Source organism: Danio rerio, chromosome 20 (assembly GCF_049306965.1).
Source record: "Danio rerio strain Tuebingen ecotype United States chromosome 20, GRCz12tu, whole genome shotgun sequence".
In the NCBI taxonomy this organism is placed as follows: Eukaryota; Metazoa; Chordata; class Actinopteri; order Cypriniformes; family Danionidae; genus Danio; species Danio rerio.
In genome coordinates, this window is record NC_133195.1 from 17,386,576 (window position 1) to 17,444,829 (window position 58,254).

The 58,254-nt window shown below is 34.5% G+C and overlaps 3 protein-coding genes across 3 annotated transcripts in view; 1 reads left to right on the top strand and 2 right to left on the bottom strand.

Annotated features, from left to right (window-relative positions):
- Window positions 1–6,264, bottom strand: part of coa7 (cytochrome c oxidase assembly factor 7) — an 8,100-nt gene extending 1,836 nt beyond the window's left edge. Inside the window, exons 1-2 of the mRNA NM_001030084.1 lie at window positions 5,892–6,264; window positions 3,645–3,785 (exon numbers count right to left, since the gene is read on the bottom strand). Of these exons, the coding sequence (NP_001025255.1) occupies window positions 3,645–3,785; window positions 5,892–5,997 (247 nt within the window). The 5' untranslated portion in view covers window positions 5,998–6,264. The remainder of the gene's footprint in view (window positions 1–3,644; window positions 3,786–5,891) is intronic.
- A 2,545-nt stretch (window positions 6,265–8,809) lies between these two features.
- zyg11 (zyg-11 family member, cell cycle regulator) lies at window positions 8,810–35,294 on the top strand. Its single transcript, NM_001040332.2, is given in 16 exon segments — window positions 8,810–9,163; window positions 12,830–12,995; window positions 15,107–15,621; window positions 17,914–18,159; window positions 19,701–19,841; window positions 19,925–20,101; window positions 22,194–22,258; window positions 24,369–24,468; window positions 26,896–26,946; window positions 27,029–27,190; window positions 27,276–27,323; window positions 29,420–29,617; window positions 29,692–29,744; window positions 32,070–32,167; window positions 32,249–32,428; window positions 34,322–35,294. Coding segments are annotated over 16 exon segments (2,241 nt in total). The 5' UTR covers window positions 8,810–9,139; the 3' UTR covers window positions 34,339–35,294.
- A 3,167-nt stretch (window positions 35,295–38,461) lies between these two features.
- echdc2 (enoyl CoA hydratase domain containing 2) lies at window positions 38,462–56,588 on the bottom strand. Its single transcript, NM_212788.2, is given in 9 exon segments — window positions 38,462–38,838; window positions 38,921–39,019; window positions 45,579–45,766; window positions 46,377–46,433; window positions 46,634–46,726; window positions 48,872–48,958; window positions 49,365–49,452; window positions 52,253–52,320; window positions 56,226–56,588. Coding segments are annotated over 9 exon segments (906 nt in total). The 5' UTR covers window positions 56,374–56,588; the 3' UTR covers window positions 38,462–38,760.
- Between the last annotated feature and the right edge of the window lie 1,666 nt (window positions 56,589–58,254).

Here is a 58,254-nt window from a genome sequence, read left to right on the forward strand (position 1 = left end):
CTTTGAAAAGCACTGTCAACCCTGTGACCTTATATAGACAGGCGTATGCCTTTTTAAATCATGTCCAACCAATTCATTTACCAAAGGTCAACTCAATTAAGCTGCAAGAATGATCAGAGGAAAAAGAATGTACCTGAGCTCAATTTAGAGCTTATGTCAATACTAATGTCTCGGGTATCCAAACTCGGTCCTGGAGTGCCCGTGTCCTGCAAATTTTAGCTCCAACTTGCTTCAACACACCGGCAAGGACTTAAGTTAGGTACATGTAACTGGTAAGTTTTTTTTTTTATTTTAATAAATTTGCAACAATTAAAAAAAAATCCTCTTTCACATTGTCATTATAGGGTATTGTGCGCAAAATTTTGAGTAAATAAATGAATTTAATCCAATTTGGAATAAGGCTGTAGCATTAGGAAATGTAGAAAAAGCATAGCGCTATCAATACTTTCCAGATGCACTGTATATATGAAATAAATAAATAGTTACATTTGAATTACAGTATATAATCATAAGGATCACCCCCAAAGGATTATGATAACTCAGTAGGATTGCTAGTGAACTTCTCTCTAAAAGTAAATGTAACAAGTTTTTCTTTACTGTTAAGATCAAAAATATCAGAAAGGCAATCTGCTCATTCAATCAGTCAAGTTGTGTCGACGTCAGACATGTTCAATCTCACCTTAAGAATTTAAACAGTATGTAAACTCCTGGAAAAGATCGTACAGATTATGAAAACATTAACCTGCTTTACACGATTCCCACATCATTCTTCTAAACAGTGTTTAATTGTTTAGAACAGAGTCTCCTAAAAGTGGTAAATGCTTCACTTTTCTCAGGGATGTTTCCAAACTTACATAAAACTGCAGTTGCTAAACCCCTCTTGAAAACTACAACTACAGGCTGATTTCAAATCTCCCTTTTATTGGCACAATCATTGAAAAAGTTGAACCATCTTTTTAAACCCATTCCTAAACTTCAAGGGATGTTTAGACAATTTTCAATCTGGTTTTTGTCACCATCATAGTACAGAGAGTGCCTTTATAAAGATCAACATTGATATCCACCTAAATACAGATTCAGGCAAACTAACAATGCTGATATTACTCAATCTCAGTGCTGCATTTGATCACATCATACTTCTGGATAGGCTGGCAAACTGGGTTTGGCTGTCTGAGACGGTCCTCAAATGGTTCAGATCTTACCTTGAAGGGAGAGGTTACTATGTCAGTATAGGTGACCATAGGTCGATGTGGACACCCATGACGTGGAGTCCCACAAAGTTCAATTCTGGCACCTCCTGTTCAACCTTTATAGTATATGCTCCCACTGAGCCAAATAATGTAAAAGAACCAAATGTTCTACCACAGCTATGCTGATGACGCTCAGATCTACTAGCCTTATTGCGTAATGACTACAGCCCTATTGTCACCCTCTGCCAACGCATTGATGAAGTTAACAGTTGGACGTGCCGAAGACAACAAGAAAACTGAAGTCATTACATTTATGAACTAAGATGAGGTTTTCAAGGTGAATGCGTACCTTGGCTCTAGGGGTCAAACAACAAAAAACAAGGTCAAGAATCTTGGTGCGATTCTGGAGTCAAATCCGAGTTTCAATAGTCATGCCAAAGCAGTAAATAAATTAGCATACTATCATCTCAAAAACTAGCAAACAAACACGCTTATCACCAGTAGATTGGATTACTGTAATTGACTCCTCACTGGCCTTCCCAAAAACACAGTCAGATAGTTGCAGCTCATCCAGAATGCTACGGCCAGGATTCTGATCAGAACCAAAAAATCAGAGCACATCACAACTGCCCTCAGGTCTTCACACTGTCCCCCAAATACATTCAGAATAGAGTCTAAAGTATTATTACTTGTCTATAAATCACTAAATGGCCTTGGACCCTAATATATTACGGATATGCTCACTGAATACTAGGGCTGCTCGATTATGGGAAAAATCCTAATCACGATTATTTTGGTCATAACTGTAATCACGATTATCTAAAACGATTATCAGTTGAAGTGAAAATTATTCGCCCTTCGGTGAATTTATTTTTATACATAAATATTTCCCAAATAATGTTTAACATAGGATTTTTTTTTACATTATTTCCTATAATATTTTCTTCTGGAGAAAGGCTTAATTGTTTTATTTCAGCTAGAATAAAATCAGGTTAAAACTTTTTGAAACCTATTTTAATAGCTCGATATTATTAGCCCCTTTAAGCAATATATATATATATATTTGATTGTCTGCAGAAGAAACTACTGTTATATAATGACTTGCTTATTATCCTAATTAAGCCTTTCAATGTCACTTTAAGCTGAATACTAGTAGCCTATCTTAAAAAATATCTAGTCTAATAGAATGTACTGTCATCATAGCAAAGATAAAAGCTACACAAACACGCACACACACACACACACACACACACGCGCGCGCGCGCGCCACCTGTCCAAGGCTAAGCGCGGTGCGCGCACACACACAACAACACGTGCTCTTTCTTTTTTACGTGAAACTGAGCTTTGCAGAGCAACAAATGTGTACAACTGGAAAGGAGGCGGTATATGATGGAATAATCGTATATTTCGATTAATGGTTTTTCATAATCGTTAGAAGACGAAATCGAAACCGGATTTTCGATTAATTGCATGAATAAGTGAATATTGATAATTCAGATGTTATTTTTCTGTACAATGGAGATTTTGCAGGTGGAGGAAATATTCCATGGGTTGTTCGCTATATTAAATCAAAAATTAGATTGTTTTAAGGACGTTATGTGATTGACTGTAAAATATGAGGGTGGGGTGAGAACATTGTGTCAAGCACTGAAGTACACTGTGCCGAAACGTTGTGCCGGAAAGAATGTAAAATTAAGCTATAGAGGGTAATTATGTAACGAGTGTGAATCATGACCTTCTGAATATAATGTATACATAAAATAAACAGTATGTATATATATTTCCCCTTCATTTCTGTGTTTAAGTTTGTTTTAAAGACCTATATGTTTTGTTTAGTTATGAATACTCCTTGATTAATGTTTTTAAAATTGATTTTACTTATTTATTTATTTACATTTTATTTTTTTCTCTGTCTTTAGTACTCCCATGTACAGCACTTTGGTCAACTTCAGTTGTTTTACTATACAGTCTTTATCTAAATATTACTTTTTAATTAAAGTAATATCTGTTATATGTAGGCAAGTAAACAAAACAGACATTTACCACAGATTTACACCCTCGAAATAATAATAATTATTAAATAATATAATAAAAAAATGTGATCCGCACTCATGAGAACAGTCTGCTTATTTTGTTTCATTTTTAAAGCATCTTTTCCATTAAATCTTTCAGATATAACATAAAATTCTAACCAAAAATTACAATAACATCTACTTTTTACGAATAAAAAATATTTAGACTAATTCTATAGACATCAATTAATCAATAAACAGTTAGAAGCTATAATCTGAAAGTAATTAGGCGATAAAGCAAACAGACTTTCATGTGTATTTTTATGTATTATTAAAAGAATCTACAAATAAATAACAGTGTTATGTTCATTTGAGGTGAGATTGAGGACTTATTAATGCATTTGGTCATAAATTCTCGGTGTACTCAACTGCTGGCTTTTACCTTTGCCGGTGACATGATAAGCCCCAAGTTTATAGCAGCTCTGCGCGTGTGCGTTCACCTCACAGTTGTGCTGGAGGACCTGAGCGGTGGACTCGTAGTTCTTCTTCACTCCCTCCAAGTAATCCGCCAGTCTGTGACACCCTAAGCAAAGAGAAAACACAGAAGAAGAAGAAGAAGAAGGAGGAGGAGAAGGAGGAGAGATAAAATTTAATTTTATTTGTATAGCGTGTTGTTTTCACAATAATTAGCATTCTAAAGCAGCTTTACAAAAGATTCACATAAGAAGAAAGATGCGATAGAATCACACAACACATAAATAAAATAACTAAACCATAAGAACAAACCATTACACAATCTGAAGGCTCAAACGGAAGAATCGATTTCAGGAGGTTTTTAAAAACATGTATAGTTGGAGTGTATATGTGAGGTGGAAAATTATTTCAGCACTTTGCAGCTATAAGAGTGAAAGCCTGATCCTCTCTTCAGTTACTCTGGGTCCTTGGTATGGATAGAAATGCTGATCTGATGACCCTAATGACCTGCTGGATACTGTATACAAGTGTAGATCTGATAGATTAGGAGGTGCCAGGCCATTTGAAGATTTATAAACAAAAACTAATGACATAAAATAAGTGCTAGGTTAAAATAAATAGTGATTAATTGCATCTATAATAAAACAAAAATTGTATTAAAATAACATATGTAAATTTACTGTATGTATATATATATATATATATCAGAAATCAGAATTATTAGCCCCCCCCTTAAAGTATGTCTGATAATATTTTTTTTACAAGTCCTATTTGTTTTATTTCGGCTGGAATAAAAACAGGTTTTAATTTTTTAAACACCATTTTAAGGTCAAAATTATTAGCAGCTTTAAGCTACATATTTTTTCAATAGTCTACAGAACAAACCATCGTTATAAAATAACTTGTCAAATTACCCTATCCTGCTTAGTTAACCTAGTTAAGCCTTTAAATGTTACATTAAGCTGTATAGAAGTGTCTTGAAAAGTATCTAGTCAAATATTATTTACTGTCATCATGACAAAGATAAAATAAATCGGTTATTAGAAATGAGTTATTAAAACTATTATGCTCAGAATTGTGCTGAAAAATCTTCTCTCAGTTAAACAGAAATTGGGAAAAAAATAAACAGAAGGGCTAATAGTTCTGACTTCAACTGTATGTATGTATATATATATATATATATATATATATATATATATATATATATATATATATATATATATAATAAATATACACAGTAGGGCTGCACAATAGAACGTTTCAGCTTCAATATTGCAATGTGTACATCTGCAATGTCAAGTTAGGATTATAATTAACCAAAAATACAGTTCAGTACACATGCTTTGTGCAGTCATTGTGAAATTGAATCATAATTTAATACTGTAAAAGATTTTTACTTTGAAGTGTGTTTAAGGCATGTAACGATTTAAAGCAAGTTTAAACTATCTGAGAACAAGAAATAATTGCAAGTTACATCATTACAAGCTTGCCACTTTGACAAAGATTGATTGTGTTTAATTATTTAAAAATTGAAGACTGTACAGTGTTATTTTAGATTTGATCATTGAATTTTTGTCCCTCAATATAGTTTGACTCCACAACAAACCTTAAAATACTGTTTATTTGCTTTTTATCTTTGTTCTGTTGTTTCCATCTGTGCTTTAATTTGTTTATATATGTTATGCAGATGCACTCTCCTTCAAATCCATCCCAATCAATGAAAATTTTTTAATGATTGAAATTTTATTTATATTGCAATATTTATTCATTCATTTTCTTTTCGGCTTAGGCCCTTCATTAATCTGGGGTCGCTACAGCGGAATGAACTGCCCATAATGCAATATCTATTGCAGAAATAACTTAATGTCAGTTTTTTTACCAATATTTTGCAGCCCTAATACACAACACACACACGTTATGTAAAGGAGCACTTTTAATTTGGACGCAATTTACCGCGATTAATCGTTGCAGCGCTACTTAAGATCGAACTTAAACACACTAATTGCAATCTATTCAGGAAATTTTTTGTCATAGTTTGCACAAATCACAAAATCCTACCAAATCTGAATAAACGATTTTTTTCCAAACAGAGCTATTCAAATCATCCTAAAAAAAGAAACTATATAAGGCAACTAAATATGGCAATCAATGTCAGATTTCTCCATAAAATAAAAGTCATTCAGCACCAGAAGCAGAAGAACAGCGCTCTGCCCACCTTCAGGGTCTTTCTCCCGGTAACACTGGTAGCTGTACTCCACTCCTAAATTATCCAGGAACTGCTTCACCTCCTGCTCGTCCTCGAAGTTGATTAAGCCGGCCATGTGTTCAGTTTTACGGATACTTTGACACCTGACGCACTCCGGCTGAAGGTCTCGAGGAAAGACACTTTTGACCTTGGTCACTGGTATTGGCTGTACAAGAACTTGCGAAGTTTTTTTTAATAGATGAATAACAACGCGTCCGTACAAAGCATAAGAGATTCGTTTAGTTCAGAGTTGACAAGCGGTTACAGATGTTTATTTTTGTGAAGCACTTACATCAGAACGTGCTTCAAGCTTCCTACTTCGCTTAATGGGACTACCGGGCTTCCGTAGGCCCCGCCTATTGTTTATTACTGATTGGTCGACTGTTTTTCCTATGATAAAAACCTATATAAATAGAAATAAGAATGGAATTAACATTTGGTTAATTAAATATAGAATAAAATATCATTTTGGGGCTAAAAATGTATTTAAAACAACTGAGAGGAAAATGAAATGTTATAGTAAATGAAATGTAAACTGTGTGCTAATATCACGACTCTTTCAGTCAAGGGTTTGGACCAAATTATTTTTGAAACTACATATTTTTACTTAATCATTTTTACCATTACATATAATTCAAACTGTATGTGTTTGTTAACAAAGACACTAAAACAATCTTCTATTTGTATTGACTATTTGTCTTCATGTTAATATTTTTCTTTTGTATTATTATAACTTTATCATTTTTGTTTTTATTGAATTTGTATTTATTTATTTATCAACTTAAACTAAAATTGTTTTAACAAAAAAAAAAATTTACAAAATGTATCCATTAATCTATATACATAATTTTGTGTTATTATTTTCATTTTGTATCATTATAGTTTAAAATTAAGATTAACATTTCACAAACAAATAATTAAATTACAGAAGTTATATTTATTTACTCATTCATTTTCTTTTTGACTTAGTCCCTTTATTAATCTGAGGTTGCCACAGCGAAATGAACTGCCAACTTATTTAGCATATGTTTTACACAGCGGATGCCCTTCCAGCTGCAGCCCATCACTAGGAAACATCCATACACACTCATTCACACACATACACCACAGCCAATTTAAGCCTATCCAATTCACTAATAGCGCATGTCTGGGGGAAACCAGAAGACACGCAGGAAACCCACGTAAACATGGGGAGAACATGGAAACTCTACACAGAAATGCCAACTGATCCAACCGGGGCTCGAACCAGCGACCTACCTTCTGTGAGGCTATCGTGCTACCATTGCACCCCTTATTAGTTATTGTTTTATTAGCCTATATACATAATTTTGTGTCATTATTTGAATTTTGTATAATTATTGTTTATTCCCCATTTAAAAATTATATAATTATTATATTATATAATTAAATAATTATGGAAATGATTACATACATTTATACAATTATTGATGTTTTATTAGCCTATATACATAATATTGTTCCATTATTTTAATTTTGTATTATTCTATAATCACTATTTATGATTTACATAAACAAAAAAATTTTTATAATTACATAAATTATATATATAATTAGGGCAGCCCGGTGGCGCAGTGGGTAGTGCTTTCGCCTCACAGTAAGAAAATAGCTGGTTCGAGTCCCAGCTGGGTGAGTTGGCATTTCTGTGTGGAGTTTGTATGTTTTCTCTGTGTTGCTGTGGGTTTCCTCTAGGTTTCCCCCACAAGTCTTAAAACATGTGGTACAGGTGAATTGGGAAAGCTAAATTGTCCCTTTTGTATGTGTGTAAAGAGAAGTGTATAGGTGTATGTAAAACATATGCTGGATAAGTTGGCCGTTCATTCTGCTGTGGCGACCCCAGATTTATAAAGGTACTAAGCCAAAGGAAAATGAATGAATGAATGCATATATAAAATTAAATAATTTTAGAAATGATTGCACACATGATCATTTATACCTTTATTATTGTTTTATTAGCTTATATACATAACTTTGTGTTATTATTTTAATTTTGTATTAGAATTGTTTACACACAATTCATGAATTCATTCATTCATTTTCTTTTTAGCTTATTCATCAGCGGTCGCCACAGCGGAACTCCCAAAATTCATAAATTACACAAATAAATAAGTGAACAATTTCATAAATTATAAATAATTATGAAAATAAATACATGATAATTTATGCATTCAATAATGTTTTATTAGCATATATATATATATATATATATATATATATATATATATATATATATATATATATATATATATATATATATATATATATATATATATATATATATAWATATATATATATATATATATATATATATATATATATATATATATATATATATATATATATATATATATATATATATATATATATATATATATATATATATATATATATATATATATATACACACACACAAACACACAATTTTCTGCCAGTATTTTAATTTGGTATTATTATTGTTTACTCACAAATCATGAATTACATAAATAAACAAATAATTAAATAGTTACATAAATGATGTATATAAAAGAAAAGCCAAAAAGAAAATGAATGAATGAATGAATGAATATATATATATTTAATATATATATTAAATTTATGTGTATAACTAACACACACACACACACACACACATATTGCTAATTTTGTATCCATATTATTTTTAATACTATGTTGTATTCATATTATTGTTACAAAACCGTGTCTATATACACAAAACCTAACTTATTTCCATTTATTTCAAGCATAATGCAAAATCTGAAGTTGATCTTTGGAAAGCCCTGCCCACAGCCCCGCCCCCTCTGATGCAGATCCGTTTCCCGTGTGACGACCTTGTTTACTTGTCAAGACGTCGTCGCTACCGTTTCCTCCTCCCCAATATAAAACACCGTCAAAATGCCTGACAGCACATAAGTCTCGTTGCTCGTACGAGGCTGTCCACAAGAAGATATTCCTAAAAAATCAAGCAGACAAACAATGCGCACGACAAACAGAAGCTACACTGTATTAATAGCGGCTCGTGCACTTCTCAGTACCAACAAGTAGGATCTGCAAATGTTAGAAGACTGATGTTCGGCGGCGGCTAACGGGCTAAGAAGCTAAGATCATTTCAGTCGGATCGCGTTTGTTTAATTTACACCTCAAGACACTCGAAGACACATTTATCTACAAGAAACTGGTGTGTGCATCATTTCGAGGCCGTTATGATCCATCTTTCTCAAACCATGGTAAGGCTTTAGATGGCAAGATGTATTGTGTTTAGCAAACGGGTGCAGGTGATTTATAGAAAACAGGTTTGCTTTACTGTATGTTCTTTATCTTTGGTGTTAAAGTACAGTAGATCATGCTGAGAGGTTTGTAGTAATACATACAGCATTTCAGTCATAATTTGATTCACTACACATAATAATAATAATATATGCAAATGCGTGAAGATGACTTGAGGAGATTGAGATGCTGAAAGGTTAAAGATCAAACCCTGTTGAGACATGCTCTTCAGTTACCATTGAGTAATATAGTAACTGCTTCTTTCAAACGGGTTTTTCCTAAAACTGGGTACTAGTACCAGGTGCTTTCAGTTATTTATCACTGGGACTAGCAAATTTTGTTATTATTCTTGTGCGAGGGCACAGGTTTTTTTTTTCTTTTAAGTGTTTCTTTGTTTTATTTTATTTATTCCAATATACACAAATAACAACATTTAAACATTTATATTAAAAATGTGAACTGGTTTATTATGGAATAAATACCAATTTGAATAAAATAGTTGTTCATTGGAGTGAAAAAAGCTTAACGTGGCTTAATGCATCAACAAGAGAAACCCAAACTTATGTCAAACTTTACTTGTAAATAACCCTAACTACTGTAAAAAGAATGTATCAAAATTCCATATATAAGTGAAAAAAAATTACAAAAAAAAAAAGCATTTTCTTGTGTAAAAACTTAATGTGGATTAATGTACATTAAGAACAAGAGGGGGGAAATCAAATTTCTATCAAATCGTACTCATGGCAAACACTTAGTGATGTCTAAAGAATGAGCTGCAATTTTAGTCAGTGAATATTTTCACATGATGTGTTTTAAATCCATTACAAAAGGAAAAAGCTTAATGTCCCTGAACTATTAGGGCACACCAAAATCGCTGAAATTTTACTAGAACATTAACTACTAGCGAAAAAATCAAGCACTGATTCTTTGAACTAAGTGAACAATGTCACGTTAAGCGTTTTGTTCCCATTTAAGTCCATTATAAAAGCTTAATGTGGTTCATTGGAGACAATTAAATTTCTATAAAAATATACTCATAAACACTTTCAGCTTATAAAAGAACAAACTTTTATTTTAGTGCATCAAGTGAACGATATCACTTTAAGCATTCTCCCCTGTAGAAGAGCATTATAAGGAAATAACTTGATGTACTGTACCTTAACACTGACCATGGATACCCAAGTTTCTGTCAAACATTACTTGTAATTAATGCTAACTATTGTCAATAGAACGGGCCCTAATTTCATAGTTAATGCAATTTTACAACAACTGAGGAAAGCCAAATGTTAAAAAGGCTGTTCATAAAATCACATTTTATTTATAACAGATTAACCCTTGCTGGCCAAAAAAAGCACTTCTACATGTCATTGTGATCCCTGCAACAACATAGGGGAAAATACTTAACACAATATTGTTCACTTTAGCTGTGGAAACTGGGCTCATCCTTTGCTTGTAGTTAGTGTTAATCACAAGTAAAATTTGATTCAGTATTTTATCACATTATATTAATCAATGTTAAGCTTTTTTCTGATAATGGACTTCAATGGGGAGAAAGCACTTAATGTGATGTTTTTCACTTTATCTATGGAATTGGGATTCGTTCTTTTTGCAGTAGTTAGGGGTAATTATAAGTAAAGTTTGACAGAAATTTGGGTTACTCTGGTTGATGGTTTGGTACATTAAGCCATGTTTTTTCACGTTAAGTGTTTTAGATTGTCTCCTTCAGCATTTAGCAATTACTGTAATATGCCACTTTTTAGTTTATATTTCTTGTAGTTTACTGTTGTATCTTTCTGCTGTTTGCAACTGTATTTTATTTGCTTAATTGTCTTCTAATCTAATCTTTTGGTTTTTATTTCATTGTTTAATAGTGTTTTAAGCTTTTTGTTAAATTGACATGTAAATAATTTTTTTTTTTTTGCTTTGATTTATTTAAGTTTTTACTTTTTGTTTGCATATTGTAATTAAAATTGTATTTTAAACAGTCATTATTTTGTTTAAATGATTTATTCATTTTTGCTTATCGTAATCTAAATTTTAGTAAATTTAAAACTTAAAAGAAATATATTTTTGTATTTAAATGATTTTTTTGTTTAGTTTGTTATTTAAAAAATATTAATCATCTAAACCTAATATTTAAGTATTTAATACCAGTATCTATTTCATTATTTTATCATGTTAAATTGATTTAAGTATTTCTTTTAAATAGATTTATTTTATTGATTTTAAATGTCTAATTTGCACTAATCATAATACATTGTATGACTGTCTGTCTTTCTGTCTGTCTTTCTGTCTGTCTTTCTGTCTGTCGGTCTGTCTGTCTGTCGGTCTGTCTGTCTGTCTGTCTGTCTATATTAGGGCTGCACAGCATATCGTTTCAGCATCGACATGCATTGTTGAGTTATTATTATAGTTGATCGGCACAACAGTTAAGATTTTTGGAGTCATATATAGCAAAGCATACTAATAAAAGAATAAAACTTTGTCATTTGCATGTGTTTTAAAGGCATTTTAAGTTTAAAGCATCCAGGCACAAAAAGTGCATTTGTAGTTTAAATAAAGTTACAGAATTAATACAATGAAGACCAAATCAGAGTTATTTTAGATTTCATTATTAAACTTCTGCACCTTAATGCTTTTTGACTTCACGGAAAACCATAAAGAACTGTTTATTTATTCTTTTCTTTTTTTTTGTTGCTCTGTTTAAATTAAAATTGTAATTTAAAAAGTCATTGTTGTATTTATTTGATTTATTATTTGATGTATATTATTTAAATGGCTAATCATCTTAACATATTTATTTTGTTATTGACTTATTATGTTAAATATTGTGTTATGTGTTGATTTTTATGTTTTTAAAATGTTGTATCTAAATTGTTTATTTAGATTTTTAAATCTGTAATTTGTACATAAAAATGTTTTAATCTAATTTGTATTCATTGTAATCCAACATTCATCACTCTGTCCATTTATTTTTCTCTGTCTTTATATACCCGTCTATTAGTCTAATATTTGTAATATATGTTTTAATATTATTTAAATACAATATTTCAATATTTCATTTATGAATTATATCTGTGTGAGATTAGAAGTACTTTAAGTGTGTGTGTGTGTGTGTGTGTGTGTGTGTGTGTGTGTGTGTGTGTGTGTGTGTGTGTGTGTGTGTGTGTGTGAGTGTGTGTGTGTGTGTGTGTGTGTGTGTGTGTGTGTGTGAGTGTGTGTGTGTGTGTGTGTGTGTGTGTGTGTGTGTTTGTGTGTGTGTGTGTGTGTAAATTTATTTTTATGTTAAATTATATTTTGTATTTATTTAATATTTTAAAAATATGTATTTTCCTATCTTATTGATGTCAATTTGTAAAATGTATTTTAATGCTATTTAGGGTATTTCTGGCTCTAGTTTAAAGACTAAAAAGGAAAAAAAAACTACTATTCACTTTAGATTGCTTGTCTGTGAAGTTAAACCACCGACGGCCGCTTATCGTTTGTTTTTTGTTTTTTTAATCTGATACATTAAAAGGGAAGTTTTACTGCCAGTGCGATGAAAGACAACGTCCAACCAGGGTTAAAAAAGCTATAGTATTTGAGAGTACAGGGGTGTGTCTGATTTGTTGATGTTGTTGTTCTAGGACAAGTCATCTCTGCCATCTCTGAGTGATCTGTGCATGAGTCTGGTGAGCTCAAGGTTGGAGCTCTTCTGCGAGATGCGGGATGATGGATCTCTATCCTTCCGCGAGCCCCTGGTCTTCCCACAGGAGCTGGCAGACCAACTGCTCTGCAAGATGGCCACCGATGGTAAGTAGAAGAGGGCTTAAAAAAAAACTGAAGATGACATTGCTGCACAATCAACAGTAATAAGGGGCAGGTTCAGCCAATAAGCTTGGTAAGCACTTGCTTGGGGCTCTATAGGATAATCATAAAGTATAAATTATAAAGCTTATTTCATAGGATATTTGCATCTGTGCAAATTTGTCCTCCACACCCAATCATGGAACAGTCTAGCAGTCAAATAAGATAAAAAATTACATTTAAAAAAAAATAGTTTTATTATTTTTGAGTAATATAAGAAAAAGCAAAATAATAATAATAATAAAAATCAATAAATAATAATAATAATAGACTCACTGTATTAGTCCCATAGAATTAAACCGTTTTTAAACAGAGTTTTGCCATTTTTTAATCCATTTAGCTGATCTCCGGGTCTGTCAGGTGCACTTTTAGCTTAGCTTAGCATAAATAATTGAATCGGATTAGACCATTTGCATCTTGCTCAAAAAAGAGTTTCTATAGTTTTCCTATAAAAGTTAACTCTTCTTTGGTTACGGTTTAGTTACGACCGATAGGAAAATAAAAAGTTGCTATTATCAAGGCTGATATAGATAGGAACTATGCTTTTATTCTTACAAAATAATGAAGGAACTTTGCTGCCATAACATGGCTGCAGCAGGAGCAATGATAATACGTAGTGGCAGAAAATAGTCCCCAGCAGGGTAACTAGCTAACAGCATCATTGGGCTTGTACCTGAAATGGCTGCTTCGTGGTCAGCAGAAGAGGTCAAGAGGTTCCTCTTGTTGGTAGTTGAGGAACAGATCCAGCAAAACTGGATTGGACAACACAGTCATGTCAGTAGAGATGGCGCAGCTATAGTGATAATCCCACCCACTTTAAGTTTTTAAACTATAGTGGAAATGCAAGCCATGCCATACTGTACCATACCGAACAGTGGAAAATCGGCTTCTGTGAATCACCAAGATTTCACATATTTTTAAAAATTTTTGTCTAAAAATGTTCTGCTGAAGAAAATTCACTAACAACTTTGAAGACCTTGAGGTGATTAAATTAAAATAGTCATTATTGGGTGAACTTTCCCTTTAATAATTCGTAGATTTGACACTGGTTTGTAAAGCAAATTAACTTTTTCATAAAAATCTAGCACCCAAACTTTTTTCAGTGATGTTTATTTTTTATTGTATTTATTTTGCATTAAATTAGTATTCAACCTAAAGTAGGGCTGCATGATATAGGAAAAACCTGACATTGCAATATTTAGTTTTGCTACGACTTATATTGTTATGCGAATATAATTTCGGCAGATGACTTGAATAGCTCTATTTTAAATTAAATCCTTAACTTTAATTGGAATAATCTTGTAAAGGAGTGATTCAAAGAAATTGCAAGAATAAATAAATAAGATGGAGCATAAAAAAGTGAATTAAGTAGTCACATTTTCAGGTACAATAATACAATACGATATTATCATGATATTTTGCCTGACATTATATTTCTTAGAATTGCAACATTGATATATCTTTGATCCCCCATTATGAGAAACACCACCTCATGCATATCACTATTTTGTCGTGCAACTTTTATTAGATAATTAGATAATATAAATATATATATATATATATATATATATATATATATATATATATATATATATATATATATATATATATATATATAATAACCCCATTGCGATATCAATGCTGAAACAATATATTGTACAGCCCTATATTAAAGTGAAATTTAAAGGCTTACATGGATGATTATGATAACTAGGCAAGTTATTGGAGAATAGTGTTTTGTTCTGTAAGAAATTCTGAAAATGGACAATACTTTTGCCCCTGAAATTGTTTTTAAAAAAATATAAATTGTTTCTATTCCTGCCAACCTAAAAGAAATAAGACTTTCCCCAAAAGAAAAATATATTATAGGAAATAATTTGTCTTTAGTAGGCTAAGCATAATTTAGGAAATATAAAAAAAAAGAATAAAAAAACCTCACATAAGGGCTGGCTTCAACTGTATTTGGGGAAAACTTCTGTAACAGTGTCGTGTGATCATTTTTTGAGTAAGTGCAGAATTCTGTTGGAATGAATCTGAAACTGATTTTTTTCTTGCAGGTGTGTTGAATGACAGTACGGTGGGAATCTTCAGGAACTGTCAGCAGTTCCGCTTGCGTCATGCCTGCATCCGCACTGCCCGAATCTCTGCCGAGGCGTTCCACCGTGCCCTCTGCCCACATCGCCTCGTGGAGCTGGACGCTTCACGGGTCAATGCTGACCTCACCATAGCCGATATCCTCCGTGGACTCTCCTCTAATAAAAGCCTTCAGGAAAGCCTGCAGCGGCTGGTTCTGAACGGCCTGACCATGTCCTCTCTAGAGGAACCCAGCCGCCGCTGCTTCAGTGCCATGCAGGGTCTGCGGGCGCTCAGCGTCTCCAACGTTGATTTCTATGATTGGGGATTGGCAGATGTGTGTTTACTGCCTCGTCTGGAGAGTTTGGACATATCCAACACCTCAGTGTCCAACCTGACGCCTCTGCTGGGCTTGAGAAGCAGACTCCGCTACCTCACCATGCACCAGCTCAAGAGGCTGGAGATGACCACCGCTCAGCTGCTGGCCGTGCTCAGTCAGGTCAGCTAGACATAGTTCTTCAAAAAAAAAAAAGTCCCCAAAAGTGTTCGGAAAGAAGTTATTTAGAAAAAATTGATAAATAAATTGCATGATTATAATTTATAATTGTATAATTATTTTTTATTAATTTTAAAAAATCTTTTTATTTATAAATTTGATGGTAAATTACAAAAAAAAAACATAATTATGAAAAATAATTGATTAATTAATATAGTCAATAAGGTTAGGTTGATATTCGATGCTATCATCTATCGCCTATGGCCGATAGGCATCATAATGCTGAGCTGGCATCAATATCTTCTGCCCCACCCCCGTTGCAGCAGCAAACCGGTCGCGAAAAACACTAATACGTCTCAGTTTTAAAATGGCATTTTAGAACAAAAATGATCCACATCAACACTGGCGTTTCACATTAACAGTGACCACACACACACTCAAACTCTGTCATGTGGTCGAGTCTAGCGTATGCTCGCGTCTGAGATCCAGCTGTCAGAGGGTGCTTTGAACAATAAACAGAGCAGTGCACGTCGAACATTTTATCAAGGATGTACCGCTGGATCATGTCTCACTATAGTTGTTAAATGTGATTTAATTAATCTTGTCTCTATCTAATGAATCTTAGGTCTATTGAATCTATCAGCTAACGTGTCACAGCGTCAGTACACTGCTTCAATCTTTCGCTTTCATGCTTGTATTTAGTAATGTTAGTGAAAACCTCAAATACTGTTGTTTGGTTCCTGTTGATTGTGCAAATTTTTTACCAACCAAGTTTGTCGACGCCATTATAGCGACCAGATCACTCTGCCTGTTCATGCCACGTCCCACGGAAAAAGTGATTGACAGGTGGTAATTTGCGTGTAACTTATCTTAATTTATTTAAGAGTTGGTTATAGGTAAAACAAAGACCATGTGGGTCAGGTAGTTGAAACGGTAAGCTAATGAATGTGTTATGAATTATTTAATCATTTATAAATAATTAACTCACCGTCGCCTATGAAGATGATGCCATCGATGTCCATCGTGATCACATTAGACATTGTATGATGCCAAATTGGACGACATCGCCCAACCCTGTGTCAACTGAAGCTCAAACAATGAAATAATGAAAGGAAGTAAAATATTAGGACATAAATTATTTTGTAAAAATTGCTAATTGAATAATTATATTTAGAATTGCATTATTATTATATTTTAAGTATTTTATTTATAGATTTTTTGGTAGAATTCAGGAAAAAAAATATATGTAAAACAAATTTATAAATTAATATTATCAGCTGAAGCAGATACAATGCAATTAAAAAAACATATCAACAATTAAAAGGCAAATAATAAAAACAAACTATATAATTTATAATAAACAATACACTTTACATTTGAACTAGTAAACATTTGTATACATAATTTAAGTAAAAATAAATTATTACAAGTATAAAATAAAGGAATGCAAAAATTATCAAAGTAAATGTCTATTAAAAACTAAAGCTTGGGTAATTTAATAATTAATAAAATAATTTGCATGGTAGTAAAAAATACAATAATTAGTAAAATTAATTTGAATAAAAAAATATATCTATTCTCATAAATAATGGAAATTGGATCAAATTAAGATAATGTGTGATAAAAATAGATAAAGCATCATAATGATTCATATATAATAATATTTTCTATTAAAACTTTCCATTAATCATTTACAATGTATTAGTATTTATTATTATTATTATTATTATTATTATTATTATTATTATTATTATTATTATTATTATTATAGGCCTTAATTTACAAGAAGCAAATTGAGATCTCTTTTACAAGAGCGTCCTTGCCAAGATTAGAAATACACCATTTCCTTGAGTTTAACAAAAAATACAGATAGCATTATTTATCCATTAATACACACACAAAATGACATTCATAACTAATCAGACCATCTGCAGACCAATGTTTCAGATTCCAGATCATTTCAAATCTTTTTAAAAGTATGTTGTGAAACCAGCTCTTTAAGCTGCAATGTAGTCTGCAGGTTGTTTCTTGCAAAGAAAAATGCATATTTCAAATCAATTTTGCCCATTTCTCTACACACCAGTGGTACAGAGAATAAATACATGACAATATAAACAAGGTTTTTGTACTAGAAAATAAATAATTATATCTTGTGGTCTTTAACAACTTATAGACTGGATAGATGGGAGAAGAATATTCTTAACATCCTAATTCAATCTCTAATTTGTAGCCAAGAAGTTTCTTTCTGTGATTTGTATGTACACAATCTAATGCTTGTTGTTTCTGTTTGTCCAGCTGGAGGTTTTACAGCATCTGGATATCTCGGATGATAAGCAGTTCACATCAGACGTGGCGCGGCAGCTCTTGGAGACTCCTGGCATTCTGCCTCAGCTTGTGTCTCTAGATGTGTCGGGCCGTAAGCAGGTCACTGATGCAGCCGTCAAGGCTTTCGTGGAGGCCAGACCCGGCATGACCTTTGTTGGTCTGCTGGCCACTGATGCCGGATTCTCTGAGTTCCTGTCTGGAGAAGGAAGCTTAAAGGTAATGTGGTTTTTTTGTTTCTTTATTCTTTGTTTTAATTTAAATAGCTGATTTGGCTTTTTTTTTTTAAAGGTTTGTAATTAAGGTTTGAGGTCTCCTACAATTGCTTTACATTAATTCAGTCATTCGTACATTAGTTTTGTTATAATATACAGGTATTGTGAAAAAAAGTATTCTGATATATTCTTTGCAATTTTATTTAGAATTTAGAAATGATACACAAATGTGTTTTATTATTCTGTATTATTATTCTGACATTTTTTCTGCATATTAAACAAAGTAAGAATGTCATTTAGAGCATAAAATAGTGCTCAAATAAACAAAAAAGCTCATGTTTTCAGACATGATTTTGTAAAAATAAAGACTCCAAGTTCATCAATTTTATTTGGATTCATCTTCAATGCCCCCTCCCTCATCTTACCCCAGACATGCTCAATAATGTTCATGTCTGGTGACTGGGCTGGCCAATCCTGGAGCACCTTGACCTTCATTAAGACAATACTTTGATTAAGAGTCTACCATGTCTACGAATGCAATTTTTGATTAGCTTAATCCGACTACAGTCATAATCTAACTAAGCGGAAATCGGATAGATGTGGAGTATGCCGATTTTAGTCGCATTATTGAAGTGCAGTATCTTATGTAAACACCTTAAAACCATTGTATAAGACTTTTCGCTGCATTTTACGAAAGGACTGTCCATACACACACGGCTGCTTGACACTATTCTCTGCACCTTCCAAATCAGTAAATGACCACAGACACATGCATCGCAAAATGCAAAGGTTTTTTCCTCCTATACAGTGTGTGGAATCAAATTCCATTAAAACAGCACTTTTCCAGCACTTCCAATATCTCTTTTGTCTCGTGGGGGGCATTCATGAAATTTTGCTGAATGAAAGTAAAAGTGCCAAATTGCAGTTAAATTCAACAAATTAAAAATGAAATAACCGAAATTACATGAAACTCCGGAGGAAACATGGATAGCAAGGTGACACGCAGATGTTAATCGAATTATGTGCTATAACATGTAAAAGGGATCATGAAAGCAACATTCAAAAGTAAATACTTTATCCTATTATTGTCTTGTTCAGATGATTACTGATGTTCATGTAAACAAATATTCAATGTGAGTTCAGTTAAATTACCTAACACTAATTTACGTTAAAAACTTTATTCCCAGTGATGGGTTGTCATGTTTTCAGAAAAAAAAATAAAAATAAAAAAAAAATATATATATAAATATATATATATATATATATATATATATATATATATATATATATATATATATATATATATATATATATATATATATATATATATATATATATATATATATATATATATATATATTTTTTTTTTTTTTTTTTTTTTTTTTTTTTTTTTTTTTTCTGAAAACATGACAATAGTTTTTGCTTGTCTAAAAAATGCTTCTTGATTTAAGAATCTTTAGATATTTGGACTAGAAACAAAGCTAAAACACTGATGATTTTCTTTTTGCAGTGATTAGCACATTTAGACTTTTTCTGTTTTGGCAGGTGACTGGAGAGGCCAACGAGACCCAGATCTGCGAGGCGCTGAGGCGATACAGCGAGAGAGAGGGCTTTGTCAGAGAGGCTCTTTTTCACCTCTTCAGCCTTACTCATGCCATTGAGAAACCTAGACCGGACATCCTGAAGGTACACAGATCAAACAATTGAATTTAAGCTTGTCCATGTCTCCATGTCAAGCCTCACGTCTCTTCTTCTCTCCTCATCTGCAGTTGGTGGCGCTGGGCATGAAGAATCACCCAACCACGTTAAATGTGCAGCTGGCAGCCAGTGCTTGTGTGTTTAACCTCACCAAACAGGAGCTGGCCTTCGGTATCCCAGTGAGACTCTTGGGGAACGTCACACAGCAGCTGCTCGAAGCCATGAAGACCTTCCCCAACCACCAGCAGGTATTAGATTAATTGATTCATAGATGCATCGTGACATTGTGACATAAAATGTATGTGGCATACATAAAACAACAATTTGAAAAACTCTTCTTTCACATTGTCATTATGGGGTATTGTACGGAACCCCGGAAGGGAAGTAGTGGAGGAGAAAAAAATTGGCTGGGTGAAAAAAAAATTAATGGGTGAAAGAAAAAAATGGGTGGGAGGAAAATAGATATTTCTAAGTTTTTGCGTTCTCTCGCAGTTTTGCGTTCCCTCGCAAAGATGTTTTGCGTTCCCTCGCAAAGATGTTTTGCGTTCCCTCGCAAAGATGTTTTGCGTTCCCTCGCAAAGATGTTTTGCGTTCCCTCGCAAAACTGTTTCTCCACAAACACTTCCTGTTCACTGCACTCACGTAAACCCTCCCGTTTTTGCTGAAATTCTCCCATATTTTACCATTCTACCCCACTTTCTTTCCATTACTGTTCGCTGATCGTCGCCTTTCACTTTGCAACCTCTGAACCAGTAGATGCATGTATAAGCGCTGACTGACAGACGCGCTCCATACAATAAACTGATCCCAGATCAGCGTCTGTACGCGCCATTTAAAGGGACACTTCTGTTATCAAACAAGTGAGCAGCAAATGAATCTTATGTTTTGTTTAGTTTGATAACAGAGGTGTCTCTGTAAGAATGCACAGATCTATAATGAAAGCAGTCCATTACTTTAGAAACTGTTTGTGCTCATTTAAGAGAAAATAAGCTGTTTAAAATAAAACATGCAGGATGGAGATGTTTCATATTATTAGTGTATTTGTCTGTTTAAACATACACCCGCTCCTCTGTAAATAGCGCGTACAGACGCTGATCTGGGATCAGTTTATTGGACGGAGCGCGACTGTCAGTCAGCGCTTATACATGCATTCACTGGTTCAGAGGTAGCATATGAAAGTCGACAATCGACGCACAGTAATGTAAAGAAAGTGGGGTAGAATGGTAAAATACGGGAGAATTTCGGCAAAAACGGGAGGGTTTACATGAGTGCAGTGAATAGGAAGTGTTTGTGGAGAAACAGTTTTGCGAGAGAACGCAAAACATCTTTGCGAGAGAACGCAAAACATCTTTGCGAGGGAACGCAAAACATCTTTGCGAGGGAACGCAAAACATCTTTGCGAGGGAACGCAAAACTTTGCGAGGGAACGCAAAACTTTGCGAGGGAACGCAAAACATCTTTGCGAGGGAACTCAAAACATCTTTGCGAGGGAACGCAAAACTAAAAAAATATCTATTTTCCTCCCACCCATTTTTTTCTTTCACCCATTTTTTATTTTTTTTCACCTAGCCAGTTTTTTTCTCCTCCACTGCGTCCCTTCCGGGGTTCCATAGTATTGTGTGTAGAATTTTGAGGAAATAAATTAATTTAATCCATTTTGGAATAAGGCTGTAGCATAAAAAAATGTTGAAAAAGTGAAGCGATATGGATACTTACTGGGTGCACTGTATGTGTGTGAATGGGAGTGTTTGGGGATTTCCCAGTGATGGGTTGCAGATGGAAGAGCATCCGCTGCGTGAAACATATGCTGCATGAGTTGGCGGTTCATTTCTCTGTGGCAACCCAAGATTAATAAAGGGATTAAGCCTAAAAGAAAATGAATGAATGAATAACACCTAAACATTTTTTACTTAATTACTAGTTTAATAAATCAAGCAAATGATCATGAAAATCAGAAGTGATTATGAAATGAGAAGATCTTTTTGGAAACTTGGATGAGCTTATTAACAATTAAAATGCACATCAAAATCAACCTTGGTTTAGAATGTTGCTTAATATTATATTGCAAGTCATCGCATTACATAACATTTTGCTTATTTAATACATATTTTTTTCACCTAACTAAAGCAGTAGATGAAATGAATATGACTTAATTGTATAATGATGGTTTAATGCTGCCAGGTTGTGTACTCGGTTACAGGAAACATAACTGCACACAAAAGAGCATTTGTAACATAGTGTTCCCCATGTCATGGTGATGCAGAACTTCTTGTGGTGAATGAGGAAGAGAATTCTAGAGGGTTTCACAGGTGCTTTGATTTCCTCTATTTTTTTTTTCAGCTTCAGAAGAACTGCCTGCTCTCTCTGTGCAGTGATCGTATCTTGCAGGAGGTTCCCTTTAACAGGTGACACATTGCACATGATCTATAATTCATTGCACACACATAAACATGAGTTTATTTATATAGCACATTTCACACACAATAGTAATTCAAAGTGCTTTACATGAACAAGAAGAAAAGTAATAATAAACACAAAAAGTTTGAGAATTAAAAATGGGTTCAAATTACATGGAATTGATTTATAAATGTATGAAGAGTTCAGATGCAGAGCTAATGGCATTGAGCGAATGATTAAGGAACGTATTACATGATAAACTAATATTTTTGCTTCAAGCATCAGCGCTTTCAGAAATGACAGTTTGTTTGCAAAAGCCTCTAAACGGCACTTGCCTTTGACCCCAAAAGCCACTGTGTCCCGACGACCAATCAAAAAAGGTTTTATGTTTTCAATGTAGCAGTGTGCTGATGCGCCAGCTTTTATGAGGAGACTGTTTTATTCAGATTTATATTTTAAAAGACAGAGTTTGATGAATTGGAAGAGTCTCTCCGACTGTCAGTGAATGGCAAATGAAAACGTCCCTTACCTCAAAACTGCTTTATAAGAAAAAGAAAACACAATGTGCAGTTGGAAGTGTACTGTAACATGCATTCAAATTTTTTTTTTTGAGCTGTGACTCTACTTTGAATGAGGCCAATTTACTATACATTAAACGGCAACTGCGTTTCACGAATTGGATTATGTTTTATTAGTTAAGATGTCTTTTTTTTATCCATCATGGATGCTATGAGGATAAATCAGAGACGAAAAAGAGACAAAGACGGTGAGTATGTTGAGGATTAATGAATGACAGCTTTAATGAGACTCATCCCCCCTTTTTGCCCAGCAGACATTTTATTTGCTAATGTAAGCTATTTTTTAAAAGATAAATATAATGTATTATTTATATTACTTCAACTATTAGGCTTGGGCAGTATCCAAAGTTTGATACCGTCAAACCTCCTCCCTATTTTACCTCGGTATCCGGTATTACCGTACATAATAAAAAAATTGATGATGTAAGGCTCAGGCAGGGTCACCAAAGTGTTGGCTTGCGCCTAAACCATTCAGAAACTGAATAGCGTATATGCGACCTTAGGTTCGCGATCACCTGTTTGTCTTGTTCGTATCAGAGATCTAGTTTTGCATCTGAACAGAGCTATACATACATACATACACACATATTATTCATGTTCATTTGATTGGTTTCATTTCTGTTGAGGGTTTTGGATTTGGGTCAGCTATGCTGTTTTACGAACTACTTGTTGATAATAAATAAATTATTATTATTACTTAAATTTTAGGTTTTCATAGAGTAACATCTCTCACCACCATAAAGCTTATTTTGTTAGAATGTACATTTTTTAACAGTATTAGACAAGGAATTTATATACTAAGAATATTTGGATGGCTTTTAAAAAAAAAAAAAAAAAAAGTTTTTCCTGGAAGAATATTTATCATGTATCCATGCACAAAACTCCATTTGATTTATTCATTAATTAATTTTAAGGTTTATTTATGTGTTTTTTTGCATTTATATAAAACTACAACAAAACTACAGCAAAATATAGAAGACGAAAAAAAACAATTCAATAGTAAAACATTTGAAATGCTGTTTATTTAATTATTTTATCTGTTTTTAAATGCATTTTTTATCTTTATTTGTCATGAAAATAGGTCAGGATGGTGACATGACATTAAATAAAAATATTCTATTTCTACTCATTTTTATTTTCATTGTATTACAAATACAAATGAAATAAACATTGTGATATTGTTTTAAAATTTTAGTTGTAATGATCGTAAAAAAGGCTCAAATTTAACTTGAAACTGGCAGAAACCCTGATTTTTTTTATTTATTTATTTATTTATTTATTTATTTTTTAAATATATATATTTTTTTTACTTTTTTTTTTTTTTTTGGAGCAAAACAACACACAAGCATGCCTTAAGTGAATCATTTTGACACACCTACCCATTCTTACTACAGTTTACCACATTACTATAATTAAGGCAAACGTGACCTATTTAATGTGAAGGTATTTGACCTAGTTATCAGATGCACACTTTCAGTCAAGTGTGTTGTCTTGTTGTCACTAGTTTATCTGGGTTAATTATGACGTTTGTTTTTTTCAGGTTTGAAGCTGCCAAGCTAGTCATGCAGTGGCTGTGTAACCATGAGGATCAGAACATGCAGAGGATGGCAGTGGCAATAATCTCCATCCTCGCTGCCAAGGTGAGAACCGGTTTAACCACAGGGTAGAAATGTTCCCGAGAGACTCCCAGAACACATTCAGTACATTCTTACATTGTTATGCGTTGTAAAAATGTGTTATGACAGATCTGAGATAGATTATGCTTGTGTCATAGTAAGGGTGTGAGCCATCATGGGATGTTTTTTTTTAATACATATAGTTAAATGCTACTTTGGAAAGTACTTAAGGTCTGAAAATGTGTCAGATAATATGCCTGCAGCATATTTTGCAGCAGCACCAGCATGATCAATTAACGCAGGCAAGGATAGATCCTTGCATTCATGTTGGTAGTACAGGGTGTTTGCAGGGTCTTAAAGCCTTAAAATGTCTTCAATTTCAAAAACTAAATTTTAGGCCTTAAAAGTCTTAAATTCACTGAAATATTGTCTTGTACATCTTAAATCCTTTTTAAATGGATCTTAATTTTTCTTTGTTTATGCAAAGCTACCCAGTCTATCCAACACGCATCCAAACACCAATAATACATCTTAATAAAACTTTTAGCAAAACTCTATTTATATTTAATATTATAACATTTTGGTGTGCATACATTTAGTTTATTAAAGTTTAATTAATATTTATACTACTACGTTTTGTTTTGACACATTATTTAAAATATGTGGCTAAGAAATAACTAATTACAATTAGCTTTTTGATCGGGCTAGTAAAAAAATATTCTACTGGGCCATTTTGAAAAGTCCTTAGCCCTATACAAGTCTAAAATTTCATTCTTGATGGTCTTAAAAAGTCTTAAATTTGACTTGCAGAGTTTGCAGAAACCCTGTTGTAACTACTGAAATATTGAACGAGACTCATTAGTTCAGAAAACTTTTCTACAGGGTTTTTATTGTCATTGAATGAAAGGGATTTTTGTTTGATGATTGATGGATGGATGGATGGATGGATGGATGGATGGATAGATAGATAGATAGATAGATAGATAGATAGATAGATAGATAGATAGATAGATAGATAGATAGATAGATAGATAGATAGATAGATAGATAGATAGATAGATAGATAGATAGATAGATAGATAGATAGATAGATAGATTTGAAGAAAAAAATATTTGTTTTACAACCATTTTTATGCATAGGCTCTTTTTCAGCTCCATTTTCATCAGCAGCCACGTTTGTCAAATGCAGTCAAAAAGTCAGGATTATAAATATTTTATGGGCTTAGGTTTTAAAGTGACCATTTCAAAGAGTAGGATTTAAAAAGTTTACATGACTTACTGTAAAGCTAAATATAATGTTTGTAAAACTACTATCAAGCTATCAAACATACAAGAACCAGCACTTTGCAGCCAGTTAAACACTTAAGTGTTTAAGATTTGGACACCTCTGCCCAAACCCCTCCCAAATTCTACCTAATAAGGTGGCCCACATGAAATACCATGGATTTCCGCAGATTTGTAGCCAACCATTGAGTATTTATTTACTTGTGTAAATGTATATTTAATCAGTTTTAAAAATGTATTACAGTAATATTATTGACTAACATGAAAATGTTCATGGTTTATTTACAATACCGTTTACTAAGTAGAGTTTTTCTGTCTTTTAGTAGATCCGTTATATAAAAGATTTGCTTTGTTTACCAAATAAGTGGATCTATTTGGATTTGCATTGCAAACATTAAACCAGAACCTAAAGTTCGTTGACCATCTTTGATGCTGGCTTGATGAACGACTTTTTGTTGAAAGCCATCGCTGGGTCTCAAAGGCAGTTTTAAACGGAAGTTTCTTCACCATTGCAAGTCAGTGGGCGAATTTGGTGCACTCCTGCACCACAGGGGTATAACTTACACCCCAGTTTAATGTGTAGATTTACACAGCTTGGCAGCCTCTTCAATTATGGAAGATCACGTTTCTGATGTGTCAAAGTTTGGTCTAAGGTTAAGTCGATGGGATTTTTCCGCATTTTCCAGGTCAGTTTCTGGAAAACTAAAATTCAGATCAGTTCAAAAAGATAAAGCAACTTGAGTCAGATTAGTCTAAAGGTCTGGCCGCAGTTTGGTGGTCATAGCATTAAAGCCCTAGAAAGAGAAGGAGTTGGTCGATTTTTGGCTCAGAAGAAGGAATAATAATAGGTTTAAGTAGCATAAAAGTATTTTGGCTTTCCCCATCCAACATAATAAACTTAAACTATTTTTTTTTTCTTTCATATATTAAGTTTTTAGTTACGATACTCTTAAAATCAATCCACATTAACATGCAGATTTTTTTTTTTTTTTTTAACAAAATACTGTGCAGAAATAGTAAAAAATGTCTGCAGATTCTGTCTGGCGCTACTGATATCCCAACAACTATATTAATAACTATTAATAAGCAGGAGTTTATTAAGGCTAAACTTAATAACAGTGAGATTTGCATCCTAAAATAAAACATAATCCAATTTGTCTTTGACAGTTGTCCACTGAGCAAACCGCACAGTTGGGAGCCGAGCTTTTTATCGTCAAGGTATGTTTTTTGGAAGAGACTTTTTCTAATACCCTTGAATGGTAAAACTAGCAAACACTCACTCTCAAACTGTCTGCTTCAGCAACTCCTGCATATCGTGCGTCAGAAAACGTGTCAGTCGACGGTGGACGCCACGCTGAAGTTTACCCTCAGTGCCCTGTGGAACCTCACAGACGAGTCTCCGACCACATGCAGACACTTCATCGAGAACCAGGGGCTGGAGCTCTTCATCAAAGTGCTGGAGGTGAACATTGATTAAATGTGACAGTAATCTGAAAAAGCTGACCTGAACGAAGCCCTCATTCCTGAATCTCTCTGTTTTTTTATAGTCTTTTCCATCAGAGTCATCCATTCAGCAGAAGGTGCTGGGGTTACTGGTAAGAAATGTATCTTGTGTAGTTGTGTCTAGCATAAAAATACATCAAAATAGCCTAAAGTGACCTTAAATAAAAGATTACTTTATTAACTTTCACGAACTAATCATAAAAAAAATGTATTATGGATTCATGTTTACCTTTTTATTTAAAATCAAATCATCATGTTTAAATGATTTCCAGAGGTTTGTGTAACCCTAAAGTTTGCTGTAATGTGCTAAAAAATCTACTTTGCTTCACACAAATAAACATTTAAAATGTATTAAGATAGGCAGCAAACTGGCTCAGTGGTTAACACTGTCGCCTCCCAGCAAGAAGTTCGATGGTTTAAGTCCTGGCTAGGTCAGTTGGCATTTCTTTGTGGAGTTTGCATGTTCTCCCCATGTTCGTGTGGGTTTCCTCCGGGTGCTTCGGTTTCCCCCACAGTTCAAAGACATGTGTTACGGGTGGATTAAAACAATAAATTTGCTGTAGTGCAGTGTTTCTCACCCACGTTTCTGGAGGAGCACCAGCTCTGCACATTTCACATGTCTCATTAACTAAACACTCCTGATTCAGATAATCAGCTCATTAGCAGAGTCTGAAAGATAATGCGTTGCAGCTGGAAGGGCATTTGCTGTGTAAAACATATATTCAGGATAAGCTGGCAGTTTATTCTGCTGTGGCGACCCCAGATTAATAAAGGGACTAACTTAAATGAAGGAATGAATGTATTAAGATAGAAAATGGTAATTTAAAATTGTAATGTTTGTACTGAATTGTTGATCATATAAATTAAACCACTATAGTGGAAAGCAGAATTTCGTTTCGGTTTATAAATTCATTTGTGAGGCACTAATCTTCGGTGTTAAACACATTAAGTTCATTCTACTAAAAATGAAAAATTAAAATTAAAATAAGTAGTTTGAATTTTCATTTTGTTAATTTTTTTATTTATTTAATAATTATTATGTTGTTGTTGTTGTTGTTTTTTAAGGTGGACTAATTCCATGCTTTTTCCCACATGTATTTTTTTTAGAAGTTTATAAAATTTGTATACATTCTATTTTTTTATTCATAGTAGTTTTTGTTAAATAAAAATGAGAAATATTTATTTAATGCGGTAAAAATATACAAATTATCAACATTTGTACATGCTTCGTGTGTGTGTGTGTGTTTGTATATGATGAACAAAAACAAAAAATATATCAAATTTGTGGAAATTTTGTAGCTTGTAATTTTTTTGGAATGTATAATCTTTGGGTGTCACGTTCGCCTCATAGCAAGAAGGTCACTGGTTCGAGTCTTGGCTGGATCAGCTGGCATTTCTGTGTTGTTTGCGTGGGTTTCCCCCACAAGTAAAAAGATAAAGATATGTGGTACAGGTGAATTGGGTGAGCCAAATTGTGGGTAGCGTATGGGTGTTTCCCAGTGATGGGTCGCACCTGGGAGGGCATCCACTGTGTAAAACATATCCTGGATAAGTTGGCGGTTCATTCCGCTGTGGTGACCCCTGATTAATAAAGGGACTAAGCTGACAAGAAAATGAATGAATTAATAAATGTATTTTTTTCTATTTCTAAAGATATTTGGTGACTAAAATATTATTTTATTAAACAAATGTTTAATAAATCTGAGAAATGGATACAAATATTCTTTCATTTTTTTATTTTGTAATTTTTATTGATTTATTTTTAATTATATATTTTTTTATTCTGTTACTAAAAATAAAACAACTCACTAATCAGTTTTGTTAATTTAACAATTTAGTTTCTCACATTTTTAGTTTCTGTTTTAGTTTCACTCTTTCTTTATTTCTCTCTCTCTCTCTCAAGTAATCAGCCCCGGTGAGCATAATATCAATCCTCATAAAAAAGCTAAAGTAAATTAACCCCAAACCCACATGTACAGTAGCGCGGTGTTCATAAATACGATGGCCTCAGCATTTTCATAAATTTGCAGTGCATGGAGCTGTGGGCAGCACTGATAAAAACACAGCCCTCTCATCTCACAGCATTATGCTAATCATTTCCCATAGTTAGAAAGTATAATGAGACCATTGTATTTGTGTGCTGTGCTCTTATCTCTCTGAATGTGTATGTCTGTGTGTTGGTGTTCAGAACAACATTGCGGAGGTGAGCGAGCTGCACGGCGAGCTGATGGTTCAGAGTTTTCTGGATCACATCCGCACTCTGCTCCACAGTCCAGAGGTGGAGGTCAGTTATTTCGCAGCAGGGATCCTGGCCCACCTCACATCACGAGGAGAGAAGGTCTGGACCCTGGAGCTGACCCTCAGGAACACACTGCTCCAGCAACTGGTGAGTGTGTGAGAGATTCTGCTGATTGACTTGTACTCTGAATATACATTGATCATTATGTGCCTTTTTTTCAGCATTCAGCCATTCTGAAGTGGCCCACGCCGGAGTGTGAAATGGTGGCGTACAGGTGAGAAAAAAAACATCATGAAAAATCTACTTTTTTTTTTTAGCACTCCTGTATATTTTTTTTCCCCCAATTTCAGGTTTTTTTCCCAACACATTTCTAAACGTAATATTTTTAATAACTATTTTGTAATAACTGATTTTGCTTCATCTTTGTCATGATGACAGTAAATAATACTTATAATAATACTAGATATTTTTTATTAGTATTCAGCTTAAAGTGACAAAGGCTTAACTAGATTAGTTATACAAGTTTGGGTAAATTATATTTACAATAAAAAAACAATTTATTTTATGAGTTCAGTGCTTGAGATTGCATCCACTTTGGTCGCATTTGCAAGCAAAATTTAATCTATGCGACCTCATAATATATTTGGGAGCATTTGTGCGACTGCATATTGTGGCTGTAGTGCGACCTGTTAAGATTTTTTCTAAAAACGTCCTGAATCGCTATAGCCCTGCCGCTTTATTGCTTCATATTAGCTGTCAATCACTCAAGTCTTTCCGATGTCAGATGACAGGGAGCATTTGTTACTGCGGGAAATGTCAACAGCTGAAGAGTGAAAAGCACACAGGTCTGCAAACCCCACCTAAAGTTACATTGTAACTGCGCCGATGACATCGGTCATGCAAAAAGTTACGAATTGCCGTGAGATTGCATTGGGTCATGACATGTGGTGAATGTTGATCCGTCAGCCTAGATCACTCCAGTGTTTTCGGAGAAGGTGTCCGATTCGATGCATTGCATTCAATGTGTGTTCAGCGCAAATGTTCCCTAAATGTGAAATCTACTGTACACATCTTCGCCTTTAAAGTTAATGTGATTGATTCGTGTGTGCGTGTGTGCGTGTGTGCGTGTGTGTGTGTGTGTGTGTGTGTATATACATACATACACACACACACACACACACATACATACAAAAATAAAATTAATTCATCTGAAGTACATTAGGGGCCTTAAATAATGACTGAAATTTTATTTCATTTTTAGACGAAGTGTCCACTGAAGCCAAGAGATTCAAAACGTTTAGACTGACTGGGTCTTTAATAGTAAAAAAAAAATACACTTTCAATTATTAAAATATAATTAAAACAAACTAGAAGGTAAATAAACACACAACATCTCTGTTTTTGTTTTTAGATTGTATGAAAATTGCCTCTTGACAAAAAAAAAAATAGTTTTTGCCTGTTTATTATTTTGATGCAAGATTTTCTCCCCCATCTGCACTAAAAATATATATAAATATATATAATTTATATAGTCATTGTAGTACTTCAACTTATTTTAGTTATTTACCAAGGCAGCATTTATGTCTCTCTCTCTCTCTCTCTCTCTCTCTTTTAGCTAATTTATGTATGACCCCAGACCATGTAACCAGTCCTATGGGTTAATTTCTTCTTTTTTGTTAAATTGAGATTTAAATTCTTAATTATTAATTTGCTTCTGGTCATTTCATCATCTTGTCTTTATATAGCCTTTTTGCACTATATACTGTTCTATATCTTCACAACTCTGGTTTGCACTCATTGCCATATGCCCTTAATGTAATTGTATTGTTACTAATTTTTACTCTTTACTTAAATTTTTTAAATCGACATTTTAATGTATGTTTTTAGATGACGTTTTATGTAAAATTGTATTTATTGTGAATTTTTTTTACTAAAACTCTACTTTTTGTGTTAATATTATATGTTAGGCACCTAGGGTCTGAGAGTAACATTATTTTGATTCTCTCTATGTCCTGTACATGCGGTTTAATTGACAATAAAGCTGACTTTGACTTAAAGTATCTTTGGTCTTAGAAGCAAACTCTAAAAATGCGTGGAGATATATTTGATTGAATACATTGAGTTTTCGACAGATCAATCGACAGCTGAATAAATGAGCATTCCACTTTTACATGGTTTATTATGATCAGAGTTTATATGGCTGAGATGCAACTATTTGAAAATCTGCAACCTGAGGGTTCAAAAAAATCTAAAAACTGAGAAAATTAGTAATTTATATTAGAATTCAAAAATTAGGTTTTGATACATTTACAGTAGGACATTTACAAATTATCTTCAAGAAACACGATTCTAATGTAACATTCTTTTAAAATCAAATCGAAGTCAATCAGTTTGATCAATGCTTTTGCCAAAAATATACCCGTGCAACTTGTGGTCCAGATTCACATTTCTAATTTCAGTTTTAATACAATTTACAAAATAAAAAGCAATTAACTAGGTTTAACTGCGATATCTCTGAAGTTCCAGCTTCAGTTTAATGCTTGTGCAAAACCTTTATAAGGCTTCATTCTGAAAGTGAATTGTGCATCTTTGTCCTCAGGTCGTTCAACCCCTTCTTCCCTTTACTGGAGTGTTTCCAGACTCCAGGAGTTCAGCTTTGGGCCGCGTGGGCCATGCAGCACGTCTGCAGCAAAAATGGTGAGCACCATCAGCACCATATACCTCTGAGCGGCCTGAGGCTTTAGTGTTGTGATGTTTAATTGTGTTTGTTGAACGCAGCTGGCCGCTACTGCAGCATGTTACTAGAGGAAGGAGGATTGCAGCACCTCGAGGCCATCACTTCACATCCCAAAACGCACAGCGACGTGCGCAGACTCACCGAGAGCATCCTGGACGGTTTACAACGACACCGAGCACGCACGGGATACACGGCGATACCCAAAACACAAGCACACAGAGGTATTTCAAATGTGTTTGTAACATTTCCGTTTTTAAACTACAGGTTTTGCTAATAAAGTGCCTCGTTATGCAGGTTTAAAGGTTTATTGTCAAAAGGTTTGATCATTTAAAGGTTAAATGATTTAGTTTGGCGAGTTGTCATTGTCTGAAATAGTTGGTTTAAAGATCTTCCATAGAAACTACACCAGAGTAATTGTCAATTGATTTATTAAAAATTATGGGCTCTATTTTGACGGTCCATGCGGAAAACGGAAAGCGCAGGGCGCAAACGCTTTCAGGGCGTGTCAGAATCCATATTTGCTAATTTAAGGATGGGAAAATCCGCTTTGTGCCGTGGCGCATGTTCTAAAAGGGTTGAGTTTATTTTCTTAATGAGTTATAGGTGTGTTTTGAGAATAAACCAATCAGAGTCTCATCTCCTATTCCCTTTAAGAGTCAGCTGCGTCGCGCCATACGCGCATTTGCTATTTACATGACGTAAAGTAAGTGGAAGTGGAAAAACTGAGCATATCACAAGCAAACAGTTTTTATTAACAGAAAGCTCAGTTAAACAGAGCATCTATTGCGCAAGAATGAGAGATAAATGATCTACTTTCACTTTCGCTCTTGGATAGGGAACCGTTTTTGCACAGACATCAATTAGCCTATAAATAATTAAGTTCCAAAAAAATTGTATCTGTGCAACCCTACTTGTGTAAATGTGTGTGAATTTATATTTATTCAGTTTTTTAAATTTGTACTAATATTATTGTGATTTATAATAATATTAAAATGTTCATGAGTTATTTACAATACAGTTTTAATACAAGATCTATTATACGAGAGACTTGCTCTGTTTACCAAATATGTGGATCTAATTGAATTTGCGTTGTAAACATTAAATAAAAGTTAAAAGTTTAGTATTTTTTCATATTATTTATATATTAAGTTTTTAGTTATGATACTCTGCATATGATAATCTGCAGATTATTTACAAAATTCTCAACAGAAATAGCAAAAAAATGTCTGCAGATTCTGTCTGGCCCTGGGCATAAAGCTAGAATTAATGGCGATTCAGAATCAATTTTTATTTTTTTTTATTTTGAAGGTGCTTTTCACACCTGCGAATCGATTCAGTTGTTCCGAAACAACAGAGATTACAAATGTTACATTGTTGCTTTTTGCTCTTGGAGTGGTTCGCTTTCACACTGAAAAGTTTCGAATTGGACCAAAAGAGCCAAAACAAGTCACTTGTCAGTAAACTCTCCTCACATTGGTCAGTTTCAGGGTTTGTTTTGCAGAGTCCCGCTCAGCTGTCAGGAGAGGTGGTGGTTTGGTGGTGTTTGACAAGGTGCGCGTGACGTGTCTGAAGAGTGAGGAGAGATGCGGTGGGGAGAGGTGTGAAGGGTGCGCGAAGTAGCCTATTTGAGGACCGGAAGGGAGACGCAAGATTACCGGGAGATTATCATTCGTTTGCGGGCATCCGGAGACTCGCGAAACTTCCCGCCCTACTCATAATTCTCTCTTCATATAGCCGTATGCCTATTACATATCCATAAAACACAGTGATATAACCGCGGTCGGATTGGATCGCTTTCTCACTGCAATCGATCCGCTCCAGAGTTCGTTTCAATCAAGCCGAGACCACCTCCTTCAAGCGATCTCGCAGCGATTCATTTGGCGCAGATCTGAAAGCAATTGGTGGTTTCACATATGCCAAACGAACCGCGCTAACTGGGCAAACGAGACAGGTTCCCAAACAAAAGTGTAGGTGTGAAAGCACCCATCTGCTTTTCAGTTCTGAAACTGCTACAATACAAGAAAGCATACTGCATATATATAAGAACTGCATAATAGGGGCACTTGAAATGTTTATTTTTTTAATCTTACATCTATTTCTATTCTGTTTTTCAGAAAAATGCAATCCATGACAACGTTCTTTCTGATCAGTGGCCTCTACATAAGACGCCTGAAAAAAAAAGAAAAGATAAAGGATGCTTTTTGTATATGTATGTGTTCACCCGTGCCCATCCATATAACAAAGACACTCGGCTGTGGATGAGTTACTCTGCATATGTTTGCACACCACAGAATCTCTTATTTATTTGACGCCAGTCGTCTCCGTGAGCGGAAATGTGTATTTAGACAGGCAGCAGCTCAGAGAGTGTGTGTGTGTGTGTGTGTGTTTATGTTGGGTGTGTGTATGCAAGTGCATTTCATTGTGTGTTTTAAGCGCATGCTCATCAGAATGCTTCACATACATAATCAGATTTGGATGAGATGTCATTCATATTACAGATTTCTGTCCTGTTGGGTATAATATGCAATAATATAGAGTACAGATATATGACTATGGTTCATCATAAGTTGGTTTGTGATGTTGTGTGTGTGTGATTGAGGGAAAAAAGATAAACGCTTGCTATTGCATTGAAAAGCATGAGAGCTTTAAGGATTAAATCTATTTTTGTAGGTTGTATATATCGAGTATAGCAGATGACTTTTGTTTATGATGGTGTGTGTGTCGTGTTGCACGCAAAGTATTACAATCCAGTCTCAAAATTGTTACAGTGGACAAGAATTCTCAACAACCAATCAAACGTTTGCCTTCAAACAAAGCAGGAACTTCTCATTTAAAGGACTGTTGCCTCATGGAGAAATCAAGCAATGGATTGTGATAGTAATAAAAGGACAGATAAATGGGGAGATTAAGAACTTTATGGCAACTCTGGAGTGAGGATGATTTGCCAAAAGTCATTGGATTTGCCTTCTTGCCAAACGTCCTTGCAATGAACTTAAGTTTAAGATTTCATTTCACACCAGTTGTGTTGTTAAGCAGCAGGTTCTACTTGTCTTGTTTGAAATTGCAATTAAAAAAGAGATTCAAGTTTGTTCTGGTGACCTAAACAAATTGTTTTTGTTCAAATGTTTCTGCTCCCTGAAAGCGTGTGCCTTATTTTGTTGGATGGATTTCTGTTTTGTGAAGCCTAGTTCACACTACAGGATTTTAAACATCGGCGGATTGCTGTGCCATTCACACTACATGACTTGATTTAATGTCTTATAGGGTGCCTTCACACCTGCATTTAGTTTGGTTGAATTGCACTAGAGTTCGCTTTCCCTCTTGGTGCGGTTCGTTTGGGCAGGTGTGAATGCTGCAATCGTACTCGAGTGCTCACCAAAAGCGGACCAAAAAAGCGAGGTGGTCTCGGTACGGTTTTAAACGAACCCTGAAGTGGTTTGTTTGTGGTGAGAACATGATCTGAACTAAAACAGACTCAACCGCAAAAAGTACTGAGCCTTTTGGACTTACGCCCCATTCACACACAGCTTCAGCATTAACGCTTGACAGAGGGCGTGTCTGAAGTTGGGGCTGACGCGATCATCATAGCACCGTCGGCCAATGTAATTAGTCGGCAGTAGGCCACAGTCTGAACTGGTGCATTTGCATAGAGTGATCTGATTGGCTGGCACTTCGGTCGGCGCTTGAAAAAGTGAGCAAGTCCCAACTTCTGCAGCGAGCAACGTCTCTAAAGTGGCGCCGACGGATCCACAATGCAGTTCGGCAACACCTGACGTCACCTATTTAAAGTGAATGGGAAGCGTTGAAGCTTACGCCCCGTGTGAATGGGGAGTAACTTCCAAATCGGGCTCAAATCAGGTTTAAATCCTGTAGTGTGAACTAGGCTTAAGTTAACAGGGTCATAGTATTATAATAAGATGCTCTAACAAATGTGCATAGTTCCAGGAAATGATCACAGCTGTTCTCACAAACAGCATAAAACACAAACAACTTGCTGTTTGTGGTTGGATCTTTATCGCAGTGGTTAATATGTTTCTGGTCTGCTGTATGCTTGGCAACAATTTGGTGAGCACCTCCACTGTCTGATACTGTGGTGAAAGTCTACTCTAGCTTTTTAAAGCTTCGAAAATGTTAAACCAGTTGTTTTGCATTGCATTCAACGCGCAATATGCTGCCACCTACAGGTCAAATCTGTGTAAATACAAAAAAAGGCAAAAACTTGTATTGGAAATTGGCTTTTTCAAACATACCTCAACATTTAAATTGAAAATATAACATATAAATTCACTTAGCTTGTCATCTAATATCGGTAATTATTAAACGTCAGCATAATATGCGTTAGTTTATAAATTTTCAATGTTTATATATTGTTTTATTTCCACAAGGTGAGGTGTGCTAAACAGGCTAACAACAGACTATTGTTCCTTTTCATTTTAGAAATGTCTACAAAATAGTAAAACTGATCTGAGGAAAAACATGTGAAGTGATTCACCACTGAGGTGATCTGAACAAACCTGCACAGTTCATGTGGATTTCATAATATTACTCCCATCGTCCCAATAGAGATCTATTGAATTTGAAATGTTTATTTATTTATTTTAAAGTAATGACATCATCCTGCCTATTTTATACGCGCTCAAAACTATTGATTTGAGGTGTCGAAGCTTCATGAATCAGTGCTTCGAAAGCTCAAATCTCAAGACTTATAATAAGGTTCATATTAAACGGTGGTTAATTCGGGTGTTAAAATGAAACGTTTCACATTGAATCTTGGTGTTGTCCTCCTGAAATATGACCATGATGTGCCTTGCAACTTTTTAAAGAAAATAAAAATGTTCACTGCATCAATTTGGGTTAAAAGAACTGTTGCCAAACCAGAAACAATGACAGCAATCGTAAACTGTTTAGCTAGACAAGGAAATACTTTAACAGTCTACGATTGGATTGTTGCTGACATTGTGTCTGGTTTGGCAGCAATTCTTTTAACCCAAATTGATGAAGTGAACAATTTTTATTTCTGTAAAATGTTATATTAATGGCAGAAGTTGTCCCCCAAAGAAAATAGTATAAATTATAGCTGACTTGCACTGTCTGACCAGAAACTCTGCAAGGAATATAACAGTTTCTGATTGAATGTTTGGCAACTTTGGCCATTAATACAACTTTTTAAAGAAGTAAAAATGTTCCTTGCATCAATCTGGGTTAAAAGAACTGATGCCAAGCCAGATACAATGACGGCAACAATCCAATCGTCGGCTGTTAAAGTATTTCCTCGCAAATCTAAACAGAGTTTCTGCTCAGACAGTGCAAGTCAGTTATAATTTATACCATGTTTAACAACTTCGGCCATTAATACAGCTGATATGTCTGTTTTTGGATTGTTTTACAAATGTTGGATTTAAATTTAACCTGCTGTTTGCAAATGGACCAAATGAGCTCCAGATAGATGCTACAGGCGAAGCGTAAGGACTCTCACCATGTACTTGTCCCCCTGTAAGGATACCACAGATTGGGTTGAGCAGGAAAACCACTGCACAATGCACAGATTCCAGTTTATGCCAAATTATATTTGGGGATTAAAGAACACCTGCAGCTTAATTTTGCTATTTTTTTATCCAACTATTTTTATACGCACTTTTGAAATACTCCATAATAAAAATCTTAATGGAACACATAAAATGTTGAAAATGTGCATGAAAACGTGTGTATGATAAACAATCCAATAAACCAAATTAATTCCAGAATGCGCATCAAAAACGGGATTTTACCAGATTTCATTCTGGCTTCGTCTTCTGAGGCCAAATAATTTACTGTATGAAAAAAGGCCCACAGTGGCTCCTTCTAGCACAGCAAAGCCCATTGTTCCATTTGATACAGTATGCCATCAGTTTATCAGGAGGTGACGATTTTGTTCTCTGTAAATAATCGCGGGGAAACTTTACAGAATATTTTTAAATGCGATATTCCAGTTTTGTGCATAAATTTTATTCACATCTTTATATGGAGGAAACAGCTATTAAAACCTCTGTGTATTTCAAAGAAACCATTGTTATTAGTGTCGACGGTGGCAATTAAGTGAACTGCAGTTGTGCAGCATTCAAAAATACATTTAGATTCAACGCTTGATATACTCGCAGTAAAGATTGAGTCATAAAAAGTTTCAAATATACTGATAACAGACATTTAGAGGAATATGTAAATGTGTTCTGCACATATTGCTATTGATAACCAAATGAACGCATAAAAGAAACTACTTTTAAAGTAATAATACAATCAGTCAAATTTAATGGATTTTTTTTCACCTATAAAAAATTACAAATGTTTTTATTTTTATGTGTATATATTTATATTAAGTGTTTTATAAATCTTATACAAATATAGCCAGAAAAAGTAATAACTTGTGTGTAACAACATTTACTAGAGTTATTTTTGGACCTTTATAAAGCTCATATTTCAGTGGAAATTGAAACCTGCCACTTCTCAGTACAGTATGTTCAAGGCATTTGTACTCTAGATTTAAAACGTGTTACGCAGGTTTGAGTCATTCAGACGTTCACTCTCCGGTGTACCTCGGAGGCCTCTTCTCTATAAATGCGGCCATGCCCTCTTGTCTGTCCCGTGTAGGAATGAGCTGAGAAACCACAAGACACATTCACAGTCAAACCAAGCAAGTCAAAGGTACAGAAGTGATTCATCTGGTTTATGACACTCACCCTGGCGTAACACATTCCTTCGATAGCCATTCCTGAAGAGATGTCTACTTCAGCGCCTCGATTCATTGCTACTTTTGCCATTCGCACGGCAATCGGGGCCTGGAGAGACAAATAAAAATTAATGTTCAAAATGTGCTAGCTAGGACAGTTGCTTAATGGGCTAGTGAAAGTATAGGGATTCTGAAAAGCTTTTATGTTGTAATTCTTTGTTGAAACCTCGGACGCCAATTATGAACAACAGTACGAGTAATATTTGCAATGTTTATTCTTAAACGATGTTTGATTTTGCACAAAAATAAAACTAAACTGAAACGTTATGCTAACATGTAAAACAAACAGCTAAAACCTGCTGAAACATGTTATAAACCTACTAACTTGTTAAAACAAACTAGAAACGTGCTAGCAACATGCTTAATGCATGCTAGCAATGAGTTGAACAAGCAAACGAGTTATAACATGCTGACAAATAGTTAAAATGTTAGAACATGCTAACAAGTAAACACTTGCCAGAAACCTGCTAAACTGTTATAAATCTAACTTGAAACAAATTACGATCATGTTAGCAACTCCAACTTGAAACAAATTACGATCATGTTAAACACATGCTAGCAATGAGTTGCAACAAGGTAATGCATTGTAACATACTAGTAACATGTTAAAACAAGCTGACAAATAGTTAAAACACTTTCCAGCAACCTGCTAAAGCATGCTATAAACCTACTAACTTGAAACAAATTAGAATCTAGCAACATGTTAAAATGTGGTGATAACTTGCTAACATATAAATACTTGTCAGCAACCTTCTGCAGCACATTATAAACCTTTTGATATGTTAAAACAAATTTAAAACAATGCTAACAAGTTGTTACAATGTTATAAAATGCTAACATGTTGAAGCATGCCAACAACCTGCTAAAATATGCTATAAACCTACAACCTTAAAACAAATTACATGGCAGAAACATGCTAGCAACATGTTAAAAGCATGCTGACAATGCATTGAAATATGCCAGCAACATGTTTAAATATAATGACAAATTGGTAAAACGTAATAATTTGCTAATAAAACTTGTCAGTAACCTGTTACATCCTGTTATAAACCCACTGACGTGTTAAATTAAGTATCAACTTGTTAAAACCATGCTAGCAATGCATTGAAACATGCTAGCAACAAGTTGATAAGTTGTTAAAATAATTTAATATGCTAGCAACATTTTGACAAGTTGTAAAAATTTGATAAAACATGCTAGCAACATGTTTAAACATGTTGAGAAAATGCTATCACATTCTAACATGTAAAAACATGTCAGCAACCTGCTAAAGCATGTTTTGAACATACTAACTTAAATTAGTAACATGCTAGAAACATGTCAAAACATGTTGATAAAATGCTAACATGTTAAAACATAACATGAATCTGCTAAAGCCTGTTACACTGGCATGTTACCTACTATGATGTTAAAGCAATGCCATACATGTTAAAGCATGTTAGCATTGCATTGAAACATGCTATCAATATGTTAAAACACCTTGACAAATTGCTAACATAAAAAAACTTCAATAAAACATGTTAATATGTAAAAACATGACAAGTATCTGTTAAAAACATTTTATAATCTTACCTACTATCCTGTTAAAGTAACTTGGAAACATGCTAAAACATGTTAAAATCATGCTAACAATGCGTTAAAACATGCTAGCAATGTGTTGACAAGTTGTTAAAATTTGAAAACATGCTAACATGTAAAAACATGACAGCAACCTGCTAAAGCATGTTTTGAACATACTAGCATGAAACAAATTAGAAATATGCTAGCAACATGTCAAAACATAACAGGAATCTGCTAAAGCCTGTTATCAACCTACTTGTTAAAACATGCTAGAAACATGTTAGCTTTGCTTAAAACATGTTGACTAAATTGCTAAATTGTTATAATATGCTAACCGGAAAAATCTGCTAAATCGTGTTATTAATATTATTGTTAAAACAGATGATAAACATTCTGCCGACATGTTAACAGCCTATTAACGATTCATAAAAACACATATAAAGGCCTTGGTTTATGATATATGATTGCAACTTTACACACATACTGTACCGTATAACATATTAATGACATGGTTGGCTGCGGCAGACAGAAGTGCTGACAGAAGTTATTTCAGCATAACGTGTTTGAATGCTGTTCTCACACTGACCTAAATAGGCCAACTTCCTCCTAATCTAATTGAATGACTCGTCAATCACTGGCAAACCGGAAAAGCAGGATGTTATTTGGGTCAGAGTTTAGTACAGTACAGTACAAAAGGTTCCAGCTACACATGTGCCAAGGCATGTAATGACAGTAACGTGACATTTATTTTCAGGTTTACACAAACATAGTAAATATTAATGTCACGCACTTGATGCCATATATGCGGCTTTTAATGTGCTTTAGACCAATATGCTGGAACCCAAAATGGTGGATCCTCAACAAAAGACTTGCACGTTTATATAAAATGTACAATTGAAGTCAGAATTAATAGCCCCTCAGTTTTTCCCCCCAATTTCTGTTTAACAGAGACAAGATTTTTTCAGCACATTTCTAAAAATAATAGTTTTTAATAACTCATTTCTAATAACTACTTAATAATAATTGATTTTATTTTTTTGCTAAACAGTTCTTTTATCTTTGCCATGATGACAGTAAATTGACTAGATATTAAGATACTTCTATGCAGCTTAAAGTAATATTTAAAGGCTTAACTGGGTTAATTAGGCAAGTTATTGTATAGCAATGTTTTTTTTCTGTAGTAGTGATGCACGAATGGTGGTTATATCCGTGGTGCTGCAGATAATTCGCAGGTCAGGTTGGGTAATAAAAAATACATTATGATTAATTGTGGGTCGGTCGCGGGTGGATGTAGCGGGATATGGCAGTGGATCAGCGAAAAAGCAAAGAGTGGGCTTTGCAGAATGGAAAGACGAGATGCCCAAAATAATGGATGAATTGCAAGAGTAGCCTACTGTTCAAAGTTTCAGTTAGAGGAGTCATCAGAGAAAAAAAACTGCTATAGTTCTGGGAGAAACAAGATCGCTTATTTCGCGAGGAGAATCTTGTTAATTCGTACAAGCGGTGAAAGCGAATGCTCATCAGTGCAGCCCGAATCCAGACACAGAAGATGCTATTCTGTTTTTATCACAGTGCAAAGAAAAAGGCCTAGTAAACAACATAGCTGCCGTTTAGGCTGTAGTAGCACCCTTGTTATCTTGTTCGAGTATCTGTAAAAGTTAAAATGTCTTATTTTTACTTTCTGTATCTATTTGAAAATTAAGAAAATGTTGTCTAAAGACAAACTTTTGTTTTTATAAATAAATATTCATTTAAAAACATTTACGATTAACGTAGGCTATTATTTTACTATCAGAGATGCGCAGATTAGCTCATTGAATCTGCGGTTAATATCCACAGTGACCTATCATCATGCCTAAAACAAAGATTTTAATTATTCAAGTGACGATCGGATGCGGGTCAGATAAAACTATATGTGCGGGAGGCTGGCGCGTAGATGATTAGTATGAAGCCGCAGATTCAGGTGTCATTTCAGCTGATCTGCGCATCTCTATTCTGTAGACCAGGGGTCACCAAACTTGTTCCTGGAGGGCCGGTGTCCTGCAGATTTTAGCTCCAACCCTAGTCAAACACACCTGAACAAGCTCATCAAGGTCTTACTAGGTATATTTGAAACATCCAGGCAGTTGTGTTGAGGCAAGTTGGAGCTAAACCCTGCAGGGACACCAGCCCTTGAGATTGGTGACCCCTGCTCTAGACTATCAGGAAAAAAAATATAGCTTAAAGGGGCTAATAATTTTGACCTTTAATTTTTTTTTTTTTTTTTTAAACTAATAACTGCTTTTATTCTAGCCGAAATAAAACAAATAAGACTTAGTTTCTCCAGAAGAAAAAATATTATCAGACGTACTGTGAAAATTTCCTTGCTCTGTTAAACATCATTTAGGAAATATTTAAGAAAAAAGAAACAAAATTAAAAGGAGGGCTAATATTTTTGACTTCAACTGTATATAGCATGTGTATTCATTTTTTTACCATATTTTGCATGGTCCAGATATAACTGGTGCTATAGAATGAAAATCTTGATATAGCTAGACATCGCTGAATAATACGAGTTCAATATACTGAAATGACATAACATGTCTCAAACACTATTGTTGTCTCAATCTCATTTAAGTGTAAAATCAAGGAAGAGAATTCTGATAAGAACAAAACAACAACTAGCACACAGGATTTTTAATATGCATATTTGATTGGCCACAATATTTCCTAATGAGATTACAACAATTATTACAAAAACTGATTATTATATTTCTCATGTATGTGGGACTTTTATTTTGAAAACTGTACAGGCTTTAAATTCTGTGTGAATCAGAGTTTCCAGAGACAATTTCAGTATGTTGATGAACTTTTAATTGAAATGGATTATTGAGCATGGAGGCGAGGCTTTTGCACATCATTCCCTTGTAGTAAACTTACAGTAAATTATATATAATAAAAATTATATGTTTATTCAGCGCCAACCTGAACAGCCATAAGGTCGGTTTAAATCTATCTTTTGTTAGTTTAACGTGTATATAGTGAAATTTGCAGCAAACATAAGTTTGTAATGAGGCAACAAACACAAGTAAAACTGCTACATATGAGTGTGATGCATTGTGTCATATCACGTAGCTCTTACTGTGATTTCTACTGTGTGCAGGACACTTGATGAAATGCATCCGACTATGCAGAGGTTGATATTAGTCATTGCCTGTGCTTTCCGATAGGTTAAACCCACAAAATACAACTCTAAATGATTAGATGTAAATGCTTAGGGCTCTTAAATCAAGAAGTCGCCTCAGCTTTAAACTCAAGAGGACCTGAGGGAAGACTGTAATACACATTTGAGCCTGGTCAGTCTTGAGGCCCTTCATATTCATGGTTTGCCTGTCATCTTGAGTCATGATTGGAGAGGATCCCTGTGACAGTACAGTGTATCACATGATGCTAATGGGATTAAAGCACAAGCGCATCTAGAGGGGCCTGTGGTTACAGATGAACTCATGGGAGGAACAGTTGCAGATTTAAGAAAAAAAAATCTGTGAGCTACGCTTGTTCTGAGGGAAACCTGCTATTTTAGGCACACACACAAAATCTGTATAGATATTAATATAATAATTATTAATGTAGGTACATTGAAATGTCCTGCTTAATTTTATTAAAGCAGAAAATAATGACTGTCATGTGTTTAAACCTTTAAAATGTAAATTAAACAAAAAATAATATTTGTATGATCAATATTTTTATGGTATATATATATATATATATGTTACATACTGGTTCTAGCTGATAGAAAGGCAACAGTAACTCAAATAAGTACTCATTACAACCAAGGTAAGCTGAAGAGCATCTTTAAATGCACAACACGTTCAACCTTGCAGCGGATGGGCTACAGTAGCAGAAGACCACTCTGGGTGCCACTCCAGTCAGCGAAGAACAAGAACCTGATCCTTATTATCGGTTCAAGAAACCCTTGAGTACATTTTTTTTATTTTAACAGATTTGTGTGTGTTGAGCATTACTTAAGACACTGTTAACACCTGTTAGTTTTTAAGCTTTTGTCTGCTAAATTCATCTTCTGAATTTTAAATATTTTTTAGGGAGGGATCAAAATTGGTGATGTATTGCAAAACTGCATATGAAGTGATGACACGTCGGTTTCTCATTATTATTCATATCGGAGTTTCCTTATCCTATGAGAAGATCCGGCTTCCTAATTATTTATGACTGCGTGTGCTTTCCGAAGGCAAGACAGACCTGCCAGTGCCAAGCTTTGAGACCCTATGATGATGACTGGGTGAGACTGCGTCCACGAACCCACCGTAGCTGTTCATGAAGGATCTTATGGCTTTGTTTACATGATCCACTGGGTTTGTTGCTTGTTTTTCCTCTCGATCCTGTTAGGGCCGATACAGCAAGCATTTTTGTCGGAAGAGCTGTATGAGAATTGGAAAATAGCAGACTTTGTCTTTTATCAGTGGAGTTTGTTCACATTCAGACACATCGCTGTGCTGCTGTGTTCAATTAAATCCTCCAGATTACCAGCAGGGCTAATGGTTGAAATAGGCAGGGCAAGAGACCTCCTGCACTGAGTCTGCATTCAGACCCGTGGATTGAGGGAAAAGTCCTCATTTATAGTGTTTATATGAACATGATTATCTTTATAATGATATAAATTGGGGTTGTGTGTATGAAATTACAAATGACAAATGTAGCAGGGCATTAGATTACTGTTTATTTCTTTGCATATTAACTTTGTAAACTATAAAATCATGCGTCTCCTCATGGTTTTTGTCTCATTTTGTGAGCTGACAACAGTTCACTCCCCTCCTTCTCCCCTGCTCTGCTGGTATTTTTGTTAATTTGATTACATTTTTATTTTAGTTAAACTTAAACATAACAAAAGAGAAATATTCCTGTGGTATTCCTATTTTTTTTTTTGTGTAGCCATAGTTAGTGAGTAACAACAAGGAGTGTAATCCAGTGTAAAAGCACTCTTAGGGCTGAGAAAGCATTGAGCATTGAGAAGATCAGTAAATGTGGCTGTATGTGTTCCCCAGACTGACCTGAGGCAGGATCTCTCTGGCCAAACTCAGAGCCTCTCTGTGGGCCGCATCTCCTGTCTGGTTCTGGGGCACAGAGCGGTTTACCAAACCCAGATTTACAGCCTGTTCACCTCCTACACGACGACCTGTGAAGATCAACTCCTTCGCCACGGCAAAACCCACAGTCCGGGGCAACCTCTGACTGCCTCCTGACAGAAACACACATACAAATCATGGTTTAGTCATTAGATTTCTACAGTGGCCCAAGAGAGCTTAATACGCTTAAGAAAACAAATGCAAATAGACAAAACACCTGCAAATTAAGAAAACATCCTCATCGGTTTGACAGCAAACATGCAAATCCTTACAATGCAAACACATAGAAAACACACTGCAAATCCTCATAACACTGACCACAACGGAAATGTTTCAAGGGAGTGAACTAAAAAAAAGTGAAGGAGCCGGCTGGGATTTGCTTATTTTTTCAGTGGCTATTGGTTGGTCAATGAAGTTGTTAAAGGTGTCCTGAAAGGAGAGTGTTTGGTTTATTTTAACACCCTGATTACACCATTTCTTTGTCTTTTGCATATTATTAGCCTTAATAAACTGACGATTTAATTTGAAATGTTATTAGATTTATACAGTCATGTTACAGTTTGCTATAGTAAAACCATAGTTCATTTTCATAACGTGAGATGCATCACTCTTCTGATTGCAGCTGTGTGTTTCTGTTGACATTTCTGTAGTGTGACTGCCATCTAGCTGTGTTTGTCCTGTTATTTCAGTTGCTTTATATATTAATTCATTTCTTTTTCTCACCTGCCCCTGGGAGTAATCCTCGTGTAGTCTCAATCAGCCCCATCTGTGCACAATGTGCTGCAAAAAACACACACACACACACACACACTTAAGGAAAAGGTCAGCTGAAGGACCCTGCCAACACATACCGTGACCACAGAGATTCACCACCCTGTGACGTGCCAAACAGAATGGCTACAAATCACGCAAAGCCACCGTCAGCCGTCCCATCATCAGCAGGCTCGATGCCCGTGGTGAAGGTCACATCACCCTCTCACCTGCCGTGCGAAGGTCACATGCCAGTGCCAACTCCAAACCGCCGCCGAGAGCGAAGCCGTCCACTGCTGCTATGGTTGGCATGGGAAGCGCAGCTGGCATATAACGAACACACACACACATCAAACAGGTCATAGATCACATTAATGAGTGGAGGCTTCAAACAGCTGGAGCTCTTCTGAAACACTCCACTGAAAGAGTTTACAAAAGGAAAACCACCATACATTTTCTGATGGTTATTATTACTGTTTCAAATTGTCATAACCATTAAAAAGAATAGTTCACCTAAAAATGAACTCGCTTCCAATGTGATTTCTAAAAGGTACTAAGTTTTTTTTTTTTTTTTTGCAATATCCTCCTGCATCAATTTAATAAAAAGGTTGGCCCCACTTTATATTTAGTGGTCTTAACAACTAAATACCTGCTTAAAAAATATAAGGTACTTATGGTGTACACAATGTAATGCAGAACACTACTGGAGCTATTAAGGTGGTATAAGGGTAGGGGTTAGGGACAGGTTTAGTGGTAGGGGTAAGTTTAAAGGTTCAAGAAACCCTTGAGTACTTTTTTTTTTAGATTTAAACAGATTTGTATTTGTTGAGCATCAATTAAGACAACGTTAGCCCATGTTATCTTTATTTGTGGGGAAAACTGGATAGTTTTGAGCTTTTGTCAGCTAATTTTATCTTCAAATCATTTTGGGGGCAGGATCAACATCGGTGAAGTAGCGCTTGTCTGCCTGTCCAGTGATGATGTGTCAGTTTTTGATAATATTAGGGACCGAGCACCGGCAGAAGAGGCGAAAATTCACTATTGTTATAGGTTTCGAAAGTGGGTGCATGGCTGCACCCGGCATGCAGTATTTAGCCGTTCATGAAGGGTCACATATGTGTTTCTTTCCATAATCCTTGGGGTTTGTTGTATGGCTTTCCATGCGATGCTGTCATGGCTGATATGGCCAAGCTGTTTGTGTGTAGCAAGTATTTTTTTTTTGGGAGAGCTGTACAAGAATTGGAGAATGGCGGACTTTGCCTTATATCAGTCGAATTCGTAACCATTCAGACACATTCCCTACTGTGTATCCGTGCTTCCGTGTTTGAAATTCAGGTATATAATCAATCATAAGTTCAATGTAAAAGCTGTTTTTACACAATAAATACATTGCAACAAATGATTCATTTTAATGTAAGTACATATTAGTTAAGGCCATCCAAATTATTGTGGGACCAATGCATAGGTAGTTCCAGTCGGTTTTGGTCACAGTTCTAAATAAATGTGCATTAGTGACCAAAGTGACATTAGTGATCGGTTCTTTAACTCATCGTGTCATGTATTTAAAATCTTTTAATGCAAGGCAAGCTGTTGATTATCCCTTACCCATAAGTATTGTTTATTTATTTAATTTTTATGTATTTATTTTGCCGGAAAACTGTCACCTTAATGTGTTTCAATTGGGATGTTTGTCCTTAAGGTCATAAGCATAGCTATTTTTGTACCTAGCGTAAAATAATTATTAAAATTTCAACTAAAAAACATTTTAGGTGAATTGCAATTTATTCCTGTGATGTGATGAAATTTTCAGCAACATTACACCAGTCTTGAGAGTCACTTGATTGTTTAGATACATAATCGGATGATCTGCAGCTCTATTATGCTTAATTATTATTGGTGTTCAATCATTAATCATGACAATTAGTATTATCAATGTTGAAAAGAGTTGTGTGGTTTAATACAATTGTGGAAACAATCATACATTTTTCTTTGGAGTTTTGTGATGAACAGAAGGTTCAAAAGAACAGTTTTTCAACAAATAGAATGATGTAACTTCCTGTTTAATGCAATTATTGCAGTTTTTGTAATAGTAAAAAAAAATGTACCTGCAATGGGGTTGCGTACAATTGTGGTGGACATATTAAAAAGTTTTCAGTTATTAATATTGGTTAGTAATTAATTGGTTAGTTTTTACATCAGATTCACTGAAGAAACTATTCTAAACAAATTACTGTACATTTTCCAGTTCTCCTTTTTCTCAAACATTTATGCTGATATAGTTGTAAAAGAGGGTAGAACTAGGTATATTGTACACTAAAAAAATATTTTATGAGTAATCTTTCCCCTTTTTTTTTTGTCGTAAGCATTTTAGCTGCAAACAATTCACAGATCTTTATCCTTATGATATAATCATTTCCTATGAAGAAGCATAGTTATTTAGCAATATTGAGAAGAATGTGCATCCTCACCAATGTCATTCATCAGTGATCGTAGGCCATGAACAAACAGCTCAGCCTCTGCATTACTCATCTGAGCCCTTTCCTTCAGATCAGCACCTGTTAACACATACAAATACATTAAGTAAAGCAGGCCCCCAGCTGGGGGGGGTCAAGTAGTCTGAAAAACCCAGCACTTGCTGACAAAGGTCTAGAATTTGCCCCATATATGAGCTCATTTGCCCTATTTTGACTGCTATGCCATCGTAATATGTGAAAATTACCCATCGAAAAGGCTTTAAGACCAAGATGAATCCTCTGTTAGGTGTTGTGACTTCAGCTAATTAATTTTGGCAAACAACTATTTTTCAAGCTACTTTGTATCCTGCCAACTTTCTGTTTCAGCTGACATTACATCAATTATCAAATTTTAAAAATGCATTGTTATTGAATGGAATTTCGAAACACTTCACAGGGCCTTTAAAAACAATACATATATCTCAGCTTTAATGCGGCTCACACAAACCTGCACAGAAGACTCCAGGTATGAGACTCCTGAAGACCAGCACTCGAACGGCAGAATCATGCTGTAATGACGACACCAGATCCCTCATCTGCGTGTGCACACACACACACACACACACACACACACACACACACACACACACACACACACACACACACACACACAAACACACAAACACATAGATTAAAGACAAAAACACAAGATTATGATCTGAGACTAAATCTGGGAGAGCAAGATATGCGTAATTTATTTTGGTCTCCTAGAACTGTTATTTATTAAAGGGCTGACACACTTTTTGCCAGACATCTTTTTAAAAAACAGATCAAACACAAAATAAAAAAGAGAGTTAAAAAGAAGATATCATTCTACTTGGTAGAAACAGAAAACAGATGGTTATGGAACATTATTAATGTAAGAATTTTCGGTAACACTTTACAATAAGGTTCATTAGTTAATGCATTTACTAACAAGAACTAATCATGAACAACACTTGTACAGCATTTACTAATCATAAATAAACATTTACTAATGAATTATTAACATCCAAGTCCATGCTTGCTAACATTAGTTAATGCACCATGAGTTTATATGAACTAACAATAAACTACTGAATTTTCTTTAACTAACGTTAACTAACATGAACAAATACAGTAGTAAATGTATTGTTCATTGTTTGTTCATGTTAGTAAATGCATTAATTAACATTAACTAATGAACCTTATTGTAAAGTGTGACCGAATTTTCATGTATTAATCACTTTTATTGCCAGGGTGTGAGCAGATTGTAACAAAACTTACAAAGGAGGCCAAAATCAATTGTACAATTATACAATAATTTATGTGAAGGACACAATTTTATATTGAAGTCAGAATTATTATTAGTCCCCTGATTTATTAGTTATTATTAGTCCCCCTGTTTATTTTCTTCCCCAATTTTTTCACCACATTTTTAAACATAATAGTTTTAATAACTTACTCCTAATAACGGATTAATTTATCTTTACCATTATGAAAGTAAACAATATATTTATATATAAAAATATGTATATGTGTGTACACACACACACACACACACACACACACCAACACACTTTTTATGTTTTTAGGTCTGCACACAATACCCCAAAAAGAAAAAAGATTTTTTGAAATTGTTGCAAATTTATTAAAAATAAAAAAGTTAAAAAATCACATGTACATAAGTATTCACACCCTTTGCTCAGTACTTTGTTGATGCACCTTTGGCAGCAATTACAGCCTCAAGTGTTTTTGAATATGATGCCACAAGCTTGGCACACCTGCCTTTGGGAATTTTCGCCTATTCCTCCTTGCAGTACCTCTAAAGCTCTATCAGGCTGGATGGGAAGCGACAGCGTACAGCCATTTTCAGATCTCTCTGGAGATGTTCAATAAAATTTAGGTCTGGGCTCTGGCTGGGCCACTCAAGGACATTCACAAAGTTGTTGTGAAGCCACTACATTGATATATTGGCATGTGTGCTTTGGGTCATTGTCCTGCTGAAAGATGAACCGTCACCCCAGTCTAAGGTCAAGAGCACTCTGAAGCAGCTTTTCATTCAGGATGTCTCTGAACATTGCTGCATTCATCTTTCCCTCTATACTGACTGGTCTTCCAGTTCCTGCTGCTGAAAAACATCCCCACAGCATGATGCTGCCACCACCATGCTTCACTGTATGGATGGTATGATGACTATGGTGAGCGGTGCCTGGTTTTCTCCAAAGTTAACTATATTATATATATAATGAGGTTGATTGGTGCTTGTTGACATTAGTTAATGCCTTGTGGGTTTATATGAACTAACAATGAACAACTATATTTCCATTAAGTAAAATGGACAAAGATGATTAAATACTGCAATAGATGTATTGTTCATCGTTTGTTAATGTTAGTAAATACATAAACTAATAAAATTTTATTTTAAAATGTTATGCATTATTCTTTCTATAAATTATGCAGTTTGCTGAAAAAGCTATTCTGGACTGTCATTTCAATGTATCATGCAAATATACAGTTATATAACTAACTTCATATAATTAATAAGCTTAAATACAGAGGCTTTCTTTACAGCAGTTTTTTGTTGTTGTTGTTGTTGCCATTTTTGTAGTGCGGTCATCATGGTATTTATGCACAAGTGTAAGAACAGGCTACAAGTTTCTGGCTGGAGTTTATTGCTAAAAATGTGACTAATTAGCATTTTCCATAAAATTGGAATGATACACAACAAATGTATATTTTAATTGAAACTCAATCCATTATTTACATCAATGTAAAATAATGCAACATTTTAATTGGTTTCTGCTGCTAATTGTTCTTTACCTTTTAAACCATAACAGTGTTCACAATAACAGTTTTGAAAAAAAATTTACATCACATTGAATAAACTCAAAGTGAGTTAATATACTTATACTTACTAGTTAAAAACATTGATAAAATAGAAATATTATATTAATGAAAAGAACCTGCGATCAATGTCAGAATCAACCTATTTGTAAAAAAAGGGATGTTAAGTTTGGTGTATTGTTAAAATCATATCATCATAAATTTGATCAAATCAAGTCATATTTATCTATAGAATTAAGGCTGGGAGATTAATAAAAAAAAGTAAAAAATAAATACAAATTATTGAGCACATCTAGGCAGGAAAGCACACTTGAGTGATCAGTATTAAATCTCCAAAGGCTAAAGGATGCTTTTTTTAATCTGTGTTGGTTCATCTAAAAGCACATGCTGAACTTTACCCAGCCCTACATATTTAAGACACGCATTTATAGAGAAGTGATAAAAGGATAGGAGTGGAGTTCATGCACTAGATCTTCAGCTTCCTGCACATCTGATTCTGATGCTGTAGGACAGGGTTTTTTTGCAACTCACCTGACCCACAAATACATGTCCCAGAGAGTTGCGCGCTCTTTCGCGACACATTAGCACTTCCACGATACCTAAACAGGAGGAGAGATAAACAGAAACTGAGTCAGTGTCTACTGTACTCTCAGTTAGGTTTATCAAGTAGTGGGTTATGATGACCCAAATATGGGTGGCAGGTATGAAAGAACATAAATCAAACAATGCTAAATGTAAATAAGTAATTGGATTTCAGGCTTCACAATAACTACATTTTTGAAGGTAATGTATTATCCTATTAAACATATTGTATTACTCGTATTATAATATTATAAATGTTATACTTATATAATGTCGATTTAGCTGAAATGTGGTCACCGCTATCTGAATATCTAGATTGTAGATATAATCAGATTACAAAACTGTATTACTTGTAATTAGAATACATTTAGTTAAAATAGCTTATCATCATTTGGATTACTTTAATTGAAGCTGCGGTCACACTGCACTTTTGACCCCATAGGCTGCCATTCATACACACGCAAATGCATCAGACCGGAAATGTAAGGTCGTGCGGAAAGTTTCGCAGTTCGCTGCACTGCAAAGTTCCAGCTTGGTGAACTCTGACCTGTGCAATTGCATCACATAGTTGCGTGAGATCGATCGAAGATCAAAACATGACCTTTCTGGACAGAAATTTTAAATATAGAGCAATTGCACGCTTTTTTAAATGTTCAATCATCTTGTTTAATCCCACCCCTTTTCGTAGGACCATACCACAGAATTTTGCAAGCTCAAACTTTGGTGTGACCGCAGCTAAATTCTGCGATTAGAAATATTTCACACATATGATTTTAAAAATTATTATGATTTTTTTTTTCTTTTAAAATGATCTTCCTAAACAAGGGGTCTCTAAACTCTGTCCTGGAAGGCTGTTGTCCTGCATAGTTCAGCTCCAACTTCCTTCAACACACCTGCCACGACTACCTGGAAGCTTCTAATATACCTAGAAAGAGCTTGATTAGCCAGTTCAGTTGTGTTTAATTCCGGTTAAATTAAAATATGCAGGACACGAGTTTGGACACCCCTGTTCTAATCAATTTTCCTTTGTCGACTTTCGAATTGAGTATTGACTTTAGAGAATGGATATGTATAATAAATTATTATCCCTGGCATGCTTTAGATATGTTTGGAAAAATAAGTAAGTTATGTCGAAAGTAATCTAAAAGTAATACAAAAGTATTCAGAATATATTACCTTAAGTAAGAAATCTAGATTACAATGCTGGCAAACTTTACATCATGTAAATTGTAATCAATATAAGAGTTGAAATATTGCAAATATTTTGATATCTTTGACAATTCAAAACATGAGCTGAAAACAGAGACTGGTGACTTAACAACCCAGCAGGTGGGAATGCGGGAAAAACTAGTTCCTGCTGCATTTGCATCTGAGTCTGCTGAAACTCGGCTTCATCCACCCCATCTCACGCATATGGTCATTTTAATGTTTGAATGTTCTAGATTAACCAAACTGACTTTAACTATCATGTTTGATATCATTTGAAATGTCTCAGTGCGACTGGTACAATGGTCTCATTCTCTCAGAAACAGACATAATCAAAACAATAAATATATAACTTCAGGCATCTTTTGAACCACTGTGAAGGGTGTGACTTTTCCACCAAGTGTGAAAGCTCTTTTGTTATTCACACCCCCTTCCTTGAGGGAATTCTTGGACTATTTAAGGTAGGGTTTGAGAAAGGCTCAGGGCGATTCTGCCTAACCAGATCAGCCCATAACATGGCTTGCTCCATGTTATGTATATTTCAAAGTAAGGAATGCATCTTTTTCATCTTGGATTTGTCTTTGATAATTTGATGTTTTGTATTGATGGTTTATGAATTAACTGATTGAATTTGGCATAATACATTTACCTGACTAATAAATTGTTATGTTTTGAATTATTCAAACAGAGTTCGTGTTATTATCTTTAGTAGATTGTGGTAATTTCATAGCACCACAAGCCCCTGTTCAGGTTAGTAGCGGACTAGGACACGGTAGACGGAGCATTGCGGCACGCTATACGATGTCTCTAGAGCTCCGACTAACAAATTGGCATTTATTTATGTATACTTAGGCTGTAAAAGGATATCTAAGGGGATAGTCCTTCACCCGATAAACTTATAATACTATTTAGATAGTATAGTGATTATTCAAAGTTACTAATAGTTTAAGTACGACTGGTCTGCTTAATTCTATAGTAATGATCATTATATGACTAAATAGCTCTGTTTGATTTAGGAGGTAGCAGACCTATGGGGACCGCATAAAAAATATCCTAATCTGAGTAAGTAGGGTTCTGCCTTTTTAGGATAGCGGTCAATCGCCACTGTTTAGTGACCAAGACTGACATGCTTGTGCTTAAGAAATTGTATACTTGGCCGGTACAAGATTCAGGATGTTATAGGAATCCCAATGAACGAGAATAACATAAAATGATGAACCGAAGAGAATATTCAGTCATAATCTAAATTACTGTGAACGGAAACAAAATAACCTTCTCAATGTTTTATAATTGGAGTCAGATAAAACGAGGATAAATATATTAATATTCTAAACCACCTCATACTAAAATTGGAATCAGATATGAGTTAAGTTTAATATAAATCAACATTGTGCACTGGAAAGACCGAACATGCAATGAACCTTCATCCACCATTGGATACTGTCATTGGACCAACTGGCTGGACCCTACATCAATTAACAGATTAAGAATTGTATGTAATTAACCAACTACAGTGTCAAATTAGTTAAATTTAGGCAAACTTTTGTGTGTAAAACATGTTCCTTTTTCTATCATTAGCGAAGTTAAATGTGAAGTGATAAAAACCAAGCATCTTTTTCCTACCCAACTTAAACATCTGCGAAATCTGTATTCGAAATCTATATGTTCGCTGAACAACAGAAATAGCTCTACTATGCCTAGCTTAAATTGTGCTTGTTTGCAGTATATGAATTACCTGTATTAAAACAATTTTATTAATAATTATATACTTTCAGAAGATGAAATATCTAGCAATTGAATTTTGGTATACTCTTACATGCTGGGTTACCAATATTTATCTGAAGAATCAAATCTGATCTCTTTTGACAATGAGAACTGCATCTAGGAGGGCAAACTGTTATTCAGTAAACTAAACTATATTTTATCTGTCTGGACATGACAGTGATTAAGCACACCAGTGTTGATGCATTGGTTATCTTTCTGGCATAATAATGAATGATGTAGACTTTCGATAATAACAGATATCATCTCTTCTTGGCCATCGTCCCTCTAAACACATTTTGTGTTATCTTGCTTTATAGTTTGTATCCATTTTCAAGACTTTTCCGCAATAATTGTAAAATTTCCATTGTTTTCGAAGAAACCCTCTGTGCATCTTGCAGTATGCATTCCAAGTGTTTTTATTTTGAGTACACAACAAATTTAAAACAAAATATGTAATAATAAATAATAATATTAAGAATAATTATGTATTGTAGATTAGCAAATAAAATTAGAAATATCCTTGGACTTTAAACCTTGTGTCACAATTGATTCACACATATATATATATATATATATATATATATATATATATATATATATATATATATATATATATATATATATATATATATATATTCAGCCTATATTTGTTTATAATTTAAACAGAACACCACATGTGTGCTGTTGGCGATACTTAATACCCAAAAATACCTGTGAAAATATAATTCCTATTTGAATGTACATTAATAACATTATTATTAAATATGTATCCATACAAATGTTAATACATTTTAAATCCCTTAACGTTGTTTTCCAAATCCTGAAATACAAAACAGAGCGTAGTTTCGTTTTCAAAGGTTTGTGTGAAGTCACGTTTAACAGGTGTGTTTTGTTTTCATGCGCCTCTGCACGCAACTTCACTTACAGTCTAATTTATACACCATGAACCTACCGTTGTCTTCACCCTCAAGTCGATTCAGCCGGACTTCTTTCTTATCAGAAACTGACCCATTAGAGCACCAGGAGCGAGTCTGAGTAAAACTACCCCGGGGGAGAAGTCTCTTGATCGGCCCTGCAAACACACCGCGCGCTGCCGCCATCATCACCTCTACACCGGGCTGACTGAGAAACACCCGAGTCCTCAAAACACTCATTAAATATAAAAGATCTTTCGCTGGTGGTGTTCTGACACTGATCTTTATTGGCCCTCAACCAGACAGAAACTGTATAACCCGGAATTAAACCTGAGCTGTTTATGTTAATAATAAGCCTTGTGGGAGATTCATGTTTTGCGAAACGCCACTTGCATTTCTCTTCCTCACTTCCTCAAACAAACGGTTACCACGACGCTCACAGGGGAAACTCCTTTTGACGGAACACTATCTAGTGTGTTTTATGAGTGTAGTGTGTGTTTTTATATAAGGCTATATTAGAACTACATACTTTAATGTGTCTTAGTAGTACACACAACACCTAAACAAACAATTAAAAATAATGAAGCGTGTACAAGCGCAACACGGGATTCTGACGTCGAGACACAGCTGGTCCAATCAAACAAGTTGTTTATGCGGTCGACGCGACGCTTTCCATGTAGCGCATATAGTTGCGTTCCCAATGGCACATTATACGCTTATCTAAACTTGCTTATCCGTGTAGTGTAGTTTTGTGTCGTCCCAAATGTAACACTAACGATGTTACTATAACGTATTAGTGCATAAGACTTTTTGTAAAGGTAAATATCAGCAGAGGGCGATAATGTGATGTGCTATAATGTGATGAATGTGATATATACACTTCTTGCTTGTACTTGTTTGACGTGTTTACAGTGCTGTTACAAACTACATGAAAAACATCTAAATAATTGACTATGTTTGCATCAGATTTCAGCAGAGGACTTGTATATACAGTAGGCCTACTGTATGTGTTAGCTTGTTTCTGTCTGTAAGTTTTAGTTCTGTGATTCTCAGCTGGTGGGTTATGAATCGGCCACTGATCTTTAAATCTTTTCTGAGAGAATAGACACCAGGAAAAAATAAGTAAATGCATAATAAAAGGCACTTTTATACATGTCAGAATTATGTCACAATTACTGCTTGTAAACTCTTGTTAAATTTACTGAGACTCCAACTTTTACCAAATACCTTGAAAAATAAAAAATGAAGGCATCTTAAGCATTAAACTGTAGTAAATATGTTTTTTTTAATTAAAATGTATTAATAAACAATGTAAATGGAAAAAATAATAATTTTAATTTACTTATTGCAACAGTTATTCACTGTTAATAGTGCAGAGGCACAAATCAATTTGATGTACAGCTCGCACATACAAAATCTCATAGCCAATTGGCGGTTAATTCATATGAACGTACAACATAGATTTTTCTGAACATGTATATAAAAATTGAAAATATACTCTTAACATAAAGCCCAAGGTATACTTCAGATGTAATGACCAGTCATAAAATAGCCTACATTATCAACTCAAAGCTTGCTTTTTGTTGATAACAAATTTCAAACCATTCTCATTAAAAAACTTATGAAGATGTTTGGTTATAACAAACTAAGTGTAAATAGTTTAGGTGATTATAACAAGCTAGTATGCATAGTTCAGAAATCTCTGAATCCATCAGACCTCTTTTCTTGTAAATGAGCATTTTCTATCAGGCTCCTATAAATAGGCCCAGAAGTTTCATTTCATATGTAATAAAAAGGTTATTATCTAGTAAATAAAACACTTTTTTCATAAATGTCACTTTAGACAATTCTTTGGTTTTTAACAAGGTAAATTTTCTTTGGCGTCAAAACCAGCTAAATCCACTTGTGCTTTTTTTCCCCCGCAAAACCCTCTAAATCCACCTACCAGGACAAGACAGTGTATTTAGTTGCAATTAGAAATTATTTTTCACACAAAAAAAAAAAAAAAATTACACAAACCACCTAAAATTAAAGGGGCTGTAGCTTCCCTATATTTCTACTCAGCCC